A 72,089-nucleotide genomic window follows, 5' to 3' on the forward strand; every position below is an offset into this window, starting at 1 on the left:
AAACAGCCTTTTAAAAATGAGTGTAGTGTTTACATTAAAACCAGAAACATACATTTTTAAGTTATCTTTTTTTTTTAGTTGGTGTTAAATTAAATGCACCATTTATAGCAAAACTAATCCACCAAGCCAAGCCAAGGATCTTCACCAATCGACCAGTACTGTTTGTAGGGTTTCAGTGTCTGAAATGTAACATTGTCCTAATATTTCTTCTACAGTCATCGTGTAAACATGCTCTGCAGAACACAGTCTTTGGTGTTCTTGGTGTGTTTGGTGTATTTGAGGATCATGAAAGCAGCATTTGAGAACTGTATAAGTGTACTTTTTATTACAAACTCCTTCAGGTGTGACCAAAACTGTCCAGATCTTCACCACAAGCTTCCAGTCTCTTACAGCACTGTCCCAACTAAACCTGCAGTGCAGAGAAGCCCCCTTTTAAAGCGTCCTCTAGTCCTGGGGGTCTTTTCACAGTGTTTCACACGCTGTTTAGCTGCTCTGCTCTCAGTGTGTAGTTCTGTCCCTCGTTGTTGTCCCACAGTTCTCCTCCTTCTCCTCTCACGTACAGGGCGAAGTGCACGGCGGCGTTGGACTCGGGACGCGGGGGCGCGCACACGGTGAATGAGAACCTGGAGAACCTCGTACACATCTTTCCATCGGGCGCGAGCGCAGCAGCAGCCGCCGGCACGGACACGGGCTCCGCGCGCGCGTCCACGTACGACTGCCACTCGTCCAGCGTGTACCTCACGCCCACCTCCGTGGCACGCGCTCCCGCGTGCGCGGACACGCGTATGGTTCCGTGAACGCGCCCGCAGCCAACGGTGAGCCTCTCGAGCGCGAGCCCGCAGCGCTGTACGCGCTCCTCCAGCTGGCCGTCGTCCTCGTGCGCCCTGAGCGCGGCGGATGGCGCGAGCGCAGGTGCGAGCGGCAGCCCGCACAGGTGCAGGGGCACGCGCGGCTCCTCCGCGGCGCTGAAGTGCTTCACGCTCGCCAGGTTCAGGCCGAGCGCGTCCGCAAAACGCACGCGCTTGCTGCAGCCGTGCGAAAGCGCGCGCAGCAGGACGCTCGCCTGCTCCGGGTACGCTGGAAGGGACTTGGCGCGCCGCCGGTCTCGCGCGTGCACGAGCCCGAGCTCGAGCTCCGTCTCGGACAGGTGGTCCGGGTCTTCATCTCCTGGGTCCACGCCGTTCATCTGCGGGACGGACATCGCAGCCGGTGCGGAGGGGCTGCACGCAGTCAGGAGGGGAGTTGAATGTGGAGTTTGGCTCAGGGGGTCGGGGTGGGATCAGGCACTGAGGTGGGCACGCCTCCCCCCCGGACAGGAGGAGGTCGACAGGCCCCGCGTGGGCCGTTATCTTCAGTAGCTTGCTCTACTAACATCTGTATTGAAGTGTGGAGCAGTTTCCCACACAGGGGTTAAGCCTGCAAAAATGGAGGGGAAGGGTTAAGTGTAATGATGGGGTCCTAATATCAACAGATGTACAAACCAACCCAAACACACATAGCACATAATTCCCCATTAGCATGTCAACTTTAAAGAAATATTGCTGTCAGGGTTAAGGTTTAAACTGTATTAAACCCCTCTGTCCTCTGTATATTCTAGAGGGGGTGTGGCTAAAACTGAAAACTTAAATAGATGGAATAAATGCATTACTGAAAATAATAACAAATACAGTTTAATTTATTGTGCACCATATCACATTTCCTTTACTAAAGGAAGCCTACTTTAGTTAGTACCATAGCACCATACACACATTCCCACACATAGACACACTTATTACAGCATTGCATCCTATTTAATCCACTGGTGGGGCTCTTTAAACCTAATCAAACCGCACCAAATCAAGCACTTCATTATGATTCTTCACCTGCAGGAGAACCGTATTCAGCACCACATCCTTTTGTCTAGTAGGGGTGATATAGGAGGCACTTCATAATGTCAACCTTTCCTATTAGAAGGGCATGACACTTATGGATGAGAACTCATTAATACACGTTATTATATTAAGTTTGATTTTTTTATATATATATTTTTTGTTTTGCAGGAAGAGGCCATCTAGCAGACATTCAAGCACTTTTTATCACATGTAATGTAATGCACTTTCTCTGTGCTTTCCACTCAGAGACTGTAAAAAAAGATGGACGCCATGTCTCCGTTCCTATTCATTCAATGAAAATGAAGCCGCAATCTTCCGCCATGTTGGCGATCCTGACACCCGATTCTGCGCAGTAGAGACCAGAGGAGGGAGAAAGACTGTGTATAGCAACCTACTCATTTGAATAACCCCGCCCCTGAGGGCTGCCTCGCGGTCACAGGCTGCAGAGCGGGGCGGAGCGGAGCTGACGGTCTGTTATTGGTCCCGCCCATAAGCAGCCCTTTTACAATAACCACACCTTTTTTAATAGAGCTGAATAACGTTTTAAAAAACGAGTTCTGTGGGGATATAAAAAATTGACAATATAAGCAGAGGTTACATTAGCTGTTGCAATTAAATCATGGAGGTAGAATTACAGTATATTAGAAAAAAACGTGATTGAAAGTTGTCTGTTTTGCCATTGAAACCTACGGGTATGGGTGGAGTTACACAGCTTTCTGAACCGAACAGCAGGGGGCGCCCGACCTGTGGTGGCTTCACTTTTGAGAGACGATGCTCTGTCCAGCTATATACAGTCTATGTTTCCACTCTAAAGGGAATTTTAGGGACATATGCACACACACAGCTTGTCTAGTCACTGTAGAGAAAGAATTATTGCCAATAGAATAGGACTGTCTTGAGGAGAATGTAGGCCCAAACCCATTTCACCCCTTGGCCCTACCACTTACCCCTACTCCTTATTTTCGAGTCTAACCCTTCCACGTGGAACAGAGTTAGAAGGAGAAAGGGGTAAAATCCTCCACTCTAAGAATTTGGACAACCCTATTTAAGCACCAGATACATCATCAGGAGCGCTGAAGTTCAGTAATCTAGCTGCTGGTTAACTAGTTAACTTTAAGTCTGTTAATTTTAAAATCTTCAGAAAGGGGGGCGGTGGTAAAGAAAGATTTGTTATTGTCATTTTTTTTATTTCTCTGTAAAGAGGAGCTGAAATTTGCTTTGATTGGCTTTTATTCTTTTATTTTTCTATTCCACCTTAAATGCTGCAGCTTCTGCTGTCTGTTGCACCATTTAAGGTGAAACAGGAAACCCCGGTCTGTTCCTGGGGAAAGCAGTGTTATTATAAACTTTTTTCTGTAAAAAAAAAAAACAGAAGAGTTCTGATGACTTTACATTTTCTATAATGTTTTTATTTCCAAAAATAAAAATAACAATTTATTACCCTACTGCAGCTCAACTAAATAAAAAACACTAGAGGGCAGCCCTGAGCCATGCACGATGGGATCAACTGAAAGTGTTCAGGCTTTAAATAAACTGTCTCTGGAGACATAAATATCAGTATTCACACAAATTAAATAAAAGCTGACATATCCTTTACACTCTTACATTCCATTTTTTTTCTGGTGCATTTGTCCATCAGACTTTATCTGGTCTATAAAGAATAATTGGGCAGAACCTGCAGAATCATGATTTCCCATTGACCGAATGGTTTATAGACAGTTTAAGCACATGCTAAACAGTGTAAAAGAATATATGCATGAATATATGAGTGTATGAAAATGTCTGAGTTTACTTGGAGTAAAGCCAGTGGTTAAGCTTCACTTTGGTCTCTGTCTGTGAGGAGTTTAATGTGTTTATTTTCTCTGGGTGCTTAGTTTCTATTATTCTGGGTGTGTTTAGAGGTGTGTGATATGGCTCTGAAATAATATAATGATATTTTAGGGTACTTTGTGTGATGACAATGTTCTTGGTGATATGAAAAAAACAAACACTAAAATAGATTTTGTTAATTAAAAAATTATACAATAGATTTGGTATTTACCACTGCAACAAATAAATGCTAAAGTTTTACACAGCTTTACACAATTTGTTATTTTTGTAAAGAATAATAACTTACAAGAGTTTGTATAAAATAATAATATAATAAAATAAATGATGAACTAGTTAAGAATGCTTATTGCAATCATATAAACTACAAACATAGAAAATATACAAACAATATTGTGGTGATCATCTCTAGGGACTGTGAATAACTAGCCTGTGAGCGTGTACATGTGCGTGTGTGTGTGTGCAGAGAGTGCGGGGAGGAGGGCCAGTGGGGCATGGTGTCTTGCTATCCCATCATGCACCGCTGGCCCTCTCTTCATGCCAAACTGCAGTGTATAACTGTAAATGCTGTTCTGACTCTATAAATAGTGTGCTGTTGTTGACTGGAATGCCATGTGTGTGTCAATAATGCAATCACCTCCCTAGGTTTCCCCTGTATTGTGTGCTTTTAAGTGCATTACGTGTGAGACCAGTTAACCCAGATAAACCAGTTGTGTGGATTCTTTCTTTTACACACCACTATGCCGTAAAGATTCACAGGTGTGGAATCCTATGATGGACTGTTGTCTTGTCCAGGGCATGCTCCTGACCTGAGCTCAGTGATTTTGGGTAGGTTCCAGAACCATTAAAGATAAGAAGATGACTTTTACTCTGAACTGAGCTCCAGTGCACCTTGACCCACTTCCCCTCCAACTACTATCAAGTGGAAATAAAATTTTACATATCAGTGTGAATATCCTAATCAATAAGAGGTTAAATTAACAACACAGAGATACTACTAAACAATCACAGCTCAGCACAAGATGCATTATTAGCCAATCCTAATGTAGCATTAGATCTACTGAGAGCTACAACAAATCCTAGCACAGGATATGTTGTACTAACCAATCATAGCACACGAGGGGCGATATTACTTACCAATCCCAGTACAGGAAGAGAGATGCTTCTAGACAATCAATTGCTAATGAGCAGAAAAACCAGTCAATCCTTGATTAAGAGAGGAGATTTATTTTTCTAGAATGTAAAACGTATGCATGTGATGCAGTTAAAATATATACTTTCAGTTTATTTTAGTAAGTAAACTATATTTCCCAAGTATGTTATGTAGTAAGTATGATCAATGTACTTGTAAGTGTATTATTTTAATACATCTTGGGAATAAATTGGCCCAATTTTAGTATATAATAGTATACTTTTAAGTTTGCTTTGGGTGAACTAGTTTACTAATATGGGAAAAAGTAAATCTTAGATGTGAACTAGTAATGTACTCCAAGTTTACTAAGTTAACTGTGTTAGTTTGCTGTTAGTGTTCTACTTATAAACTTCTATTCCACTTTTTAGCTAAAATACACTTTTAAGTACACTCAGTAAACTACTAATCTAGTGGTTTTATACTTAAAGCATATGTCTTTTAAGTGAACTTAACATAATACTTACAGTTTACTTATATACTGTTATACTACTAGTATACTACTAGGTTTAGATATAGGTCTTTTTAACTGTTCTTTAATTGGATTAACTATTAGAATACACATATAAAAATAAGCAAAGAGTCCTCAGGATATGTATGTGGTAATGGATTATAATATGAATGAAGCCTGTTACAAAACTCTCACACCTTAAAATAATATTTTCAATAAAATCTGCCAAATGATCATCTGTTCTGCATTGGTTAATTACACTTTAAATAATCAGGTTCAGAAACACTTGGGTACTATTTATTTCAAACTACAAGCCAAGCATACTTTAAATATAATTTAAGAATACTTAACTAAAATGTTCTTAAGTGTATCTTGATCAAAATATTAAGTACAAGAATATGCCAAGTATACTAGGCATATATATATATATATACATACATATATATGTATGTATGTATATATATATATGAAGTAAGTAAAGTAAGTATACTTAATTTAGTTTCAGTATAATTTAGTTTAAATTGTAGTTTTTGTAAGAGACTGCATATCCACTGATCTATTCTATTGGCTACACCGTCCACAGCTTTATTACTGGAGTTACGTCATGAAAGTGTTTTTTTATTCATTTTTCTGCAGCAGTTTTGCACAATATTCAGTCTGAATGACCAGCTAACCACAGTGCTGCTTTTCATCTCCCCCCACTGGACTGCTGGGCTGCACTACAGGCCCACTCTACACTTCCTGCTCTCCAGGAAATCCGTCTGTGAGGTCAACAAATGGCTATTCAAAACATGAAATCATTGTTATCATTCATCATCGTTACTCCAAACACGAACACAAAGAGCAGAGCGAGCTGCTGTGAGGTTCCTGGGTTTAAACAGGACTCTGTTATCAGGGTTGCTGAAAGCCTCTCTATACTAACACTCAAGAAAGACTGAAAATCAGTGTTAACACAAGATTCCTTAATGTAGCTGTATTATTTGTATTAATTATTAACTGAGTGTTTATATTAAAGCCTTCTCCATCCAGCACATCCCAAAGATCCTCAATGAGGTTAAGGTCTGGACTCTGTGGTGAACTCTCTCAATCCATGTGTGAAAATGATGATCTCATGCTCCCTGAATCACTCTTTCACAATTCCAGCCCCATGAATCCTGACATTGTCATCTTGGAATATGCTCGTGTCATCAGGGAAGAAAAAATCCATTAATGGAATAACCTGGTCTATATTCAGTATATTCAGGTAGTCAGCTGACCTCATTCTTTCAGCACATACTGTTGCTGAACCTAAACCTGCAGACCAACTGCAGCATCAACCAACCCCACATCATTTACTTAAATTGGTTAAATCCAAGTGGTGACTTTTTTTTTTTTGATCAGGCAGTGTATATCACAATATGTATATTTTGTCCCACCTCTAGTCACAATGATTAATTTTTAGGAGCATATAAATTATCCCAGAATTATCACAAAAATATCATTATCATCTTAATGTGATTTCATGCCATAATATAATGAGAACAATAGCATATTTATACATTTAAACATTACAGAACAACAAAAAAAGGTTATGTTAATATATAAATTGTACAATAAGTCAAAAAGGTAGGTAATTATTGTGAAAGGCCTACTATTTGTTGTACTGTATGTTAAGCAAAACTATACAATACTGTACTGATACAAAAATAAACATAATTGAAAAGAAAATTTATTTAATTCTGTCAAAGGTAAGTTGGTACCACTTTAAAATAAGACTACCTATATAAAGGGTTTATAAATGGTTTACAATTAGTTTATTAATGGTTACTAATTAGGTTGTAAATGCCTTAAAATTAATTAATAATCAGTTATAACACATACGTAGAAAGGGCAACAATATAGATGGCTGTGGGTTCACTATTTGGCAAACAACAGGTCATTGTTGCCCTTTCTACGTATGTGTTATAACTGATTATTAATGATTTTTGAGGTATTTACAACCTAATTAGTAACCATTAATAAACTAATTGTAAACCATTTATAAACCCTTTATAAAGGTAGTCTTATTTTAAAGTGGTACCGGTAAGTCTAATTGAATATTACATCTAAATATGTTTTTTTTTAGTTTCACTAGTAAATCCTAATAGTGAGAAATGTACTAGTGATAGCTATTTCTCCTAAAATAGTTTAGATACATATGTTAGATGTGTAAATAACTAACTCTTTAAATTATACAGCGGTATAAAACATTTGGGCATCCCTGATCATTTTCATGATTTTTTTTTTCTTCATAATTCAATTGGTTCAATTCAAATCAGCAATTTCAGTAACATATATATCATATGGCAGATGAACACGGTGATATTTGAGAAGTGGAAAAAATCTCAACAATACTCAGACCTTTGCTCTTACCAATCTCTCCTATCCCGATTTTCAACAGAGGTAACTGCTGCAAAATCCTCTTTCTACAAAAGGAAACTGGAAGAATCAGCATCTGACCCTCGCAAACTCTTCACCATCTTCTCATCTCTGCTAAACCCTCCCACTCCTCAACCTCCCACAACCCTCTCCCCGGATGATTTTGTCAACTTCTTTGAGGAGAAAGTAGCAAATATCCGCCAATCCTTTCCCCCTGCCTCTACCCTTCCCACCAAGCTCTATCTTCCACATTCTACTTCTCTGTCTCACTTCTCTCTGCTTTCCACAGATGAAATCCTTCATATTCTACATTCTAACAATCCAACCACTTGCCCACTTGACCCTTTACCATCTTCCCTCTTTCAGACAATTGCTCCTGACCTCCTTCCGTTCATCACTCACATCATTAACACCTCTCTATCATCTGGTCATGTTCCATCAACTTTTAAGACTGCCAGAGTGGTTCCTATCTTGAAGAAACCAACTCTAGACAGCTTGGATGTTGGCAACTACAGGCCAGTTTCTCTCCTCTCTTTCCTTTCTAAAGTCCTTGAGCGTGCTGTCTACAACCAACTTTCTCTCTTTCTCACTCAGAACAATCTTCAGGATCCAAACCAGTCTGGCTTCAAACCTGCACACTCTACTGAAACTGCCCTCATTGCAGTTACAGAGAAGCTCCATGCAGCAAAAGCAACCAACATGTCATCTGTTCTGATTCTCCTTGATCTCTCTGCTGCTTTCGACACGGTCAACCACAGCATTCTCCTTTCCATCCTCACCAGCCTTGGAATCACTGGCTCTGCATGGCAGTGGTTTGCATCGTACCTGGAGGACCGTTCCTACCAGGTAACTTGGCAAGGAGCAACATCTGCTCCATGCAGACTCTCCACTGGGGTTCCACAAGGCTCGGTGCTTGGTCCTCTTCTTTTCTCACTCTATACTCGCTCTCTGGGTGAAATAATATCTTCTCATGGATTCTCATACCACTGCTATGTGGACGACACTCAACTAATCCTTTCTTTTCCTCCTTCCGACACTCAGGTTTCATCCCGCATCTCAGCATGTCTCAGTGATGTCTCGATGTGGATGAGTTCTCATCACCTAAAACTCAACCCCAGCAAGACTGACCTTCTGTTCATCCCAGGAACTACGAGCCTTCACAACAATATCTCCATCTCTTTCGACAACTCACTGGTCACTCCATCAGCAGAAGCACGAAGCCTTGGTGTAGTAATGGATGACCAGTTATCATTCTCGAGCCATATTGCAAATCTGACTCGGTCATGCAGATTTCTCCTGTACAACATCCGAAGAATTCGACCGTTTCTGTCTCAGGAAGCCACTCAGGTGCTTGTGCAGTCTCTTGTCATCTCAAGACTTGACTACTGCAACTCTCTACTGGCTGGTCTTCCACTGAGAGCCACCAAACCACTACAATTAATTCAGAATGCTGCAGCACGACTCGTCTTCAATCTTCCGAAGTTCAGTCATGTGACTCCTTTGCTGCGTTCCCTCCACTGGCTTCCTGTTGCCGCCCGCATCCGATTCAAAACCCTGACGCTGGCCTACAAGGCAAAAAACGGACCAGCTCCTTCATACTTGATGGCGATGGTCAAAGCCAGATCTGCACCAAGAGCTCTTACAGCTTCCAGTACGGCTCGGCTCGAACCTCCATCACTCAAAACACACAGAAAACAGACATCCAGACTCTTCTCTGTGCTGGCACCAAAGTGGTGGAATGAACTTCCACTGGATGTCAGAACAGCAGAGTCACTCGCCGTCTTCAAACGTCGACTGAAGACACATCTTTTTAAAGAGTTCCTACACAAAAAAAAAAAAAGGTTCCTAGGGTTCTAAACATGATTAAGTTCTATGTATCTCTTGATCCTAGTCTACAAACTAGCTTTGGATATCTTAAGTAACTTTGAAGCACTGTTGTAAGTCGCTCTGGATAAGGGCGTCTGCTAAATACTGTAATGTAATGTAAATGTAAATGAAATAGTATAAGTTTATAGGATTTACAGAGAGTGTAAGAATAATTTATTAAACTAAATTAGGCAGGTGCATAAATTTGCGCACCCCAAGAGAAAGATTACATTAATATTTAGTAGATTTTCCTTTTGCAGAAATAACAGCCTCTAAACGCTTCCTATAGCTTCCAATGAGAGTCTGGCTTCTGGCTGTTTTCTTTGTAAAGCTGCTTTGTGACAACTTTTTTTTTTTTTAAGTGTTAAATAAATAATATTGCATTGAATTAATTAAGGTATTTCATACAACTGTATCTGAAAAAGTTATAGGTTCCTTTTCTAGCCAATGTATATCCACCAGGTGGCAGTGATACAACAGTCCAGAGAAGGCTGTGTGTTTCATGCCGAGCACGGAAAGTCTCCTGGTATGAAGTCAAGCTTTAGGACAGATATGGATCAGACAATACTGCTTTTTAGCAACTGTCCAGGAATGCAGAAGTAGCACAGCACCAGTATTATACAATTTACATTAGAACAGTGCCCTTTAAACTCCCAGTACACCTGTGTGGAACAGGTACTCAGTTCAATTGTGATTGGAGGAGCATAGAGCATGTGGAACAGCTGGTTGGCCATGAAGACAACAGCTGATTAAGATGCAAGATGGTACATATAATCAGATTGTGTTTATTTATTAATAATATGATTAAACAAACAAACAAAAAAAAGACGTACAATGAACAAAAATGGACATGAATGAACTCATTGTCCCCCAACTCTGCTGTGTTTATTACAGTTATTTTATTCCAGTTATTATATTAATATACTGTCCAAAATCAGTCCAAGCTCACTTTGTGGAATTCCCTGCTCACACACTTCTAAACTAGACGTTTTTAAGCTGGGAAACCTTCATGCTGAACACGTGTACCAGCCTTTAGCCATATTTATTTAAGCTAGCAGCACAAACTTGGTGCTGAAAATCTACCACCCTGGATCATTTCAGATTCCCCTGACAGCCTTTACCACCTGAAACAGGTGTGTTAGATTAATATAACAACAATTACTACAATCCAAAGAGTCGTGCAGTAAATCACCAGGACCTGGACTGGGCACACCTGCTTTAAACCATGAGATAAAGGCTTCAATATCACAACAGTGTGGGTAAGTGTGGTCTTTATTTATTTATCTCTAGTATAAATGGACGTTTCTTTCTGTTACATTTAAATACAATTAATTACTTGTGCGTGTGCGCGTGTGTGTTCCTCTCTTACCAGCACATTCGAGGATGTGAAAGCGTAATACACTACGTACATTCAGTGATATAAAATGGAATGTATCAGCACCATATATATATACATATAGTGTAGGCTACACTAGTGGTTCTCCTGGACACCTTAAACTCTGCATTAATTTCTGATCACAGATTGAACTTGGCTTAACGCTATCATGCCCTCTGTGACTGTAGTAGTGCACTGAGTCATTTTAACTGCCCTTTTTATTTCAGTTTTACATTTTGCAAGTGGAAATAAGTGAGCAAATCATAATTAAGTATTTATCTGCACCGTTTAACAGTAGAATTTCTGTTTATTTACTAAATTTTACAAATAATGTGTACAAAATACTAATTTTGCTAAATTATTATTTTTTTTTAATTTTTTTCTTGTCAGAGGGTGATGAAACTTTTATACGATGATGCCACATCAAATAGAGACATTTTGCAGCTTAACTCTTTGTACAGTTTAGCAGCATCAGTGGTGAAACTGTCTAATATGACTGTAGCAGCATCCAAAAGATTGGTATTGTGGGCTAAGCCATTAGAAAATTGCATAATTCTGATGAAATTGTAAGATTTAATAGTGTATTGTGATTCATATTAGGGCTGCATAAACAAAGCTGTTTAATTAATATGATTACTATGAAATGTCACATACTATGACTATGATACACCTTACAGTATAACTACTACTTTAATGTACTGGTGAATCATTAATTATAGGCCTGCATTATTTTACTACTGTGATCTGTGGTTTGTCAGAATGCTCACAGCACACAAAGGAAACACAGGCTTGTTTGCATATTCAGGGTGCAATATAATTATAAAGTTAATTGTGTATTATGGTTAACAAACGATATGTGGTGTAGCCCTATGTCCTAACAAATTATTATTTCTTAAAGTTTATAAAAGAAAAATAATAGCTCTGAGAGAACCGTTGTATAAGCACTGAATGTTCTTGTTTAAATGACCATGTGAGGTTTTACGGTCCAAAATAGGTCAGTGTAACATTTAGCAGTTACATTTTTTGACCGTATCAAGCTAAATTCCAAAATAGAAAATTGTGTATAAAACTTAATTATTACATATTTTTACCATTTATTATAGTTGAAGAAAAAAATGTGTTTTTATCCAATTTTTCCAATTATCTAGTTTTTCGTTTTGGCCTTTCACAAACGGCCTTGGCCTTTTAAGAAGAATTAAAAGTTGAATCTTCTCTCGATTTACAGATTTGTCCATTTTTGTATCTAGTAAAACAGATCTGATGGTATAATCCAACTAGCAAAATGCAAAAATTGAAAAATCAGAAAATATAAAAGAAAAGATTAATTTTTTCATTTTTCCTGAAATTTCGATTGCAAGAGGCAGAGATGAAAAACGAAAATAAAAAAAAAATGGATGAAAACGTATTTCTTGTACACTGCACTACATAAAAAAATTAAATAATGAGTTTTTACATCAAATTGTCTATTTTTGCATTTAGACAAAAATTGTATGAAACGGTCAGAAAATATAATTAATAATCGTTACCCTGACCAAAATACTTTTCTAAAATCAGCTTCTATGATCAGCTTTCTTCATACGCTTCTACATTAAAGTGATATTTCCACATATAATGCCAAATTTAACCCCTTCTACATTTCTATTTTTTGTTACACGAGTATATCCACATACTGACATACATAAGTACTATACCTTTATAATGTTTCGAGTACATCCAATACATTTTTCTCTTAATATTAATACCAATGTTCCAATTCTGTGGGATAAATGGGAGACATACATAATAACAGTTACAAAAAAAGCCTTCATTAAATCATAGCTAAAAAAAAAAAAAATAAAAAAAAAATAAAGAAACCCTGAAATGTATTATTGGTGTCATTGTTCAGCATGTATGTAGTAGAAGTGGGATAAACTGGTGGGTTCCGATTGCCAACAGTCCACTGAAGAGAAAGCCGGGGGTCCGTTACGCCTCCTCCTCCGCTGTGTATATACGGTACATCAATGTGACGATCGCTGCAGCGAGGGCAGGTATCAACCAGTTGGACCACCAGCTTTAACACAAGACAAAACACAACATACAGAGCTGTTACTGACTATTTCTGGAAGTTCCTGGAATTCCTTACCAAGCTCTCTAATAAAATTAATGTTCTAAAAAGAACTCTTTGTAAAAATTCCAGAGCAGAACAATGTAGGATTATTTAAAGACCCACACTGTGAGCAGCATGTGATTATACAGTTAGGTCCAGACAGTGACACAATCTTCCTGATTTGGGCTCTGCATAGCACCACACTGAATTTGAAATAAAAGAACTGAAAAATGTACCGTATTTTTTAAACTATAAGGCGCACTGAAGTATAAGGTGTGCTATCAATAAATGTCTATTTTCTGGTCAATTTTCACACATAAGGTATTATGGTAAAGGAAAGAGGGTGGTGGCGGTTTGTAAATACTTTGACATAAACATAACGTATAGGACATTAGATTGCCAAGTCTCTTCGCTTCAAGCATGCTCCTTCTAAATTGCAGATCAGGAGATCCTCCAGAACTACTTCTCTAAATAATGAAGGTTCTACAGGGTTCTGAAACAGTCTGAGGAAATAATTATAAAGAATACAACTGAAACAAAAGGGAAATGTTATTTTTCCAATGTTTTATTTCCAAACTCCCAAAATTTTTGGACCAAACTGTGAAATTTAGGCATTATTAAATTGGGGCATATGATAAGTCTATTGACAACAAGTACAAATGTATGAAGGTTTTATTTCATTATTATTGATTTAATAAATTAATTTTAGATTATTTCCTGGTAAATATTTAACATTTTAAGCACTCCCAAAAAATAAAAAATCCATAGCCTTTAACAGATTAAACAAAGAGTAAGAGTAAACTCATTCTATTAGCACTGGTTCTGTTTTAAAAATATTTTCCTAGAACTTATACAAACTGTTGTCCGATGACATACTCCTACAAGTCAAGCCTTATTTCTTAAAGTGTGAAGCATGACTAGCAAGAATGGGCATGACTCAATGGACTCATTGAGAAATCCTGGGGTTTTGCAGTCGTCATCTCAGTAACAGCAGTGCATGTGAAGCAATGACTCGGCACAGTTTTAAAAGAGGAAAAAGAGAAAATGAACTGAGGTAATGGTGGAGGTTACTTAGAGTCAAGGATCATCAGAATTTCAACAGCAGTGTGTGGTCATACGGTATATACATGACTTTTAGTCTTGAGCAAGCAAAAAGGCTAAGTTCCTTTTAGCCTACCTTGTGGTTTCGTGGACTGTTGTTACAAGTGACTCCTAAACAGGAAATTACACACAAACACAATATTACAATACTATATAAACACATAAAAACAATATTACAGAATGTAAAAGATTATGCAGGGATGTAGTCCCCGGTCTTGGTTCTACAGTCACTCCTGTGTATGTTATTGTAGAGCATTGCTTCCCCAAATCCCACTTAAACTCATTAATGGCTTGTAAACTGCATGTTTATACATCATACTACACACAAAACAAAGGTGTTGGGACATGTGCTCATTAACTCTTTCTTCTGAAACCAAGGGTATTAAAACAAGTTTATCCTGCTCTTGTTGGAGTTACTGTCTCTACTGTCTAGGGAAGGCTTTCTACTATATACTGAAGCACTGCTATGGGATCTGATTACATTCAGCTAAATCAACTAAAACATTAGTGAGGATAGGATGTAGGATGAGCACCAACCCACCAAATACACCCCAAATCATCCTAGAAGTACAGGATGGAGCAGAATTCCACAGCTCAATGGTAGTGTGATTAGATTCAGTCCAATATAAGACAAGATGCATATAGAGTGCAATGTTAAAAGTACATACTAATAAAATCATGTGTTACATATTGTTGCTGTCATACAAATGCCTTATCTTCATTTTTGACAATGTGAAAATGTAATTGTTCTTCATATTGTGTCACGAAATGCTCTAAAATACCTTGGAACAAAATCTTTATATTTAAATGTTAAGATTTTTTTTTCTCTAGAATGTTTAATATATAAATATCGGTATATATTTCTGCAAATACACCAATATAACATTAGCAAATACATCCTTTAGAGAATTAAAATACTAATGCTGCAGAACCAGAACTGGGAAATAGATATTTATCCTAATACATATTTTTCTACAAATATATTTCCAAGAAACAAGTAACAAAAATATACACACCGGTGGTTTGGCAATCTTATGTCGGTCATCCTGGTTGGGACACAGATAGAAAGAGAAGTAAACAGAAGGAGAGAGGGAGAGAATGAATTAGGGTGGATGTGGTATTAACAGAGACCGTGGGCCAATGCCGTTTGTTACCAAGTATCTGTGTTTGCATTAGATAATCCAGCACATGTTCTGAGATATAGTGTGTTACAGGGTAATGAGGGAGAATACAAACATGTGTATAATACATTGTAATTCTGTCAAAGCATGCAAAGTGTTGCATTCGCTCCAGTAAACACAGCCCCTTCAGCTCCAATAAAACGGATAAATGGATTCCAGGTAGCGCCTCAATCCCCACAGGTCATGTGAAACATCTGGTACAGCCCAAGCTGAAGGTATGCCTCTCTCCACACCCTAATGTTTATCTAGCGTAGAAACACATGCATGCTCTTCAGCAGAGAGAAGGCCAAGGCTCATTCCTAGATTACAGAAAACAATAGCAAATGTAGAAGCGCTCAGAATGAGTGAGACTCAGTCATGCCTAAATGATTGGCCTTGTATGCACCAGGGCTGCGTGATGCAATGACATGTTATCATTATTATATCACACTTGTGATCAGTACTACTGTATTTATCAAAGATGACCAATTATTAATAAACTTAAGTGTACAGAAAGAGCACAAACTGCCTAATAACAAGCAGCTGATTGGATAGCAGTCACCTATTTTATCATATATATTAACATTATTTGTTTGATTTTTAATCCTGGTTTATCAATATATCCTACACATACAGTGCCCTCCATAATTATTGGCACCCCTGGTTAAGATGTGTTCTTTAGCTTCTCATAAATTGAGTTTTGTTCAAAATAATATAGGACCACGATGGGAAAAAAAGTAAAGTCCAACCTTTAACTCAAGTAAATTTTAAGGGGGAAATAAAATCCCTGACTAAGAAATAATTATTCTTCATAAAATCACCTGTTCCACAATTATTGGCACCCCTAACAATTCTTAGGAAATAAATTTAATAAAAGTATTTCTGTCACTTCTACAGTAGTTTACGAAGTTGATCAGAGTATGTAGGAACATTTAATTAGTAATTCACAACTTCCTGTTTCCCTGGGGTATAAATATGACGTGACACAGAGGCCATTTATCTTCAACATGGGAAAGACAAAGGAACATACCATTCAAGTGAGGCAGATGTGTGTTGACCTTCACAAGTCAGGCAATGGCTACAAGAAAATCGGAACAGCTGGAACAGTGGTAAACAAGCCTGGACGAGGACGCAAGTTTATTTTGCCACCACGCACAGTGAGGAGGATGATAAGAGAAATAAAAAGTTCTCCAAAGCTCACTGTTACAGAATTGCAACAAATGGTAGCTTCTTGGGGTCACAAAGTCTCCAAAACAACCATCAGGCGCTATCTACATGCCAACAAGCTGTTTGGGAGGCATGCACGGAATAAACCATTTCTCACTCACAATCATAAACGCAAACGTTTGGAGTTTGCTAAGCGGTACTATGACTTCAACTGGGACCGTGTGCTTTGGTCAGATGAAACAAAGATAGAGCTTTTTGGCAACAAATGCTCTAAGAGGGTCTGGCGTAACACAAGAGCTGAGTATGCAGAAAAGCACCTCATGCCCACTGTGAAATACGGCGGGGGATCAGTGATGCTGTGGGCCTGTTTCTCTTCTAAAGGCCCTGGGAACCTTGTTAGGGTGCATGGCATCATGAATGCTCTAAAATACCAGGACATTTTAAAACAAAATCTGGTGGCTTCTGCCCGAAAGCTGAAGATGGGTCGTCACTGGGTCTTTCAGCAAGATAATGACCCTAAACATGTGGCCAAATCTACACAGAAATGGTTCACCGCACACAGAATCAAGCTCCTCCCATGGCCATCTCAGTCCCCAGACCTCAACCCCATTGAAAACCTGTGGGGTGAGCTGAAGAGGAGAGTGCAGAGGAGAGGACCCAGGTCGTTGGATGATTTAGAGAGAATGTGCAAAGAGGAATGGTCAAAGATCCCTCTTTCTGTATTCTCCCATCTTGTGAAACATTACAGGAGAAGATTAGGTGCTGTTTTGTTGGCAAAAGGGGGTTGTACAAAGTATTAACATCAGGGGTGCTAGTAATTGTGGCACATATGATTTGATGTTAAATAATTATTTCTTAATGTGGGATTTTTTTCCTACTGAATAAATTCACTTGAGTTAAAGGTTGTATTTTACTCTTTTTTCCATCGTGGTCCTATATTATTTTGAACAAAACTCAATTTATGAGAAGCTAAAGAACACATCTTAACCAGGGGTGCCAATAATTATGGAGGGCACTGTATATGGTATATCCCACACTGTTTGCATTGTGATTTTTAAACCCTCTTAAAATAAATACTGGAAAGCTGAGCTTAATTCGTGTAATGAAGATATTAATGGAAAATGACTAATTCACAGATTTTATATTTTATATATTATATTTTATTATTTAATATTATATTTTATAAGTTAATATATAATTTTATATACCACACATTGATATACTTAATTTGACCTAGAAGTAATAACAGACAATTTAAAGGTTATATTTGTCAATAATAAAATTCACAATATATCATTTTAGCATTGTCACTGTAATGTGTCTATGAATAATATTCACTGCATATCTACCAGAGGCACATTATTATTTGGATACACAAGAAGCAGAATTAATATTATGACATGCTGGGTTCTACTGAAAATTCCTGCATTATTAATATTGCAATGAAATGTTCCACAATATCATGCAGCCATATTGTGAATTATTAAGTAAACCATGATATGTATACATATATGAATGTATACATTACATTTATATTAACTGAGCTAAAGATAATTTTTTGGGGACAAATATTTCTTGATTTTATCTACTTTTAAAGATTTTTAAGCAGTAAGTTGTTGGTGTTGCGCAGTGGATAACATCACTACCTGCCAGTGAGCTACCCAATCATGTGGGAGACTGGGGTTTAATTCCTGCTCTGGGTGAATATAGGATAACAGGAGTAGCCTTGTAAGTTGCTCTGGATAGGAGCGTCAGATAAATACTGAAATTTTTAAGCATTACTGTTGTTTTTAACAGTTGAACATAACAAGGGGTGTCTTATATAAATGAGGAACTACTTTTTTGCTGAGGATTGCATGAGCTTTGCACATTTTTAAACAAATTCTCCTCAAAAACCATGACGCATCATGTTTTTTTTTTGTTTGAAAATTCTGAATTCGATTCATCATCCTCACTTAGTTTTTACTAATTTAGAGTGAATCACTTGATTTTGTGAGAAACAATGCTTTGGTAGCTTGATAGAGTAAAGTGAATCCACTCACTGGATGGAGCTCTCCTATTAGCAGGGACTTGGCCATCTCTCTGGCATCTGTCGAGTGTCCCACATCCTCAAAGCTCTCTGTGGCGTCTCCTCCGGCCTGCTCCCGCAGCACCTCCTCTCCACCTGGGTGCTGAAGAGACAAAACATCCAACCAGTCATTATTAATTCAACTACCAGTATATAATACAGTCTCCTGGATCCAGTCTTTACTTTGATCATCATTAACCAGATTTATTGGTTTGGTCATTTACTGCTCATGGGTAAAGGACACAGGAAACTAAACAGGCTGATCTGTGTAGTGAATGTGATTGGTTACCAGCAGCTTAAGGGGTGTGCTAGGAAGTGAACCCTTTGATTGGTTCAGTTTATCAAGAGTCAACATCATCACTAACTCTGACAACAATAAAATGGATCGGTTTCTTCAGTTACTACTCGTTTTCTCTATTTGTCCTGTTCCAATCATTCACATTGCTGTGGTGTTTATTCATACAGGTTCAGGTAAAAGCAGAAGCAAACATTTCTGTCCAGCCTGCACCTCACAGGGCAACTTACTGAAATGTGTGCAAATGAAGTAAACAGAACAGAAGAAGTTTGGGACAATGTATATGGATATGTTGTTGTGTCCAGATCCAGATGTCATCTGCTGGCTTATCCACTCCATTATTTCTATTAAAAGTGTGTATCCAATAGAGGGTTCTAACTTCTGAGGGTATCTGTTGCAACTCGTCAAGGTACACATGCAATAGTTCTGTGAACACAGCTGTACCGAGAATATTTGGTAACATACATATGACTAACCAAATTTCACAAATACAAGCCGTAAGCTGTTATAAAGTTAAGACACATGCCATGCTACATGTAGTTTAAGCTGATTGGCTTCTGAAAAAGTCTAGTGCAAATTGTATACACAAGTTTACACAAGCCACCTCATTTTCCCAGCTAGGAGTGCTGGGCAAAATCAGTATTATAAGTAGCATTCTCCACCACAATGCTTCCATGTCAAAGACTGGATGGGCTGGTATAACTTGACCACCTACATTGTAGTTTTTTTTGAAGGGAACACACACATTAGAACACACACACTGGGAGAAGTGTTAACAGAATAAAATAAAATAAATAGTGTAAATCAGAATTATCCAAACTTGCACTACTGTCTGTTCCAAATGAAAGAAAATGTATCCTTATTCCATTGGAGGAGTTTGATGCTTTTATACAATTTGTGCATAAAATGTACAATATGTATATCCTCCAGTTTTACCTCACCTTGTGTAAGGTGAAATGGCACACACCACCACCCCATCTACATGCTTTTGTTCACGGGAGGCTTAGCTTCAGTCGCTACATTGATGAGATAATTGAAATGCATATTACAGTATATATATTTTTTTCTTTTTCTCACTATTTTTCTCTGATATATTAATATATCGCCCAGATCTATTTACAGTACAACAAAACTGTTCTCTCCACAAATTCCGGCTTAGCTAAAGTCCCACTCCAGGGCCAATAAGGCTACAGAAGGCTAAATGTCCTGTTTTAAGTGCTCAACTGTGGCAGTTTAGTAGGCGTGGGTTTCAACCCTACAACCCTGTGATTCAAATCAATCCCTACAGCCCCCCAAATACTTTCAGGTCTTCTGCAGCTTCAGCTACAGAAATAGTAGTATTAATGTCATTGTTGTTACTATTGGTATTATTATTATTATTATTAGGCAGCTGGTCATCAACATACATCATTATTTGTTTGGGTACAGTTTGTGGAATCACGTAACCCAAATGTCCTGCCGTGACACTGTTTAGTGCTTTATAAATTTGAAGCAGAACTGTGATGACATGTTTTGTTGGTTAGAAGTTTTGATGTTAAATAACCAAAATTTTTAATATTGCATGGCAACTTTATACTGTGGTAAAATACCATTTGCTAGGTTCCTAATGTTAATTCTGTTGTTGTTGTTTTTTTTTTTTTTTTTTTTTTTTACTTCTTCTTTAATAAGAACTTGTATGAACTATGAACAATGACAGACTCAAAAAAAAGACTAAACTCACACCTCATAAAAACATATGGTCTTTCTGTTATACCTTTAACACAACCAAACTGTGTGAAATAAAAACAAGAGATGCTTACAAAGTATTCAGTGCTTGAACAGATCAAATAAATTAAAATTAAATACATTTAAAATGAATATCTTCATAGGTGTAAATTCTATTTTTAGTGCAGCCTATAATAGGAAGGACTTAGCAAAGGTGCATATACCAGTATGTATATAGGGGAGTGGGCGATATGGCTCTAAAGTAATATCACAATATTTCAGGGTATTTTTTTGATAATGATAATAATTGAATATTTGATAATGATTTTATAATTTAGGTTATTTTTGCAATAATTTTATTTTAAATTTTGGCAATATTATTGCGTACGATATGATGCGTCATACCCCAGTACATAGTATTTTGTTAGAATTATGATATTATTTATTAAAACCTCAACATTGCCTAAATAATAAAACTGTAAAAAACTGTATTCATGTTTACAAGTTTAGCCATCCATACAAAAAAATTCCATAGATGTTGGATTTCTTCATACTAATAATAAAACAGGTGTTCTGTGGTTTATATGTTTCTGTCACAATAAAGAAGGCAGTACTCTAGCAATGGAGAGCTGCTGGGATCTCATCGGTAGGAAACGTGCCTTCATGCACGTAAAAGCAAATGAACCTTAACCTCCTATGAGCCTCGCTATTACATAGTCACATCTGTGGCCAGCAACCTCCCAGAACATTATCATAAACCACTTACCTACAAGAGATTACTTAACAAGGTTATATATAAACATCCTCTGGTTTAAAGCAAATAAATACACCTGGGATTTCCTCTCCGTGTCCAGGAGCAGTGGAAACACTAGCTTATATAACCAATTGCTGCATGTTAAGTATTAAAATCATATAAACTCGACGTTTAAGTGGCCTTGTAGTTTAAATGACCAATTCCACCTTAAATACCGCTGCTGCTACGCTCTGGAGCATAGAGGCGCCTCACTGAAACCACTGTAAATACAGCACTATTTAAGGTGGAACGGAGCAGATAAGAAAAGAAGCAGATGTATGCTGTTTTAAAGAATTATTCAGATCTTAAAGCGTTTAAGTGAAGGTAACGTCAGTATAAATTCAGTCTAAAGTCACCGACCTCTTCTAGAAACTTGGTAACATCGTACACTTTGTGATTTATGATAATCCAAGTAAACTTTTTAAATAGTTTAGCTTCGTCAACTTCTATCCGGCCCACCTTAAATAGCGATGCTGCTACGCTCTGGTGCATAGAGGCGTCGAACTGTAACCGCTGTAACTGCAGCACTATTTAAGGTGGAACGGAACAGATAAAAAAAGCATATTTTGGATGTTTTAAAGAATGATCCAGATCTAAAAAGCTTTTTGAGCGGTTTTTAGTGAAAGTAAAATCAGTGTAAAGTCACCCACCTCTTCTAGAAACTTGGTAACATCGTACACTTTGTGATTGATGATAATCCATGTACTTTTGAAAGAGTTGCGCTCCTCCACTTCGGACAGGCGATAATATTTCACCGTCTGATCGTCTTCTCCCTTTTCCGCCATTGGTGTCCTTATGATCCTGCTGTTCTCCGCGGATTCGCACTGCGATATTAACCAACTAACCTTAATTAAACAAAACTACAGCAAACGAACCTGCAACTCACCAATCCCCCAGCTCCCTGTTACTGTTGTAGTTCCTGACATCGCCAAGGCCCGCCCACACACGGCTGCTCGGCTCCTGATTGGACAATACAACGCCTACATATCTTACTTCTGCGTCTTGATTGGATAACGTCGCGCCACTCGAATCGAGGGCGAAAGTTCACGAAAGTTCATCTCTGAACGAAGAAAAAAATAAAAAACCCTAAAACTCAGCTGCTTCTCACGCAATACGGAGATATAGGGGTTCCTTAGAGAACTACAGCGCGTCTGGTAGGCACGCAGGTAATTAAAGTGATTAGTTTAAGCATTCACCGCAGACTTATATAGCTGGTTAAACACGCAGCCTCACACACGCACAGCAGGATCACTTTACCCTTTAATAACCATATTCACAACTAACTTACAGCAAGCCTGCCTGCACACATTTACTAAACGTTTTAATTCCTAATGGAGCCTCTAAGGTGACATCATGTTGAAAAACAAATTCTGGAATGAGATCCTAAAGCATGACCACGACTATTAAGGCCTAGGAACAAGAACCTAATCTGTGGGAATTAAGTAATTGTGGGAACAAGATAACTAAGGTGTGGCCATGACTAATTAAGGCGTGGAAAAAATGTGTATTAAATTGTAGCCATTAAGGCCTGGTCACAAGGTCCTTTTATTTCACTGCTAACAAAACCAGCAGCTTTCAGGGGTTGTGCACAATATGTGTACTGTCTCTGTCTGAGCCCGTCAGTTTTAAGTATGTGAACTTTCTTTTATATAATTATAATTATATTATAATAAAATATCACCATAATTAATTCCAATATGAAAATAAAACAAACCAGTTCACTCTTCATTCTCTTACAAAATGTTATCCTTGGATTAGAGCTTTGATATAATATTTAGTTATTTTCATGGGCATTATTTTACAGAAAAGCAAGCTTTATTATTCTCTGGCCATGACTTAATTATCTTGTTTCCACAAATTAGGATCTCGTTCCCACATCCTAATAAGTAGTAGTGGGCATGCTTTAAGTTCTCAATAAGTATTTACTAAACATTTATGTTACTACTCTTAATCAGAAAACCTTCATAAGTAAATGTTTTAATAAATATTTGAAATAAAATGTTTGGAAATAACTATTTAACGAAATAAAGAAAATAAATCCTCATGTGTTCCTTTATGGTCTGGATGAATTCAATATAAATGTGTGATCAGTAAAAACACTGAATTAAATAGTGTGTCGAAACTTTTGACTGGTGCAGTATATGTTTATATACTGTCATTTTCTAGTATTGACTAAATATTGGCTGCATTGCCCTTACTTAGCTTTTCAAAAGACATTATGAAAATAAAAGAAAGATATTTTAAATAGGTTATTTAAAAAATAATTTAAAAATCCGTGTTTAACTAATTTATGCATATGAATCAGTTCCCAGCCAATAGTATCCAGCTGTAGGAGGATGAGCAGATTTTTTTAGAAGGAAACTTGAAGAGTCTCGAATTAAGCTTCAGAATTAATAGTTTATACTTAATATATATTTAGTTAGTGAAGTTAATTAGCTAGTGCTTACTATTTTTATACATCCCTCTGTGGCGGTAGGTGTCTACTGTTTTTATAACCTACATATAACCCAACTACACACCTGAGGAAAAACGAGTATATCCAGGTGGGTGAGTTCACAGCTCTCACAGAAACTAAATAAGCACCATGCTAGCTAGCTAACAAGCAAACTAGCTAATGATAGCTAGCAAGTGAAGTAGCTAACTAAGTTACTTGACTAGCAAGTGAAATAGTTAACTGTAGCTAGTTAGTCAACTGTAGCTAGTTGGTAAACTAGCCAGCGGTGGCTAGCAAGCAAGCAAGCAAGCTAATTACTTGACTAGTTAGTAAAATAGCCAACGGTGGCTAGCTAGTAAACTGGCTAGTTAGCAAGCAAACTAGCTAACGGTAGCTAGCAAGCAAGCTAGCTAACTACTTGAGTAGCTAATAAACTTGCTAACGGTGGCTAGCAAGAAAACTGTTTAACAATGGCTAGCTAGTGAACTGGTCAACGGTCGCTAGCTAGTAATCTAGCTAATGGCGGCTAGCTAGTAAAATGGCAAACGGTGGCTAGCTAGTAAACTAGCTAACGAGGGGTAGCTAGTAAACTGGTCAACGGGGGCTAGCTAGTAAACTAGCTAACAATGGCTAGCTAGTGAACTGGTCAACGGTGGCTAGCTGTAAACTAGCTAACGGTAGCTAGCTAATAAACTAGCTAACGATGGCTAGTTAGTAAACTGGCTAACGGTAACTTGCCAGTTAACTAGCTAACGGTGGTTAGCTAGTGAACTGGCCAATGGTGGCTAGCTAGTAAACTGGCTAACCGTAGCTGGCTAGTAAAATTAGCTAGCTACAAAATTATATAACCATAGCTGGGAAGCTAACTAGCTAACCTCTGATCAAGTGTTAGCCAGTCATCTCACTAACCCTTAATGTTATTCAATCTAGCTAAGCTAGCTAACTAGCTAACATTTACGCGCTCATCAATTCTTCAGGTAAAAAATCAATATCTTATCACCATCTAGCATCAGAGATAACTATCTAGCTAAATTAATCTTTTCCCTAGGTAACGCTATGTTTGTTAGCTCTAATATATGTTCGGTAACCAGTGTGAATAACCAACTATCAGAAACCAGTGTAGATAAGCCTGTCACAATTATTTAGTTATGATCTAATAGTACAATATATGGCTATATGGCTAAAACTAGAATAGTTTTTGCTGACCTCAGTATGGCTCAATATGTTTATCACATAGAGCCCATTAACGCAAATGAGCTGGTGCGTCAACCTTGTTTGACAACCTTATTTAAAGTTTTTAAAAGTGAATGTTGTTGTTGAACAATGTATTGTTACAGTGTTTATATGAAATCTAAACAGCTATGTTGCAACACAAAAGAAAACATATTACGTTATATCAACCATACTTATACCACATATTTGTTATATTCGATTTTTGCAGGGTGGGATGTCTGGTTATAAAACATTTAAGCAACTTTTCGAAAAGGTTCCACAAAGGTTAGACTGTAGAACAGTCTTAGAACATTTCTCACATAACGAAAAAAAAACAACAAAAAAACTGTGAAACGAACATTGACAAAATGATGTTGGAGTTGCATTATTAGAACATATACAATACGTTAAATAACTCTGGTGAAGAGCTAATAAGCTGGTTAACATGCTTAGCAGCCCTTCCTTATTTGCATTCTGTGCTATATATTTTTTTCCAAAATGGAATTTAAGATATTCTTGACTGACACTATATCTGTACTAGACTATACAAGACTGACTAAAAGACTGTGAAAACTGTTTTTGTCTGATTTCTGCCTGCAGGATGACTGGGCAGCGAGAGCAGTGTCTGTTCTTCGTCTCTGTGCCAGACATGAGCAAGCTGTGCAGTGTTTTTCTGTCCTTTCAGAGCTGCTCTGATGAAGGAGAGCTAAGAAATAAGCAGATAAAAACCTGTAGGTGAGTTTTTAGTGTTTGGCAACTGATAAGGTGGACAAGTTGATCTACTTGAGGTGATATACATAAAAATGGATTTTATATTTCTTTACATAGAGAATATACAAAGTAGATTAATATAAAAAACATAAAAAAAAATTAAGGGACGCAAATGGAATTGGCGAATTACGTAGTAAACAAAAAAGTGTTTGTCCTCTACAAACCCACTGAGATGGTGATTTGAGGTGATTTAGGATGGGTTGGAGCTTCACAGTGTAAAGAAAAAGCAGCAACTATTGTTCAGCACCTCCAGGAACTCCTATAAGATGCTGAGAAAACTCTTCCAGGTGACTCTTCCTCATGAAGACACTGAGATTAAAATACCATGCAGATCTGTTAACAAAGCTAAATGTGCTACTTAGAAGAATCTAAATTATCACACATTCTGGTTTGTTTAACACTTTTTGTTTACTAAATAATTCCGCATGTATCTGCAGTATTAAAACTTAAAATGTAAAAAAAATAAAAAAAGGAAGACAACACATTGAATGAAAACAGAGTTAATTTGGTACTTTAAAGATTCTTGTTAATTATTGGTTTATTTTTTTATTCTTTATAATTGATTTATGTTTCTAAATTTTTTTCAGAGAACTTCTGCTTTTGTGTTCAGAGGCTGTTGCTTCTCCTGTGCTGGGCTTTTGCGGGGGGATCAGAGTTATAATGGCTGTAAGTATGACAGTGAAGTTTAGGTGTAGTTTGTAACAGCACAGTTACCCCATGTGATAATGTGATAAGCCTGCCCATACAGGAAGTCTCTCTGCTTCCTTGCAATTTTCAGCTTCACCCAAGTTCAGCTAAGTCATGACTTTAGTGCTTTGCTGAGAGTTACAAGTCTTTTTTTTTTTGTAATCGTAATATGGCAAAAAAATCTTTGCTTCAAATTCATGTTTTTGTTATGAAAGTTGTGTAGGTCACTCTTTCCTCTTAAAAAAACTGTTCATAGTTTTTTTTTAAATTGAAATGCTAATACTGCTATTAAATTCATGTACTTTATATTATATTCATTATGAGTATCTGAATTGAAAACATCAAACCAAGCTGAACAGAACTGCATTTTTCCACCAGGAGTGGCATAAAGTTATCCAAAGGCACTGTGTAAGACTGGTGGAGGAGAACATGCCAAGATGCATAAAAACTGTGATTAAACAGGGTTATTCCACCAAATATTGATTTCTGAACGTTCATTATTAGAGGTCTGAAAGCTCTGCATCTGTTAAGTTATTTAACTTCTCATTTTCTGCAAATAAATGCTCTAAATGACATTATTTTTATTTGGCATTTGGGAGAAATTTTGTCCGTAGTTTATAGAATAAAACAACAATGGTCTTTTTTCTTCTCTGTTATAAAACAAAACTCTCAGGTGTATTACTTTCAGAAAAAGGTTTATCAATTATTGTGTCGCATCCTTGCGTGTGTCTTTGCGTGACAGTGAGTGTATGCGTGCCTCCATAGTCCGTGCTCAGGCACGCTCCGTGAGAAGCCAAATGGCTGGTGCACATTCCAGACATTCTGTCAGCTACTTTCCTTTGCTGGATTTAAGCCAACGCAAACCAATGGCACAGAAAGGCAGTGTCAAACTTGGCTAATGAGCTGGCCGTTTGTTTAACCCTGCTGTGTCGCTCTTGATGTCAATCTGATGAGCGTGACAGGAGCTTTTCCTTGAATGACACAGTGGCAGATTCTAGACCAAGCCTTTCTCTTCAAGCAGCAGCTTCAATGGCATTTTGAGATACTGGTAAATAATTAACTGTGTTGTGGTTATGTAACAGTCTTTCATACTTCTACTGCCAGAGGTGACTGACACACGCAACATGATCAGCATGATATAAAAAAAAGAGAGACATGGTGGTGTTCTTTAGTATTGTTATTTATTATTTTGCATTCTCTTTGCTCTAGAGCCAGTCGTATTGGTCACCTGCCAGACTGAAAAATTGTAAATCAGGACTTTAACCCTTTGTTAACTTCTGCACAGTTACTATATGCTCTGTTTTGTCTTTGTCACTCCAAACCCTTCCTTAGATACCATTTTTAAAGAGAGGATTCATCCAGGCCTATGCACAGAGACACTGTCTACAGGTCAGTTTGCTTTTGGTGTCAGATTGTAAAAATATAGTAAAACATTCAGATTAGCTCACTGTAGCTACACAATATAACCGGAGGCTTGTGTACACCCCTTTTCTAATGAATGCTTTAAGCTCACTTAAGCTAGTTAGGCACCCGATGCTGACACCAAGATGTACAAATGCACACACACTTGCACAGCTTGTCTAGTCCCTGTAGGGAAGTACTGCCAAAGGAATAGAGAAGAAGCAGATAAACATGAATCTGCTGGCACCATGCCTAATGCTACTGGGTGGGCTAGATGGGGATAAACCCCTCCCCTTGTATTGAGCTGTGGAGCAGTTTAACTGTGTTTCTGAACTTATGTTACTCAATACAATACATTTGTGATGGGTTGGGGAGTTTGGGATGAGGTGATTATCCAATAGCCTGCCCTTACTACTCAGTGTAAGTTGTTGCTGAATGTAATTATATACCCACAGCAATGCTCCAAAATCCAGTAGAAAGCCTTCCCTGAAGAGTAGAGAGAGTGATTCCCACAAAATCAGGATAAACCTTGTTTTAATACACAGTAAATAATCAGGAGTCACAATCATACATATTACTCTATTTTACTCTGCATGCAAATACAGCCATTCAATTATGTAGTTATTTAATTTGTATAAATGACATGAGAGTAATATATTTAAAGAGTGTGTCTCATACATGTATTTAACTAACATGCAAAATAGCTGAGATGTTTTAAGTGTGAGTTCAGCACCCAAGGCTAAAATTCTGAGTTTGCGTGAGTTAATAGACACTGAACAGCTTGTTTATGGGGGCACTGTCACTTGTCCCACTGACCCTTGAGTTAGAAGTCTCTTTGTACACTTTTATGCTGACAGATAACGAGCAGGCAAAAATGTGAATGTGGAGTAGTTTGTGCAGTAGTGCATATTTTGGGGAACAGCATGTAATGGATGCATAAGATATTGTTTCAGCAATGTGTGTATATATCAAACCATAAATGTCATGATATAACTAGAATAATCCACACTGATATTATATTCCATTACACATTTACCATATATAAATTACATCAGCCCCATATATATTATTAATTTAATATTTAATACACAGACTATGTTAATAATACAATGACATCAATTATTGGATTATTGGGACCTATTGAAAATTGTGTTAAATTTTATATTGCAGTAAATATAACAAGCTAAAATATCACAAAGTCAGTTTTATTTAACAATATTATGCAGCTCTATGATGACGGTAGCAACTGTGAACATAAATTAAAATTAGTTTTATGTTCTAGATGTATGAAAAGCTCTCTGATGTTAGAACTGAGACCCTTGTGGAGTATTTTTTATTAAGAGCTTTTAAGTATTTATTTGCTGTTGTTTAGTTAAGACCATTTTAGTACTGGCCAGGGACTACAGATGTAAACTAGCCTTTAGGACTCCAACTCATTTACAGTATTTTTATATAATAAATATAAAGCACTATCTTTGTCAAAGAAACACATACATTAACTTAAATGTAGTTATTTTTTATATATATTTAAAAATATTAACTCTACATCATTGATTATTTATTCTGTGGTAAATATTTTTTTCTGCACTTTCGAGTACAGCTAGGTCCTCCTAAGAGAGTTTTGCCCGAAACTCTGCAGACCTGTCTGTCTTACTCCATCACCGCCAGACTGGCCCCTTCCTGGAACAGAGCAGGACAGTGCCTAATCGCAGGTAGGAATCAGCATTAGAGAAAATTTTATATAAAGCAAGCTGTGCCAGCTGGTCCAAGACATGTTTTCAGACGTCCAAACTCTCTTTTATACTCTCTTCTTCTGTTTTAATTTAAATATTTGGACTGTTTATGCATATATAAAATATAGAACAGAAATACACTATAGTACAGTTTGCCAAACACAGATTAAACCTACAGTAGTCTAATTCTACAAGTCTAAATGTTTATGGACAACTCTTCTAAATTAATGCATTCATCTAGTATAGGTTGCACCCACTGCTGACACAGATGTGAACACCATACACCATATCCAATGCCAGGACCCCCCCCCCCCCCCCCCCCCCCCCCCCCCACAATCCTAAAAAGGCCTCACTTACAAGATAGCACCTCACAACTTATACAGTTGTGATTGTTTCCAAGCCGTCTCCTTGGATAACATTGGTCAAAAAGACCTGGAGTAAATTTTTTTTTCTATACTGTTTTTAAATTTCCACACTCCAGTGATAATAAGCACTGGAGGCACCATATGGCTACTAAATTGCCACATATTTATTCTGTAATATCTTTACTGTAGGTCTTATTATTCTATTTCCGTCTGCGCCCCTCCTGTCATTTGTGGAACGCTGCCTCATAGGAGGTTACCACCACAGATTAAAGGTCAGTGTTAGCATGCTGCTCTGGGGTTGTGCTGTTAACGTTTAATGCAATCTGACTGCATGTTCACCTTGGACCTGCTTTCTAGCGAATGTTATCATTAATGCATCGGTCTGAGCAAAATCCTGGCTTGTCCTTGCTAAGCTAATATTTAACATACAATTATTTAAGTTAATTGAAGCCATCAGAATTTTCTTCTTTTTTTTGTTCAGAATAGCAGGACTAGTATAGCCTCTTAAAAAGTGTCAGTGATGATATTTATCAAAGTTAAATGAACTTGGATTTAAATAGTGTTAAATAATGTTGAATTTACCGTATATTCAGCCATTAGTTCACTTATTGTGGCTCATAGAGAGGGGAAGACTACGTGCTACGTGGCACTGTCTTGTCATGCCCTTGTACTGGAGGACGTTTCGTGGTACTGCCTCTTATCAGCCTTGAGCTTTGTTGTAACGTCAACTTCCTCCCACTTCAGAGATACCCATAATTCTTTCTGCAGAGTCTTGCACTACTGTCAAAGTGCATGTTTACAATGTTAATTTTTGAGAAACAAAATGTTTGCAACAAAATTTGGACCAACATTGAGGTCCTTGATATCAAAACCTTATTACTTTTTTTACAAGTCGTTTCTTTTTTCATGTGAACATTTCTTGATTAATGATTAAATAAAAATCAGTCCAGAATAAAAAAAAACATTGCATTATTATGCAATTAAAGTTGAGTTAACTTTGATTTATATATTACGTTTCCATATGTAACCATTGTAAATTTACACTGTATTGACACAAGTCATTCATTATTTCTTCAGAGGAAAACAAGTTTATCCTGCTATTGTTTAAGTAACTCTCTCTACTACCAATTAAAAACTTTGTTGTGGGGATTGGTTTGCATTCAGTGACTGCGATTTAGTGAGGTCAGTATGTTGGATGTTTACTACTTCAATTAATCCACATCTCCCCAACTCATTCCAACACAAAAGTTTTGTATGGGTTACCATTATTCCGGTGAACACAGTCATACTGTCCTACTGCTCTGCAGCTCAATAGTTTGCACATCTGTGTCAGCAATTGGTGCTACCTAAAGTACCAGAAAGCATTTAGTAAAAGGGGTGCCCACAAATCTTTGGACATTAAGTGTACAATGTTTTGTTAAAGCTGCCACATGATTTCACTATTTGTTTGGCTATTGCTTACTGTAATACTTTAAAAAAAATCTTTACTCTTTAGGTGAGGACTTCCTGTCTTGTGCCGGAAAGCAGATAGCTGTTGGTACGTTGGAGATACAGAATATGGATCTAAAGTATAGGATAATATTGTGGCACTAAGCTGCTAGTTTGTTTAGTGAGCTGTTATATACATAGATTAATAAAGTGCAACTTGTTATGTATGTATTTGGTTCAGTATTTCAAAAACAGAAGGAAATATACTTAATATATATATACAGATCTGGAAAAAATTAAGAGACCACTTCAGTTTCATAATCAGTTTTTCTGAGTTTGCTGTTCATAGGTTTATGTTTGAGTAAAATGAACATTGTTGTTTTATTCTATAAACTACAGACAACATTTCACCCAAATTCCAAATAAAAATATTGTCATTTAGAGCATTTATTTGCAAAAAATGAGAAATGGCTGAAATAACAAAAAAGATGCAGAACTTTCAGACCTCAAATAATGAAAAGAAGAGTTCAGATATCAATATTTGGTGGAATAACCCTGGTTTTTATTCATAGTTTGCATGCATCTTGGCATGTTCTCCTCAACCAGTCTTACACACTGCTTTTGGATAACTTTATGCCACACCTGGTGCAAAAATTTAAGCAGTTCAGCTTGGTTTGATAGCTTGTGATCATCCATCTTCCTCTTGATTAGATTCCAAAAGGTTTTCAATTTGGTCAAATAAAAAAAATCTCATAGTTTTTATATGGTCTTGTATTTTTGTTTCCAGAGCTGTATGCTATATATAAAACACAAAGCAACCAAGCACACTTTGATCTGACAAAGGTTACACACACAGTTTTCAGTGTTTGTTGTTTCTGTGTTATTAATGGTGTTTTTTGTTGACAGCTCTTGAACTGAATGTGAATGAGGCTCAGTTGTGTGTCAGTGTGGAGGCCATCACTGTGAGACTTCCTCCTACTTTGGTGAGAAACAACTCTTTAGTATTGAAGATTAATGGTGTGCATGAATGATATCTTAAGAATAACCAGGATGAGATTACTTTGTAATGAAAGTAAAGTATTGTAGTTAGTATTGCTAATCCAAACTGACAAATGTATTACTGTCCATTATAGACATTCCTGTTTATTATATCAACACACTAGATAATGTCTAAATATAGGAGTTTGTGATGAAATGTGATCTGCAGCATTGTGTAATGTAACATGGTGTTGTAATGCACACAAAATTCATTTGCTGTGATAATACTAATTATAGCAATGCCATCACAATATGATGATTCTTAATAATTATAGCTTTATAATAATAATTATTGTAAATATATAATAACTTGTGGCAAATCTACAATTATAGATATCATATCTCCAGAGGCTGCGTTTATTTCCAGTTTTTGCTGCAACTGTTTTGAAGTCTTGCATGTATATGTGCTTATCAGTGTGTTCTTTTTAGGTATGTGCCACATAGTTGATTTGGCCACATTTAATGTTTTTTGTATCTAAACTTTTTACTCCACTCTGCTGTTGACGTGCTTCACTTGCAGTTACAGATACTGTGTTATTTTCTGCCTTTAAACTATTGTTAAAGTTTGCAACACTGTATATTCTTTACTGCAGTGGGATGTATCCCCACATCTATTATATCTAAAATGTTACTCTGTATCATATGCTAATTATTTCATACCACCAGCCGTCTGTACTGTTTGTTACCCCCGCTTTTTCCTTAATTTTGTGTACTTTCTAAAAATATTTCCAGCTCTTTTATTACGTATTTCACTGTATTTTCAACTCCCTAATCTAATTTCTGTATTAAAACTTTGGGGTAAGTATTAAGTTACTATGTTTAAAGTCAACATGTACCTTTTATCTGCTTCAAGTATGGATACAATGAGGGAATAACACACCTGGGATGAAACAGCTCAGTTGAATACTTTCAAATCACACCTACTCACACTCATAACTCAGAATATGTTTCTACATTGGCTATAGCTCCACATTATCTTTCTGTACAGTCCTTTTTGTTCTGTTATTTGTCCTATCCCGGTCAACCAGAGAAGGATGGGCTCCTCTTAATGAGGCTTGGTTCTTAACAACTCTTGTGAAAAGAAAGTATACTTAAAAGCATTAAAAATATGTTCAAATTAGGTAAAGAATCCAAGTGCATTTTTACAAGGCTCTATTCCACAAGGCTCTATATTAGGACCATTATTATTTACATTATATATGCTCCCACTGGGCAAAGTTATTAGAAAACATGACGTAGATTTTCATTGTTATGCGGATGACACGCAGCTCTTCATATCAGCCAAACCTGACGACAGAGTGAGATTAAAGAAAATTGAGGATTGTGTAAAAGATGTGAAATTGTGGATGTCGCACAACTTCCTCCTATTAAATAGTGAAAAAACAGAAGTTCTCCTATTAGGCCCCAAAGCTGCTAGAAATAAATTATCAGACTTAATGCTAAATCTGTCCGACTTCTCAGTCACACCTGGTTCAGCAGCTAAAAACCTTGGAGTTATTATAGATTCAGATCTAGCATTCGATAAACACATATCTAATGTTACTAGAACAGCTTTTCTACACCTACGTAACATTGCCAAGCTAAGAAATGCCCTATCACTGCATGACGCAGAAAAACTAGTCCATGCCTTCAGTACCTCAAGGCTAGATTATTGTAATGCGCTACTGTCTGGATGTTACTGCAGTCACTTAAATAAACTTCAGCTAGTTCAAAATGCTGCAGCCAGGGTCCTTACTAAAACTAGAAAATTTGACCATATTAGTCCAGTCCTGTCAGCACTGCACTGGCTGCCAGTCAAATTCCGCATAGACTATAAAATTCTCCTGTTAACGTATAAAGCCCTACACGGGCTCGCTCCTGAGTATTTACGAGACCTCATCTCCTATTATGAACCACCACGATTACTTAGATCTCAGGGTGCTGGTTTCTTAGTAGTCCCTAAAATTCAGAGGAGCTCTGCAGGAGGAAGAGCTTTCTCTTATAAAGCGCCTCAACTCTGGAATAATCTCCCCGAATATGTTCGGGACTCAGACACAGTCTCAATCTTTAAGTCTAGACTGAAAACTTACTTGTTTAGTTTAGCTTTTGGTAATTAATGTTTTTTCCTTTAGATAAGGCTACAGATTCAGGGGTTCATGGACAGAGGAAATTGTGGTAAACTGAGATGCTGGTGCTGTTGTTCTCCCACTGCACACGGTCACTCAGGTTTGTGGACGGTGGAGTGGGTGGATGCCAGTGTTTCAGGGAGCCTCCATGTCTATGTTACCTTCTGGCTCTCTGCCTTTAGTTAGGCTGTTTTATTCAGTTCTGCCGGAGTCATTTGCCACACTCTGATAATGTTTTAATATTCTCAGTTTTGCATAAATCCAGTCAAAACTAATTCCATCTCTCTGCCTTCCTCCGAGTTACTGACTGCCCACCTGTCTGACCCGATACCGATGTTGGACCCTCAGGCTCTCGCGTCTCCTGTCTGGCCAGACTGATGGAAGTTTCTGAAGTCAGCTCTTCTCCACCACCACCACAGATCAGCTGCTCATCGTCCATCTTATTCTCCACTACTGATTACATCCAAGCCATTAGTGGCGCTATTACACTCCTGAATACATAAAACCTATATGGATGTATAAAAGACTTTTTAAATTTTAATTTAAAAGCTGTTTGACCAGTGGTAGGATGGTCCCCCCTCAAATGTGAGTCTTGGTCCTCCCAAGGTTTCTTCCTCCTCCTGCAGCTCTGAGGGAGTTTTTCCTTGCCTCCGCGCTCACTGGGGGTTCTGTATTCTGTTTTTTCTATGTTTAATGTTTTGCCTGATTCTTTGTCCTGTAATCATGTTTCTGTAAAGCTGCTTTGTGCCAACACCTGTTGTAAAAAGCGCTATACAAATAAATTTGATTTGATTTGATTTGATTATTTAATGTCACCTCCAGTATGATGCGGTAGTCAACATTGTCAGTGATAAAATGTTAAAATTTATATACTTTATATTAATTGCCTTTTTCTTAATGTAGTCCATGGCAGTTCATCACATACAACTGGAATACGAATGCTTCAGCTCAATTTTTAAAAGTAGGGAACATTTCCTTAAGCACCTTTAACATATATAATGACACGACCTTTGGTTCAGTCACATTACACCTACCTCAGGCAATCTGAGTTCAGCACAGGTGGACCTTAGCCATATGTGACTGCTGGATGAATTGCTTTCTTCTGTTTAGCCCTAGCTAAGAAGCCAAGATAAGCCTCAGGCTCCCCCCAGTGTTGAACAGTGTGGCCTCTACCTCTCCACACAGATTTAATATTAATAGTAGTGTAATCTCTAGGTTAAAGGTTAGTCTCTCGAAATTTAAGGAGCTTGAATATTTTTGCTTAAATTGCTCTGTTTATCTGGATTCTGAAGGTTTTGTCAAGTTTTTAAAAACCTGTTCTGGAATGCATTTACTTTTTCATTGTCGTATCTGCCCTCAGCTGGAAGACTTTGATGTGCCCCCTCTTGTGGTGAAAAACTTTCTTAGCAGCAGAGAAGCAGTCGTCCACACAAAACCAAACAACTGGTGCTACATACTGCCAAGGTAGAAAAATGTGGAACTTTTTAGAACAATAATCATGCAATACTATGTTTGAATAAAAAAAGGAACACACAAACCAACACCATAATCTCACCGAAACTGTGAAGCATGGTGGTGAAAGCATCATGGTTTGGGGTTTCTTTGCTGCCTCAGGGCCTGGATTTATTATAATCAAGAGCATTAAGGGAGAAATGTATTCAAAACTGTATTTAAAAAAATATCACAGAATAATATAAAGGCAGTGGTCCTTGAACTTTAGCTGATGAGGCATTGGGTGATGCAACAAGACAATGACCCAGGAAAAAACAGTGGTCCAAATACCTCTGTATTGTTTAGTGTAGGCTATTACTGCTGAATAAAAATCTATAGGGTTCAAAAAATTCAAGGGTTTCCTTTCTTTTTGCAGCCTTCCCTTTGGATGCTGGTTTCACAATGTGCTTAATAGAAGACGATAGTTTAGTGAAATTGTGTTTGACTTGTTGTGACGTAGCTAATGATCAGTAATATTAAAATGATTGTATATTTAGTTAAAAGTACAGAATTTTTTACTAACCTTTTATGGCAGTTGTACTATAATAAAAATGAGATTTTAGTTGGATTACTAAGGGTAGGCTTAGGTCAGGTTAATATCTGCAAAGGGTCGGAGTGGCTATGGGATTTAATTTCAGCCAATCAGAAGATCATGTGATCATTTGTTTGAGGACTGACCCATTGATTAAGCAAGTGGAGTCAGGTGTGCTAATGGCTGTTTATTGTGAGAACCTGAAGCTTCACTAGCCCTTTGTGGAGAGGATTAGACACCTCTGAATTAGACTGGCCTATATTTCACATGAATTTTTAATGTATAATTTTTTTATGTGTAACACAAATTCTTGACCTTCTGCAAAATGTTTGTGTGTGTGTGTGTGTGTGTGTGTAGCATGAAGAAAGGCCAGCTCATCAGTATCAGTCGCAAGATTCCACCAGAGAGTCCGTTCCATTCCTACACTGAGCTTCAGAAACACTGGACCAGCATGGTACAGAAATGACCCCAAACACTTTGTTGTAAAACGTTATTTTGCTAGTTAATTAATTTGCTAATTTGCTAGTTAATTTTTTTAATTGAATCTAGCCTCAATTTCTATATCAGAATATTTAATTAATGTATGTTAGTGTAATGTTAGTGGGTCGAAAACAATACATGGATGTGGGTTTTTGTTAGGTAAATAATAATAACTTTAAGTATTATAATTAATATACAATTATTATTATTTTTGTTATTATTATTATTATTATTATTATTATTATTATTATATTATTATAAAGCAGTCAATTAAAAGCTTTTTTGCTTGTTGCCATGGTGAGCAGTGAGACGGTTAACATTTGGAAGGTTCTTCAACTGATGTGTAATAAAAATGAGAAGATTTTTCCTTTATCATCAGTTAAGACAAAATGACAGATATGCAGCAAAATTTTACCTCTAGGAAGTGCATTAGTCAGGTTTGCAATAGCAAAAGTGTAATTGTTCTGCATAAAAAGGGTATTTTTGATAAATCATTACTTGTTTTGCCCAAAAGAATGTAAGGCATTTCATGTATATTATACAAATGAAGCTAATTTGAAAGCTTAAATAAAGCTAACCTTACTTTGTATTATTAATATGATTCCTTTTTAATGAGGGGCTAGAGTTTTTATTTTTTTCTACATATATTAACAAGCTGTCCAGCTATGATTTACCTGCAAACAGGGTCAGGCAGATAACCAGCATTTTAAAATTACCACTCCAAGTCAGAAAAAATTGAGACAGCATGGAAAATAGAAAAATAATGTTGCATTTGCTTTGACAATTGCTTCATGTTGTGTATACCTCCATATCTGCTGGAATGGAAAATTTACACTTCTGATAATATGTACAAATGTTTTAGGGATACCAAACTCTCAACTTTAAACTCATTTATTCTAAAAAATCTGTAATACAGATATTTCTCTTCACAGTACATGTTTCCATTCTGTGATGGTCCATACCAGATGTCTCAGAGCCCAGAAAAATTGATACCACTTCTAAACATGGTTAATATAGGGCTTCTGTTCCGCACAATAAAGTTTTAACAAAGGTTTGACAAAGTAACCCCTTGCCATGAATTTATTTTGAAATTTGTTGCAGGAATGAAATGCAGAATTGGACGTTTATTAATAAATGAAATTCATTTAAGCAGACAAGACATGAGCAATCGAATAAAAGTTAAAGTTAATGTAAAAAACACTTTTTTATTGGCATTTTCTTTGCTTTCCCAGTATTTTCTGATTTGGGGTTGTAAATCACTGAATCCACTTTAATGTTATAAACCTATGACTATGGCCCTAATGCTCATTTACTGTTACAAAGGATGCTCTTTATAAACATTCATAAACATTCCTTAGATGTTTACCCATCTAGCAATAACAATATAAGCTGTAAAGTCATATACACTGGGTGGTAATACTGACATTTAGATACACCTGTCATGCTTGGCTGATTGTCAGCCATGCCTTTACACATCAGTTTACAGCAGCTCATTATTTTGAAATTAGCCCTTCTTTGTATCATCAAATGAAAGCAGCAGGGATTATGTTTCTTTTTAGGTTCTCGTTTCTGTAAAGGCCAGTGCAGTTCATGTGCTCCTGCTTGTGGCCTCTCCACACCATGTGTTTTCCATTCCCTCAGTGTTTTCTGCACAGGGTTTTATCACCTTCACCCTCACGCTCGTGTAAATCTGCTGTCACTCTGACGGCTGCTCACTGAGACACACACTAGTCCAGTTATGAACCCTTTGAAATTTCCCTTTGAAATATTTGATGCATGTGAGAGACTGTCTGTCTGTGTGTTTTTGGCTTGTGTGTGTGTGTGTGTGTGTGTGTGTGTGAGTGTGTGTGTGAGTGTGTGTGTGAGTGTGTGTGTGAGTGTGTGTGTGTGTGTGTGTGTGTGTGTTTATGTGTGTGTGTGTTTGCGTGTGCAGAATTTCTGCTTTGTTTACAGTTGCGATTGAAATCTAACCTTTGGTCACAAACAACCCTGCAATATACTTGCAAGCCCTGTCGCACTCAAATATTCATACATGCTCACTCACACACTTCTAATTCTAAATCAGTTACTAGTTCAGGCTCTCAATATGTATTTCTTTTATAATCACTTGTAACATGTATTTTACATTTTTGGAAAAAAAAAATCACCCTCCCTTTTGGAGCTTGGAGCTCACTGTGTTGATATATCAATCATAAAACTTGAGAACCACTGCTGTAGCATGATTTCATGATGTCTATGAATAGTCAGATATACAGCACCAGTTTAGTGTTTGGACACACATTCTCTCATTTCTTTATTTAATTTATTTTCAACATTGTAGATTAACATTAAAGTCATTAAAACAATTAAGGAACACATATGAAATTACATAGTAAACATTAAAAAACTGATCTGAACCTGATCGACTGAGATGGTGATTTGAGGTGATTTGGGATGAGCTTTAGCTTCACAGCATGAAGGAAAAGCAGCAACTATTGTTCAGCACCTCCAGAAACTCCTTCCAGATGCTGAAAAGTGTAATAATTGATTTAAAATGGTTTGTTGGCAACATCATGCCATAGAGGGCCAAGGAAAGGGTATTACATACTTCAAATGTTACAATACTTAACAAGGTACTAAGTATAAGTGATCAAATAAATAAACAAATAAAAAATACATTAACAAATCAATTCATTATCTATATCTATTAATTCATATTCTCTAATGTAAGGAGTATGTGCATAAATATACAGCTCTGGAAAAAATTAGGAGACCACTTATAAATCAGTTTCTCTGATTTTGCTATTTATAGGTAGATGTTTGAGTAAAATGAACATTGGCATTTTATTCTGTAAACTACTAACAACATTTCTCCCAAATTCCAAAAAATATAGTGTCATTTGAAGCATTTATTTTCAGAAAATATGAAATGGCTGAAATTACAAAAAAGATGCAGAGCTTTCAGACCTCAAATAATGCAAAGAAAGTTCATATTTATTAAGTTTTAAGAGTTCAGAAATCAATATTTGGTGGAATAAACCTGGTTTTTAATCACAATTTTCATGCATCTTGGCATGTTTTCCATCATCAGTTTTACACACTGATGTTGGATCATTTTATGCCACTCCTGGTGCAAAAAAATCCAAGCAGTTCTGCTTGGTTTGATAGCTTGTGATCACCAATCTTCAATTTGGTAAAATCAAAGAAACTCATAATTTTTAAGTGGTCTCTTTGTTTTTTTTTTATAGCTGTAGGTCATTGAATATTGAAGATGATGAAATTTCAATTATAAAGACTTTTTAAAATTAATAATATGAAGAAACGTAGAAGAGTTGCTCATTGTTTTTCCACTTCTAAAGAATATAAATTAATCTAATTATAGCCGTAGTGTTAAGATTATCGCTCCCTGGTAATACAGGGTCACCTAACAAGCCTAGAGCTATAAGGAATCATAATATAAGCTTGATCTTGACAGGACTCTGTACCACTCTCCAAAACAATTCAGTGTTAGAACATGACCAAACTCACACACACACAAACTTATGTTGGTCGAAAAAAAAAAAAAAAATGCATATGATTATTAGTGTAACCTTATAATAACAACACTAAGTTAGAACTTATTTTCTTTGTAGTGACTGAAAAATAAGCTTTCAGATGTGTTTGTCAGTCATTGCTGTTCATTTGCATCTCATTCTGCTGCATTAGGATACTTGTAGATTCTTTCTTTATTCGCTGTAGATTGTTTTGAGGGTGTTTCCTTTTTCCATGCCTCTGAAACCTCTGTGGAGAAACATGTTTTTGAAATAAACTCTCTCTCTCTGTATTTCTTTAGTATGGATATCAGCTGCCCCCACTGAACGAAGATGAAGTGGTGTACTGCAGTGTGTATTTCAAACTGGTTGGTGAGAAGCTCTTCACGTATCTTTTCATCAGTCATTTATATAAGTTGTACATTTAAATCACTGTATGTCCCAAAGTTTGTTGACACTTTTTTAAGTGAATGCATTCAGCTACTTTAATTTGCACCCATTGCTGACACAGCTTGTCATGTTCCTGTAGGGAAGTTTTGTCAGTAGAATAGGACTCTCTTGTGTAGATTAACATGAACCTATTGGCACTGTGCTTAATGCCAAGCAGCATGGGCTAGAGGACTATAAATCCCCCAGCATTTGAGCTGTGGAGCTGTGGAACTGTGTTTTCTGAAATGGTGGTGCTCCAATCAATATTTTTTTTTTGTATTAAATCTATATCAAATCTTCTTTGCAGTGCTGCAAAGTGTCTAGTAGAAAGTTCTCTTTGGACAATAGTGCTGGGCGATATAGGAAAAAATCATATATCACGATATGGAATTTTTTATATCATGATAACGATGTATATATATATATATATATATATATATATATATATATATATATATATACCACATTTGAGTATGTGTATTGATATGTACCACATTTGAGTATGTTTTCAGTTATTCTTCGAAAAATATGACAAATAAATATATTTGCTTACTTTTTTTCCAACTTTTTTTTTAAAGTAACATTAAACCCAACTTTCACAAATGAGAATGACTACCTTTTAGTGCAGAAGTATATATGTATCAAATGAAAACAGGTGAGGTAGATGCAGTAACTAATTTTTTTCAAAATTATACAGGTATTTAAATTGAGTTATCAAAATTAACTCAATTAACATTTTTTAAAGTGTCCGTAAAATAACATGAAGCAGTGTGATGTTGCAAAACCACATTATAAAGCTTTTTTTTTTGCAAAAAATATTTTATTATCACTTATATAAACCGAGTTTATGCAAAGTGACCACGCCAATACATTTCATGGTAGCCTACTTTATATATTTGCATGAATAATTGATGAAGTTACTGTAGAAACGATATTTATCGTCATATTGCAAAGCACTACTGGACAGTAGAGACAGAGTATAATTTTTTTAAATACTATTTAAGAAGAAACATTGACAGAACAGGTTTTATATATTTTTTTTGTAGTATAGATAGTGTAGATGTTTAACAACATTATTTAAGCCTTGGAAAAGTGCACTTTATTGTTGCATGATCAAAATCATGTTTGAAAAATGTATGTTACAAATGATTTTCATCTTTTTACAAGGGTCAGATTCTAAACTCCAAACTCTTACTCATCTTCCTGTTTGCTTAGCAGTTTAGTTTGGCATGATTTGAGTAGTTCAATGTATTCAATGCCGTTTGGTCTCTTTCCTTAAAATCTAACTTTTCTCAGATATCCATTGAGTTGTATTCGGACTAAGCCTCTGCAGCTCTTTCCCCGAGTTGACCTGCAGGGGGCACTTGAAGCCTTCACCTCAGATCTGAGGAGAGTTCTGGACAACATTTGTGGCTTTCCTGTACAAATGACCAACAAGCCCCAGTACCACACTGCTGAACTGAGCAGACCTGTCATACAGGTACAAGAGCATAATTAAACAAGATTTTAAAACATTTATTTATTGATTCTGGTTTGAATTGTTTATATTTCTCTGAACGTATTCACTTAGACCTTAGACATTACATAGTAATTTGGTATTTGACTGCCTTCTGAATGGCATTTAGTTGCTGTTATTGCAGGATAACTTTAAATTTAAGATGAATATAAAGTTTTGGAGTATGAAATCTCAAAATGTCTCAGACTCATGATAAAGCAGTTTCCCAACATTAGTAATGGTGCTATTAAAGTTTTTTGAGCATTGCCATAGAATAACCACTTTTATTTGTATAAACCATTGTTTGTGAAAGAGATTATACACCAAGTTGTTTCTAAAGCATGAAAAATAGTCAAAATGTCATGACTTGGCATCTTTAAAACTTCAGGGGTTTCACAGTGTGCAGTGTTCACTACCTACCAAACATAGTACTTAAAGCATCTGCTTCCAATGTCTTGGTGTCAGATACCACAAGACACCTTCAGAGATCTTGTATGTATATAAATTCATGCCACAAATGGTCAGATATGGTCATGTGACCAAATAAGGGGAAGAAAATATTGATATATTGAATATTGATATATTGAAGTATTGCAAAATTATGTTTTTGCAATACTTTATTGATCCTTAAAAACACATTACGTTATGATGAAACTGGCTCTCATCAGGAACGCCCTAGCAAAGGAAGACCAAGAGTTATTTCTGTTGCACAGGATCACAGTTCATCAGAGTTGACAAAACCTTAGAAATCTCAATACATAGTCTGGATGACTTCAGTATTCATTTACAATGTAGGAAAATCTTCAAAAAAGAAAAACATCTCATAAGAAGTACTGTTCTGGTACTGTTTTGAATAGTAATTGCTGTATTGTGGTAGATATCATATTGCCAGTTTCTTGCCAATACACAGCCTTGTTACATGGTGTTAATGTTTTGGTTAATCAGTGTACGTGTAAAAAATCATCAGTCAAAGTCAGTGCAGAGGTTCTTTACCAATTTAATGGTTCTTTACACCAAAAAAGTTTTTTTCTGTGCCGTCACTCTAAGAATTTTTAGGAACAGCTTTATTTTTAAATGTGTTCTTTCTCTCACGCCTTTGGTTAATTAAGTTGCAGTGAGTGCAGTGAGACCTAATCCATTTTAAAACAGATTAGTGACATAGGAAATGCTAAAGCACTTCAGCCAGCATGTTGTGATTATTCCTGAGCACATCTTTTTAGCGAGAACGCTAGCACATTCTCACCGTTTAAATGGAGCTCAGAGGAATCTGAGTGAAATACGTGATGGAATCTGGGTTTCCATTTAAACAGATTCAATTTCTATGTAATTCAGCAGAGTGTATAAGAGTGTTTTTGCAATTTGTCCATCTGTTCAGTTTGTGTGTGTTTGTGTTGGACTGGAGCGGAGTGGCAATTCTCTATGGCGGTGGTGTGGCTGCTCCATCGTGAAACCACAATATGAATTCTTTAATACTCTTGTGTTCTATTTTCAGACAGAGACCGTGTGTCTCTCACCTGACCTGTACCGCAAGAATAATAAGCCAGCTGCCCCAGTGCGCTCTTAAATTTGGCAGGCAGGCTGTGAACATTTTCCTGCTTATAGATGATAAATTACTGCTTGAATCCAACTGAAAGCATGTACCCAGACGTGCCTCGCTCACAGAGAAAATGTGTATGTGTGTGTGTGTGTGTAGTGGACAGCATTATCTGATGTAGAGCTCTATCAAGAGCTCTTTTTCTGACTTTCAGAATAATATATAAAGAAATGTTATATGAAAACAGTTAGAGTTTCCAAGCAAAACAATAACTGTCTCTACATTAGGTCATTTCCTCTCTACTGGATTCCAGTCCACAGATGTAGAGAAACTTCTGCAATGTCTGCCAGGCGTTTTGGCTTTATTTATGCTGGCCGGAGCTCACTTTGGTGATATTACGCTATGACAGACGAAGTGGAGCTGATGGGGAAAAACAATTTGTGTCAATCCCTGAGAGTTAGCGCAGATGGAGCTGCGCTTTAACCCTGCTGGGCACTGATGATGGATAATGACAGCACCAGGCCAACCTTGATGAACTGATTGTGATTAGATTAAGTTTTATATATATATAAAAAAAAAGGCAGTCATGACGCTACTTTGTTTAACTTTTAGGATCTGCGAGAAGAAATGGTTGTAGCTCATCCAAGAGGAATTCTGTGATTAGTTTTAAAACCACTACAGCTGTTCTGTGTTTTTATTTTATTTCTGGCAAGCCACACACAACTCTAAAAGCATATTTATCTTCTGTCTATTCAAAAGTGTATCAACCTTTAAGTCTCTGTGACACATTTGCATCCTTAAAGCTGATGTCTGTAAGTTTTGAGATTTAGGTTCCCCTCTGGTGAGAATGGGTAATTGCACAGAGCGTGCAGAAGAATAATTTTAAACTGTGCGGGTGTGATGTGGCCTCCTTTCAGAGCGGATGAATCTGATTCCAGGTTATGTTCATTCAGAGAGAGAGAGGGTGCTTAGTTCGAAACTTCACTTTAACTACACACTTTGGTTTTACTATGAGTGAATGAGATATTGAGCTCTGAGTTTCCCCTTCTGAAGTCTCCATTGCTTCACCAGCTGCTTGCGTTCAGTAAAACTGAGCCAGATACTCTTTTAGAGGCTGTACATGTGACGTAAGTACGTAAAGACGCAAGACAGGGCCAGAAAAACTCCCGCAAAAAGCGACCTGACACCCCAGTTTTTAGAACAAACATTTATGGACTTAGCAGGGATGGTCGTTCCAGCACACTGGTACCATTAAACACAATATTTTATCCCGTCTCCACTCAGAAATGCTTTTGCTTTCAGTTTAGAAGTAAAATAATACGGACTGCCACTTTAAAATGGGTTCGTCCAGGAGAAATAATGAAATCTATTTCTAGCTGGTTGAATTTCTTTAAAACGTAACTTTCTGTGATCAAAAGCTGCTGTTCAGTTCTATGATGTTGTTCAGTGAACTATGTTAAAATAATATGGTCAATGGTGTACATTCACTAAACGCTTAATGGGAAACACCTGTACATCTACTCATTCAAGCTGCTATCTACCGGTAACCAGTCACTCATGTAGCAGCGGTGTAATGTATTCATACAGATACATACCATACAGATGCGGGCCAGCAGTTTCAGGTAATGTTTAATGGTCAACCATCAGAAAGGAGAAAATGTAATCTCAGTATTCAGTATGGGCATGACATGATTGCTGGTGCCAGACAGGCTGGTTTGAGCATTCCTATATTAACTGATTTGCTGGTGTTTTCACCACAACAGTCTCTAGTGCAGGAGTATCCAATCTGTTGGTTCAGGATTTCATTATCAGATCTTTGAAGGCAGAGAAATTTGTCAGGATGCTTTGACTGAGCTCCTAGTATGCTTGTACGATTCAATGCTACACATAAAGTACACATAATGTTCAATCTCCTATTTCATAGTAATGTCCGAAGTTGGTCTGTAGTGTGTGTTTACTGCTGCATGTTGTCGTGCTGTCTGGTTAGCAAGGACACTAATCTAGAAAACTACTTATCGAGCCATTCACTACTTTCATCCACGCTTAACTTTCCTCCAAATTGTCGACACACCGTTGCTTGCTAACTAAAGTCTCTCAGGCACTCTCACACACACACACACACACACACACACACACACATACACACACACAGGTTTTTTTGGTTAACTCTTCACAACTTCACATTGTAATATTCTAATTTTAAAGCATTAAAACTACTCTGAGATATATATAGACTTTTTTTTAACCCTAAATAAATAAAGTATCTAGTCCCCTTACTCACTCACTTCACCTCACACACACACACACACCCACACACACACACAGCTTATGGCATGTTTTCTCTTTCCGGACTATTTATTTCCTCAATTAAAGCTCTCGGTTAAATAAAGTAACTCAGCATATTACAATATTCTGATTTAAAAGCATTAAAACTACCCTTAGTATTATAGTCCTTTTTTACCCTACATAAATAAAGGATCTAGTTTTCAATATCTGAACCACACTACACTATTATTATTGTTTTTTTTTGCCTCAAAAATACAGGGAAATACCATCATTGAAAAAAATATTTATACTCAAAATATTATTTTATGATTTGCAGGTCTGAACCTCTTTAAACAGTGACTGCCTTTATGAAGAATGAACCAATAAACATAGTCTGATATTCATATAATATCTACAAAACATTAGCCCTATTTAAATGTGTTATTTGTTCAATATTCTATTCTAAGTGTCCACTACTTAGGTAGAACATTTGGTTACAAAAGGCATAATATGCTAACCTGTCTGCTTTTGTGTCTGAACACATGTTTTTACAGTTCTTCTCCTCTTCCATTTTAGGCCTCCAGGGCTTTACCTGCTAACTTGACTACTATAACCTCCACCAGACCTGTGCTGACCCAGATCCCCAGCTGCTGTGCCCCAGGGAGGGTGCCTCTTTCTCAGTTAACACCTTCTCAGTGGCCCCTTAGTCAGCCTGGGCGTCTGAGCAACATCAACCAGACAGCTACAACCAAGGAACTGGCCTCCTTTCAGACCCCCAGGCCCAGTGCAGAGTCACCACATTTCTATGTTACAGAAACACACAAGTTCCCCTCATCCTGCACATCACTCCCACCACTGTCCTCCTCCTCCTGCCCTCGCACCATTCATTCTTTGTCCACTCAGTCTCAGCCTGTCCATCAGACCCCCAAATTAGTGCCCATCTTCAAAAACAAGTCACTCAGCCGCCATGTTAACATCACTAAGATTCTAGCTGAGAAGCAGCAGAAGCAAGTGCAGCTGGAGAGTCAGCATATTTCTGGAGCAGCGGTTAAAAGACCTCATTGTTCCTACTCTTACTCTCCTCCATCATCTTCTACTCTGGTCACCTCAACACAATCACTCAGCCAGCCTCCTCTCAAAAGGGTCACCCTGCCTTTCCGTAAGAACCAAAAATCAAACCACGGAGCTTCTGTTCCAGCGCCACAGCAACCAGCCTTTAAACCACAGCCGCTCATCATGCCTGAAGTTACAAGCAACAGAGGGGTAAGCAAGTGTCCACAGAATTTTTACAGAATTGTAAAGGATTACAGTTTATCACCTCGTTTATCACCTGATCTAAACTACACATCTACACTGACATTGTATGTGTCCCATGACTTTTCATGGCATTTACTGTATTGAATGTGGATATAGTTTCTGTCAGAGTTCCAGTCAGACTCAATCAGTCACCATCATTATCACCAAACTGCTCTGTATACTGTGGGTGGTAATGCCTTCAATGACGTATTCCACACACACAAGGAATGGGTACCACTTTTATAATAAGACTACTAAGAATACATTTTCTCCCCAATTTACACAGCCAATTACCCAACTCACTCATTAGAACTCCCCCTATCACTAGTAATGCCCCAACACACCAGGAGGGTGAAGACTAACACATGCTTCCTCTGATACCTGTGAAGTCAGCCACCGCTTCTTTACGTGCTGCTGCTGATGCAGCATTGCCAAGCTTGGTGGAAAGCGCAGCAGCTCGGCTCCGGTACATCAGCTCACAGACATCCTGTGCTGCAGACATTACCCTAGGAGTGATGTGGGGAGAGAGCGCCATCTACCCACCCGGAGGGAGCAGGGCTAATTTTGCTCCCTCTGACGCCGGCAGCTTGATGGCAAAGCTACATGAGCGGGGTTTCGAACCTGCGACCTCCTGCTCATAGTGGCAGCGCCTTAGACCGCTGGACCACTCGGCGCCCCAAGACTACCTTTATAATGGGTTTATTAATATTTCTTAATTAGGTTGCAAATACTTTAAAGCCCATTAATAAACAGGTAATAAATATATAACAACACAAATAAAATGGCAACAGTGAGCTGATTTGCAAAATAGTGATTCCACACTCATTTATTCTCTCAAATCTTAGATCTTTCTAGATACTGATCATACTTTGTGTTTTCCATCAATCAGCATTTAAACCTGTCCTTTTAATATTGCATATTTGTAATTATGTTTAACTATTTACTAAAAATTAAATGACTAAGTAAACAACGGATTACTGATGCCTTTTCAATTCATGTGTTGTAACTGCTTATCAAAGGTTTTTTAAGGCATTTGCAACCTAATCAATAATAATTTAAAATCTAATTTATTAAACATTTATAAACCCTTTATAAGGGTAGTCTTATTTTAAAGGGGTACCTTTACCCACACTGTACAACTTCAGAAAAAAAAATGTCCCATCCATTTGACGCCCATGGTTAGGCCTCATTCACACATCAAATTGCCATGAGCACTTTGTACAGGTGCTGTTGTTTCCAAGGCAACCCCTTAGGTAACATTTTCATATTCATTTTACATACTGCTGTCCCATGAATTTGGCAGGGTAATAACTGCCTTCTAAAATGGTTAATCAACTAAAGTAAGTGTGGTAGATATGAATTAAAGGTCATATCTGCAGGAAAGTAGAACTTTAGGAGGAGTGCCCTTAAACAATGTTCAAGTTAGATATCTGTAAGATTTAGTAATATATATGATTACTGATATGTACTATAATAATACTTGATATACAGTAATTTGGTAACAACTATGAAACTAAGAATAAATTACATAATTGCAAGAATAAGGAATTAAAGTGTTAAAATGTGCATTTTTCAACCTAAACTTTATCTGCAGTTGATTAGTATGGACAATGCTTTCCACATGTTGGTAAAATAATAGAAAAAATCCATTGACCCAAATGAATAAGATAGGGTTTTGGCTGAAAATGTTTAAGAAATGTCCAATCAGTTTCCTGGTTATCCTACATGTAGTTGTTCAGCCATTCCCTTAAAAAGATCATTTGCAAAAACCTATAAAGATGTGTTTAAAGGATATAGCCTAATCTGGCTTATACACAAACAGTGTAAATCAATAGTAAATGCTGTATATATGAAAATATATGCTAAAACACTTCTTTTAACCTGCTTAAGCGACGTCCAGGTTTTTATTAAGGTTAACAACAGAAAACTATGGCTTATTTTGAACTTTGAAAGTCTGGGCAATTATTTGAAAATGAATTGAAACTATTCAGAACATTCAGAAACTATAATCGATTTGATCATGCCCATAATGGTAGTGTCCCCTAACAACGTACTATTGAGTGTGTAGTAATGGCCTTTCCTGTCTAGGCTATGACATGTAGGCAACATACACAAGAACTCAAACACCAAGGCAGCTAATCCACTCAGGCAGCTTACGTTTAACACCAGCACTATTTAAAATAGCTAAAGACATTCAATAGTAGGGGTGTCATTTGTACATGTATTTACAAAATGTATTTAGCTGACTAATAGACTCTAGTGTTTATTAATTACATTATCCTTATATATACAGCTCTGGAAAAAAAACAAGAGACCACTTCAGTTTCTGAATCAGTGTCTCTGATTTTGTTATTTATAGGTATATGTTTGAGTAAAATAATCATTGGGGTTTTATTCTATAAACTACGGACAACATTTCTCCCAAATTCCAAATAAAAAAATTGTATTTGCAGAAAATGAGAAACGGCTGAAATAACAAAAAAGATGCAGAGCTTTCAGACCTCAAATAATGCAAAGAAAACAAGTTCATATTCATAAAGTTTTAAGAGCTCAGAAATCAATATTTGGTGGAATATCTCTGGTTTTTAATTACAGTTTTCATGCATCTTGGCATGTTCTCCACCAGTCTTACACACTGCTTTTGAATAACTTTAACAGAGCTGTATATTACTAAATGTAGCTTAAGACTTTACATGAAGTATGTAATGACACGAGAGCCACAATAATGTGAAATATGTCTGATTTTAATGTGGTATTTTTTCAGGGAGAAGTGTTTGAGTCTCATCCAAAGAGACCCAGAGTCACCTTACAGGATGCGGACGTGGTGAAGTATGCAAAAAGCAATCAGGTACTAGCATCCCTCTCCTCTGTCATCTCTCATCTATCACTAATAGATCAGAAGCACAGTATCTGTGGGTTTCTGTCATTAAGAACTCAGATTTCTCTGTTTAATTTGATTCATTCTTCTCTGTGAATTAATGTGTTGTAAAGTAAAGTGAAATCAGTTTGATTTATAGGCCATCAGTGCTTCAGAGTTGCTGCATATAAAACAAAAGAATTGTCTGGCGGTCTCTAAATGAAATCCATTACAAGCTTGGCATGTGCTCATGACCTGGATTAGATGCCATTAAGAGTGACGAGCCAATGCATCATCTTGATGATCGTGGCAGGAAAAAAGGTGTTCAGACAGTTTAAGTGTGCAGCCGCAAATGTCCATATGTTATTAGATGCCTTGAATTCCTGAATGATTGATTAATTAATGAATAAATCTGTAAATACATCATCTGACAAATATTTGTTCTGTAAGACACTGTACTAAATTTCTTATAGAAAGACATTAAGAGCATTATGAACACAATAAATAACCGAGAGATGTGAATGCAATAAGTTATGCTTTCCATTTATCTTGAAAGTTGGATGTGGAAGCTTGGAATTATGTCACACCTTAATATATGAATATGAATATTTCTATAAAACAGTTTAGGTAAAATTTGTGAAGTTTACCTGCATTTGCTGGTGTTATAATGCGATTCTAAGCTAAATATATCCCACTTTTTACAGCCCAGGTTAGCATAGTTAGAAAAAGCAGTTGATAACTGTGAATTTTACTGTATTTATGGATTCAAAAACAATGGAAACTTGTTCATAAAGAGAAGTATTTTTATTTTTTATTTTCTGAGAAGACAATCTGACTTTAAGGTGAAATTTTATTTTTAAAACTTATAATATTTTGACAGAGAGAGTGCAGTATTATCAGTATTATCACCAATAACATTTCCCTAGGCTGACCCTTCAAAACATCTGCAGTTTCAGGGTGAAGCAGCTGCTTGCATGCTGCATGTTCGGTGGATTAACTCCAGTTGGCTCTGTACTCCTTGTGTAGAGGACTGTGTTCATGAAATAATGGACTTCCTTTATTAAAACTTATTTCCAGGCAATTCCATGCTGTGTATGTTTATGATCGGAGTGCAAAGAGGTTGAAGTATCACTTACAATGAAAGCACCTTTTGGCAGGAGTTGAATCCCTTGACTGTGTGTGACATACAATATACAGTACCAGTCAAAAGTTTGGACACACCTCTTCTCATTCAATGTGTTTACTTTCTTCTTATGATTTTTATATATCATAAATGTAATATAGAAGACATTAAAGCTATACAGGAACAGATGCAGAAGTATTTATCAAACAAAAAAATGTTAAACAAACCAGACACGTATCTTTGAGGACAGATATGCACACTCTTGGTATTTTAATCTCAGTGTCTTCATGAGGGAGAGTCAATAGTAGAATAGTAGAATAGTTTTCTCAGCGTCTTGAAGGAGTTTCTGGAGGTGCTGAACAATAGTTGCAATAATTGCCCAACTCATATATGTGTAATCCAGACTGTTCTCATACAGAGTTTCCCAATGGTGGAACAAACTACCTTCCTCTACCAGATCAGGATAATCTCCCACTATCTTTAATAAACTCCTGAAGACAGAGCTCTTCAAAGAGCACTTACTCTCCTAACACCTCTAACTAACTACCTTCTACTACCAGATCAGGAGAATCTCTCGCTATCTTTAATAAACTCCTGAAGACAGAGCTCTTCAAAGAGCACTTACTCTCTTAACACCTCTAACTACAAACTAACTACTTTTAACCTCATTTCCTTCTTCCCCTCCTTCACTCCTATATCCTATTATTTCCCTTTGACCTCCTTTAGGCCCTGTCTAAAGATGTTTTTAGCTTTAACTTCTACTACTTTTGTACTTCACTATTGTAAGTCGCTTTGGACAAAAGCATCTGCCAAATGTAATGAAATGTAATGTAATGTAAACCCTATAATATTACTCTACTAGCTTCGTCCACGTGCTGTAAATTGCAGCTTGTCCAAAAATGCTTGTGTAAAGTGTGTCCTTTAGTCATGACTCAAATGATGATGCCTCTAGTGGAATCATGACTTCCATTTTCCTTGACTGTAGAGGGAGCCCAGGAGCTAGAATGACTGCATTGCATTATTTCTTGCGTTGTGCTGTTTTAAATCTGAACAAATAAAAAAATGTTATTATATTAATCAAAATTTACACTAAGGTATGTTAATATTAAGATCTGCATAATGTAGAACCATGTAATAAAAAAAACACTGAAGAGCCACCCTTTTATTACCTGGTGTAGTTTTATGGTACAAAAGTCTTCTATATCAATGTTCTAATTAAGGTTTCTACAGTGTATTATGTGTTCGTTCTCATGTTATTAACCTGTGATGATCTGATTTGCAGGATTTGATTTTTTTTCCCATTGATTTTTTTCTGCTCACAGCTGGCTAAAATCAGCATGGCTAATCTGCAGGCCTGGCTGAAAGGTCGAGGGGTCATAGTGCGTGCTAAAGAAAAGAAGGAGGAGCTGGTGTCAAAGGTGATGCAGTGCCTGTATGAGCCATGAGGCAGCCGCGTGACCACTCAGGCTGCTCCAGGTATAGGATTCCCCTCTCTGGTAATCCACACCTGAACTGTTCACATTAGTTCTGTTGTGCTCCTGCAGTTTATCTTCACCAACTAGTTTAGAGCTATGTTTACATTTATTCTCTGTAGATTAAACTAGATTTTATAGACATGTAACATTAAAAATGTAACACAAATGATATTTATTAAGATATTTATTCAGATATTTGTCTAAAATATTCAGTTTTATGTTTTTAATAGTTTTGAGCATGTTTACCTGATTTTAATGTACTTGTTAAAGGTTTTTAAGTCTTTAAAGGTTAAACTTTTTTGCATCAAATGTGGTATGTTGTTGTAAGGTATGAAAAAATGAATACACTTGTTTTATTACTGTATGTTTGTCTTGTTTGTTACTTTTAAAATGTGTATTATAATAATATATTGGTGCTAATAGAAATACAGACCTGCTAATGCATTTTGCAGAGCGGCACACATTTTTACCTCCGGCCATGTAGTCCCAAGTTTGTCTGATGTGAATGGTTTGCGGCCACTCGCGCAGTCCGGTTAGCAAACACAGTAAAACACACGCTGTGTTGAAGTCTCTCTCTCTCTCTCTCTCTCTCTCTCTCTCTCTCTCTCTCTCTTTCTCTCACTCTCACTCTCTCTGTCTATCTCTGTCTCCCTCACACTCTCTCTCTCTGCCTCTTTCTCGCTCTGTCTTTCTCTCTCACTATATCTCTCTCTCTCTTAAAGTCTCTCTTCGTCTGTCACTCTCTATCTTTTGCTCTGTCTTTCTCTTTGTCTGTCTCTCTCTCTTACACTGTCTCTCACTTTGTCTCTCTCTTTGTCTCTCTCTTGCTCTATCTATCTATCTATCTATCTATCTATCTATCTATCTATCTATCTATCTATCTATCTATCTATCTATCTATCTATCTATCTATCTATCTGATAGATCTGGTAGATCTGGTAGGTGACATGTTGGTAGGCAGGTTTACACATAAGTGCACTGTTTAATATCTGAACTGGTGATTTTAATGTTCTTGTTTGTTTCAAGTAAAAAAATGCTCCTTTAATATATTGAGTTTTATCCTTTAAGAAGAGCCGGCTAGTAAAATATAACTTTAACAAAGACATTTCTGAACAGTTGGAGGGGATCATACTTATAATATTCATAAAAGCATGGTAGGTCTGGAAATACACTATGGGGACACCTGCTCATTCTTGATTATCTCTTCTAGGGAGTCTTATTATATTAGCAATACTTCTCTACAGGAAGTGGACAAGCAGTGCGTGTGAATTTGCACGTGTGTCAACAGCGGGTGCAGTTTAAAGTAGCTGCAAGCTTTCATCAAACGGGTTGTCTGCTGGATTTGGACATATTTTTGTATCCTCACTCGTCTTTTGGTATCTTAACAGTTAAAAAGCAACACATTTGCACTGCAGAACTTTTCAGCGTGATCTTTCCGTAAAACTCACACAGAGAATTTCAGATGACAGCGGTTGCTGGGTGCTGCCGCTGCAGAGAAGTGTGTGATGCAAGTGTGAAAGAAAGCTCTGATGGTGGCTCAGATGGGCCCTAATGACTTACTTGTGATGACAGACAGCGGGGAGCTACAGGATTTTCACTGAAATGGAAATCTACCCAAGCCACTTTGATGGCTAATGAAGGGGCCAAAACTCGCTGCTTTCAGCTTTTCAGAAGCACAACATCGTTCAGCCTTTTTAAGACTTTTCTTACTTGAAAATAGGCCTAATGACTTGTACAAATCTGATTCAGAGAGCTGTACAGCAGAGGAAGTTCATGCAAGGGTAGGTCTGGGGTTTACGGGCAGGTTTGAAGTTTTTAATTTTTTAAAAGGGCTCTGCATTTTCTATAAAAATGTTTTTAATTTGAAACAGACTGCCATGCATTCCTGTATGTTGAAGCAACTGTTTGTGATTACTGTGGTAATGGTTTTGTATATTATGATGCTTTATGGATGGGATGGGATGTTTGTGACAGTGAGGAGCAATTATTGTTGTAATTAACCGGACTGTTAACACTTGAGCACATGTGAAAATGGCCATGTGGTTTTGGGTTCCAGGGAAACTGATGGTTCAGATCTTCTGCTGAAAGTACAGTCAAGTGGCTCTCTGCCAGGGTACGTTTGGCATGTGAGTGCGGAACATTTAAGACTACGCTCTTGTTTGGTTTATTTTCAGTTTCCCAGCATCCTTGTTGTAGGTGTGTGAACACAATGATTTATTTGAGCTTTCAGTTTTCTCTTTTATTCCTTCAGTCAGTTTACTGCAATACAAATGCTGCTGGAGAGGCCGTAGTTAGTTCCTTTTTGTAAGCGGAGTGAGGAAAAACAATGCTGTTGTTCAGTTCAAGCACTCAAAGGCAGGTCAGCAGGTGTGTGCCTCCAGCTGGGGTTGCCTGCTCTTTGAGAGTGATGGTTCTTCAGAAACACAGTGCATTTGAAGAAAGGCAGTCGCCACAGGGCACATTCCTCCACCTGAAACAAGCTGATTCATGCTCCAGGTTTACAGTTCAGTGCTCTAGGCTGCTCTAGACAGCCTCCGTTTACCTGAGCTCTGACCTGTGAGACATTGCTTTAAATCCCCCCACTAATTTCTGGATAAAGAGCGATGCGTATGTAACAGAGCTGTTAAGTTTTATGGTGGTTTTAAAGATTTATGTGGTGCACATGTTTTTGTCTTGCCTTTGAAACCTTCACAGTCCCCCTTAAACTATCAAGTAACATAATCCTGTTACTCAAACAACTGGGGTTATACACAGGGCTCAACCCATTCACTTCCCCTATACTCTACTGTCCTACTCACCTACACATACTTACACAAAAATCTATGATCCTACACCTAGCAGCTGAGATTTATATGTCTGTTTTAAATCTGATAATTACTTCACCCATGCACAACCATTGGGCTGCATGGTGGCTTAGTGGTTAGCATGTTCACCTATCAGCACTGGGGTTTTGGGTTCAAGTCCCTGTCTGGAAGGAGTTTTTTTATGTTCTCCTTGGGGTTTCCTCTGGGGCTCTGGTTTCCTTACAGTCCAAAAACCTGTAAATCAGGTACATAGGGCATCTGGTGCCCTGGTGTTTGTACATGTGTGGATTGGCACTCTGTCCTGGCTCAACTCCTTAGTGCCTGCTGCAGTCCTGAAGGGGATGGTTGTTTCTGGTTGAGAGTATGCTGTGTGTGATTGGCTGCTGTTTTAGTGTTTGTGGATGAGTGATAAGTGTAAGTGATTGTGTGTAGAATTTAATTGTAAGCGTCCTTGGGAGCCTAGAAAGTGTAAAGCCTTTAGCTCACCAAACCACTACATTATTGCAATTTACAGATATTTACATGTAATATTCTGTTAAAGAATGCAGTTATAAGGGTTTTCTTTTGAGGGAGCTCTTGAATAGATAACTGTATTCACCGTTGTATAGTTGAATGATAGGAGTTCGGTACAAACTCTTATTATCCAACTATTCAACGGTAAATACAGTTTCCTATTCTCTTCTGTTTGACCTAGCATTAGCTTTTAGACTATTTAGCCTCACTTCCACACACATCCAGTCCACTAGCAAAAGTATTTTGAAGCAAAATGAAATGGCTAGTTAGGGGAAGTGTGGAAGTGAGGCTAAATAGGCTAAAAGCTAATGCTAGGCCAACCATAAGAGAAAGTGGGGCTGACAAGGACAGGCCTAATTGTGGGTATATATTCGTGTTTTAAAAAAGCCCTCTGTAAAGCCCTCTGTAAAGGAAAATCAGCATTTTTTAAATAAATAATATTTAAGTTGGAAATAAGTTGGTAAAACCATGTTTGAGCAAGCCATATACTTCTATGCATGCATTAAATAACAAAAAAATATATTATATGGCATTATTTAAAGTAAGGATGTTTGGTAATTTTTTAGTTATGTTTAGAGTTGAGTTGAAAAATTTAAAGATTTTTGTTCAATTAGAAGAATCTCCTTTTATTATGTTATTCTAATGTTATTTGGGATAAGGCTTGTATTTCTTGTGCGTTTTGTGCTAGCATAATAGCTATAGGTTTGGTAACATATGTTCTCAATATAGGTTCTAAGCAGAACACCCACAGTGCCGTGATGTGAGGTTAGGTCATAGTGTAGTTTCTCTTATACTTAGTACATGACTGTGTCCAGCTGAGTGTGTAAAGCGAGAGAAATCGGTGTGTTTAAAGCGTGTTAATGCATGTGATGTCAAAGAGTCTGGCCTTAACAGGGAGCAGGTGGGAGCTGCATGACTATTGGTCTCCGCAGGATTCAGTTAACCCTTCCATTGCTCTCAGTTTACTGTTCCGTGTATCGCTCTTCACTGTGGTAAAGCTGTTTAGTACAGGATAAGTCCTGACAAATACCAGCCGTCTCGAGTTCTGCGGTGACGCCTGCATTTGGTTACTCTCTGGAATTGAGGAGAGCGAACTGGCTGTATGAACCCAGTGCAGAAAGAGTGGAAACCAATCCATCCTCATAATGTTTCCGTGGGTGTTTCACAATATTCCCTTTTTTTTTGTAGAAATTGTATCTGCTATGGTAAACACTTTATATTTTATAATTATTATAGATGATATTTTTTATAAGTAAGCCAAAAATAAAAAAACGTATAATAATTATGTAACACAGGGTAAATGTGTGGAGCTACTTAAGTGCTCTGTTGGCCGTCTGAGATTTAAATCATGTTAGAGTATTTGTCATGCTGTGTTATACTGAAGTGTGGGGTAAAACATGCATGCTGTGCTGTGAAAGGACTGTATATGTGAGCATTTTGCTCCCTTTTTGCCACTTACATTCTGGCATAAGTACTATTTAAAATGACATTCACAAAAGTGACATGCATGTTAACAATGCAAAGAACACTGCACATGTTCTAAGGAATATAATTCCTTAGAACATGTGCTGTAAACATGGTGTTGGTAGCATCTTGGTCTAGGGCTGGTCTGCTGTCAGTGGATGTAGTACATTGCACAGGATGATATATGATGATTATATAATTATATTCCGAATTCTTAAGAAATAATTATAATTTGTAGACTAACTTCAAATCATCAGGTAAACAGTTGAAACCTAGAGACAGTTAAGTGTTAAGTGTTTTTACGGCTGATCCTAATAGCTGATTGCATTTCAATATGATTGGCCAGTCACAGTACTGATTGAGGGCAGGGATGGATGCCATAGTAACTATTTTCAGGCAAATCTGGTAATTTGTCATTGTTAAGGATTTCTGTGAGCTCATTGTGCATTAATCACATTTAAAACTTTGAGTCCTAGCTGTGACCTCTGAATTTCTGTGCAGAACTGCACTGTGAAACTCAAAGTAGCATTAGCTGTATTTTCTAGTGCTTCTGTGTTCTGATACTCACTGTAATGAGTTGAGTATATATTCCTTAGAAGGGGTATATGGTTAGAGTTGGAGTTGTTCAGAGTCTATAATCTGCTTCCTGCCAAAGATCTGTTTTCCACATTGTGAGTCAAATACAATAAAAAAATCCCATCAGACTGATGGATCATATTTCAACACTGTATTCAATGTGTTTCTGAAGCCATGCGTGAGATACGTATATAGCAATCTAACAACTGAATGAGAAATGGTGGAAAACTGTTGCTTTCACACAGAGCTGCAGTAAGCTTGCAAAATATGAAACATATGATTTTATAGCTCTCAGTATTGACTAAATTATCAACCTAATAACCTCAAACACAGATGGTTACGTGTAAAAGTTTAAAACAAAGGTGGTTGTTAAATTGATTAAGCAGGCTGACGTTGAGCTTTATGGAAAGTCTTCACTTTTAACTCCAGCAGAAGTGTGTGGACTGTGCAAAAATGTGGGTTTGTGCCAGAAAACTAACATATTTCATTGAACTCTAACAATTTTGTCAAGTGTTCAAACATAATGTAACTGGAATCTGTCTGTTTGAAGCTTGTATAGGCTTCAAAAAGCATCTGTCGTGTTGAGGTGCAACTTGATTACACACTAAGAAAAGTAAGTACAGATTTGTACCTAAAAGGTGAAAGTCCCTTTTTTTACCCATATTTTTGTGCCAGTAAAGATTATAAAGATTATAAACATTATCATCAACTGAATATGGCTCAAAAACTTCCAAATATCCAAAATTGTCTGGCTTGCAAATTAAAATATATGTATAATTTATTAGTACAGTGATACAGAATACTGAATGTACCTTATGGCTGGTTAAATGGTACAAATCTGTACTTATTGCTGTTAGGAATTACTTCAAAGGGAACAAATCTGACCCTGTAAAGACCAATATTGTACCTTTGAGGGTACAATTATAAAGAATGTACCTTTGAGAACAAAAAAGTACTCATATCGTACCTCTGTTTAGTAACATTTATATTTTATTTGATTTTTAAATAGTGTGCATATATGTTTAGGATCCTGTAGGCATATTTCCACCCTGGGTTGATTTCAGAAACCCAGAAATTTTAACTTGCACCCCAATTTTTTGTTTTCCAGACAGAGAACAAAAAGAACAAAATTCCAATATTGCCATGGCATTTTTGTCCATAACAACTGTATGTTAACTTCCTACCACAATGATATGAATGTGCATCAGACCATTTTCTCTAAGGATCACATGTGGAAAATGTTTATGTCGAATGCTAAGTCTGCTTGAGAAAGTAGTTTTGTTAAGTATGTGATATAACAATTGGTTGTGGTTGAGAAAGTCATGCTGGCAGCAGGACAATGGGGAGGTTGTGTTCCGGGGAGCACTGGAGCGGAAAAGAGTAGGTGGATGTGGCGTGACTGCATAAAGGAGTCAAGTGTATTGAAATGAGTCTTTATGGCATTCATTCCGACAGTGTAAAGAGCTAAGCTTTAGCATCATTCAGCACACTTTTAAACAAATCTCAGGAAAGAAGAGCACGTTAAAAGCTTTGGGTGGAGTTGATGAGTGTTGTTTTGGCTGGGCCATTCCGGTCCATTCTGTGGTGGGCGGATATTTCATTACAACACTTTATATATGCAGACTAAAAGCTTTGTGGTTTTGCTGAGCCTTCTATAAAATATAGTCATTAAATATTTATTCTGTTTCTGTTGGGTAATGTGTTTTTATACACGGAAATATACAGAAAACCCTCCTATTATCTTTGGGTTCGATCTTTTAAAAAAATGAATCACATTAGTTTTGTGCTTTGTAATTTGATGAGGACAACCAAGAAAAATGAAACTAACACAATATATTCTTAATGTCAGTTTAACGTCAGTTTGACATGTCAGTTTGTTTAATCTGTAAATCCTTAAGAAGTATCCATATTTTACATACATTTTTGTGGTAATAATGTCAAGGTGACTATTCCATTTAGAATAAAAATACAAATAATTATAAACTATTCTCTAAACTGTCCTTAGCTTTAGGCCCAAACTTAACAACACTTTATTCATAGTAATGTAAGAACCACTGATAACTAAAAAAAAAAAAAACATAAAAATAACTGATGCAGCTTTGCTTACATGTCAGTTTTAATGATTTTCCGAAGGTTTAAATTGGTGGAGTCAGATTGACTACTTTGCAGTGAGTAATTTACTTGAAATACATTCATTTCACTGTGATTCCGTAGGCTGTGGAACATTTCTGCTAGAGACATCTGCTCACTATCATGGTGTCTGGGTATCTGCTTTCCATTTTTGTCAAAGAACATAGATTGTATGATTTCCTTCAGACTCAGTAGGAAGGGCAGTGAGTCAGCGCTAGAGCCAGCCACATTATCCATTAGGTATGCTTTACCCTGCCTTATGAAATATCATGAATGTCCCCCTTATAACGATACTCCCCACTGGCTTGTATAGAGAACGGATTTCTGGCGGTCAGTGCCAGGCTTAAAAATGGTCCATTGTGCTTTTGAACCCTGTGAACTGTGGCACAGATGTAAGAATGGCCTCTGTTCAAACCGGGAGTGCCTGAAGTAAAAGAAATGTTATCTGGAGCATTTCACGGTCATTTCTTTAAAACAGCAGAACTAGAGGCATTAATGACCACTGGTTATTTCTAGGAATGCTCCATAGAGTTGTTTTAATACTTAATCATAAAGATGCATACATTTTTTTTCCCAACTGAGTATGAGTACATTTTGTTTGAATGTTTCAAATGATTAATAAGACCACACCATGCTTTTATAACCGCTGTCTGCTATTGAAAGCCTTTACAGGTTAAATAATAAATATAATTGGTTAGTCAAGGATGACCTGCATAAAGCACTGAAAATAATGACCCTTCTTTAAGGAAATAAGGTTTGCAGGTCCTGGAGCTCTTCCCAGAAGGCTAATGGAGGTTTGGTCTAAACTTACGGCCAGATCTCAGGTCAGAATCTAAACCGCTTTCGTAGGGATTATCAGAAAGTACCTAACAGGCATGCTTGCCAATGTACTCTCTCTCCCCTCAGGCCTTTAATCAGAGAGTAAGAGAGAGGAGAGAGAGAGAGAGCTGGAGGAGAAGAAACCTAAATTTGGCAAGTGGAAGTACACTGTTCTTGTGCAGAATTAATGGACTCCTTTTCGTAAGTGCTGCCTGATAGCAAAAGTATTATAAAAATTCTCACTTCTGTTGTCTGAAAAATCTTGGCAACTTTCTAAATCCAAAAGTTTTTGATGCTGAAACTTGGGACCCACAATGCTCACTTTGTTCCGGTATAATCCTGAGAAATATTAATGAAAAAATCCTTGTAAGCCTTTGATTGCCTGTACAAAGAAGGCCTTGTCTCAATGTGGGGATTAGCTGAAATGCTAAAAATGGGAAATGCTTGTGCCAGAATTGCCCAGGTTACAGGACAGGTGGGAACATGTATGACAAGTAGGCTAATCCCACCTGGAAGAGCCGGCAGCATCTGACACACCAAGCCAAAACATAGGCTTACACTGAAATTAAACACTTACAGAATGGAAATTAGAGACGTTCTATTTCTGAACTGTGGTGCAGACACTATATATACTCATCTTTTAAGAAATAGTTGCAAAAAGTGTTACTGATTGCAATTCTATTTGATAGGAAGATAATTTAGATCGCTTAAAACAACTCTTTGTCATATTTATTGAGGTGCACATACAAAAGTAGTGTTTAATGCATGTGTAAGACAACATGCCAAAAATCTCCGCATGGAGTTTTAGAGGTTCCTAATGGTGTCCAGTGCTAATCCATATGATGCAGCTTGAATATTCATGCAGATTTTGAGGTATGAGTATGGTGTTGATAGCGCTTCCAATAGCATCCCACACATTTTCAGTCAGGGGATGAGCCTGGCAATGTGGCTGGTCACAGTCTAGACACTGTGTCTTCATTGCAAACTCCTGAGATGACAGCAGTATGTGGATTATCATTGTTCTATATCTAGAACAACAGAGAGTGGCATGACTCCCCAACCTAAGTTTCATTGCTGTTGTTGGATTCCTACTGGGTGCAACTATTTGTTTGACAATGAGTATATAAAGCCTCAAGAAAGCTTCCAGGAACAAGCTGAGAAATGTCGAGAATGCCAAGAATTATACAGTATTGTTCCACTTATGAATATTCCTTTGGCATGTCCTAATCCACCAGTGTATCCCATTAGGGGCTATTGTTTGTCGTGGTCTGGCAGGCTACTCAACTTCAAAGCATAATGTTATCCCATACTGGACTTTTCTATGGCTAAAAGGACTCTTTCTATGGGTGTTCTTGCATCGCCACAGATGTGAAAACACTTCTATGGTAAATGTAATAACACACAGGACTCAGTAATGTGAGTAGCTTGTTATGTTTCATTTGGATTCACAGGATAACAATCAAAGTTAAGTGTATAAACGTTGTAGTGAGTAACAGCTGTACTGTTCCTATGGTGTAGTCTCTCAGTAAAAACATGTTCTCATCTTCTATCCACACCAGGGATTTAAACACCTCTTCATGGAGATATAAAATATAATGTTCTGAAGGTATCTAGTGTAAAGCACAGTGTTCATCACTCATTAGGCCCACAGAGGAATGTTAGTTCCTGCTAAACCAACACGGGTAGGAGGCATTTATGAAAAATGAGGATTGTGAAATGAATAAATTCTTTTCACTCTGTGGGCTACAGACTTTTAGCAAACACAAGGATCTTTGTGGTTGCTGATTTTCATTTTTTCCTACTGCCAAAATAGTTGGAAGTTCATCACTGTCCAAAATACAAATCTAATCCATAGCAGAGTGCAAGTCAAATTGAAAGTATATACAAATACAGTTATTGACCGAAAAAATGAGAGTGGTCTGATTAGACGCTGGATCTTGTCAGAAAAAAAATTGCCCTAGTAAAAAAAACCTCTGAAGCTACTTTTAGGAAATGTACCTCTTGGTGAGAGATCCCTGACTGCTAGACGTTCATCTACGACACTCTAAAAGACATTTTTACCTAGTTGAGACCAAATGTTGATATGGGGCAGATTATTGGACTAAGAGAGGCTGAATGGTTCTTTCTACAGATTATTTCGGCCACCCACCATCTCGGCCATCCATCAGTGAACCACTGCTGCCTTTGTTTGCAGTAGTGTCATTAATTAAAAACCTGACCTGAAACTGTATCATCTTTAGCATCAAATCCAGGTTCTGTTTGGGATCTAACGAGTGTCATGCTTGAGTATGGAGGCCTTATGGTGAGTGCTTCAATCCAGCACAATGCCCAAACTGCTTGTGATCTGCAAGCCATCACGTACGTCCATTGCTCATTCCTAGTAGTGATATAAAGGATAGTAAAAACGTACTGATATGTGCAGGACATTCTGCAACCACATGAGTTAATGCCTCTCATGGCAGGGCTTTCAACTTTCATTTTTCAGCAGGATAATGCTCACCCACACACAGCAAAGGTTTCCCTGTAATGTCTCGGCCAAATTGCAACACTTCCTTGGCCTGCTCAGTTGCAGGTACATTGCCAATTAAGCATTTTTTAGACCAGATTGAACTGAGTGTACAGGATCTATAGGCCAAGCTGCAACATCCAGTGCCATATCTCTATTGTACCATGGAGGAATTCACTGAGCTCTTTAAAATGATCTATTCTTTCGGACTGCATGTATAGGCAATACTTTTGTCAATATATTGTGTGTATATATACAGTAATAGCAACCACATACATTACGTCCCATTCTTGCACATGTTTCTCAAGGATTTATTGATTACATCTTTTTTATTGTGTAACGGCGGTTAAATTTTCTATTGATTTTTTTTTTAAGACAGCAATGGAACCGTGATGAAAGGATAACCTAGAGAATTAAACAACAAAAGAAGCTGGCAACAGCACAGCACATCCTGCCAAACTTCCCTTCCAAAGCCAAACACTGGGGTTTGTTGGCTGAAATCTTCTATAAGCCACTCCACTGAGTTGCTTTAGAGCTTCTTCCTTTTCTCACGTTTGCTGGGTGAACTGTCTCTTTCAATGAATGTGCGCATTCTTCACTTGGTCTCTCTGCCCTTTTATTGTCAGCCACGGCTGATGATGTACTCGCCCTCAGAAAAAGAAAGAGGGCGAATGTCCGCGTTTCTAGCAGCGAGAGGAGCCATCTGGGGTGATTGCTGCGAATCGATCAAAGACACTGGCTATTTGAGAATTTGTGTCCTCTGTCTCTCTCTTGAGAGCCTTTATCGATCTCATTCTCCTCTTCGCCCTTTCTAATTATCAGCGGTGGAGATTTGTAATTTAGTGAAAGTACTGGCACCCTTTGGAAAATATCACTGCAGTTTGCTCTCTATTTATCTAGTTTTGCATTGTATGTAAGTCCTTTTTGTATCTCTGCTTCAGTTGAAGTACAAACGTGCAATACTTCTTTATTGTGGTTTTACAGTTCTGTAAGGATATGAAACTGCTGCTAGATTAACATCAAACATTATTTCTTATTGACTTAGCTTGTATTGGAACTTGTATTGTAGAGTGTGGTTTCCACAAACTCTGGAATTTTAGAGAAAGGTTTTCATGCTTGAAAAACCTTTGGAAAATAGGATTTTCAATAGTAAAGTCCTGATTGTGGCAAAGTGCGGAGTAAAAATAAGTCAAACCAGTCACACCTTACACGTTTTTATTCACTCATTATTCAAATATTTGTCATTGATAAATAATCCACTGCTTGAGCACACATTTGCTTCAGAAATATTTGCAAGCTTTATTGAATGTGTTAATCACATGTTGTTTGATGGTGTTAGCAGCTGTTTCCTTATTTACTTTATGAGAACAATCTGACTGAAATAGAATATGCCTTCCTTTTCTAGGGACACTTGTCTAAACGAAAAGGTAGTGAAGTTAAATATTTGAATATTTTAAAATAAAGACATGGATGTTTTTAGTGTGATTTTACTTATTTTTGCAGGCCCAAGAGTGTCTGTTATCTACTCTCCTCTTTTAAAGTAATGAGCACATGTTATTACATTTATTTAATATGTGATGAAACTGTCATTTTGAATAAGAAAACACATGAGTAAGTATATATGTAAGATTAAAAATAGCAAAAAAAGCTTAATACCAATAAATAGTGTTCTGAGCAAAACAAAAAAACATGTAAAAGTTTTATAAAGCAAACACCTTAGTTCATGCTGATTTATTTTGCACAGCTGTAAAATCCTCTGGCAGCAGCTTTAAACCAGTGGAATAAATATTCAGCTAGTTGTTTTTTTTAATTCCCCCAGCTGAAAAGGCCAAGAGGGGCCTGTGGAAAGTGGTTAACAACACAAAAAAACATCAAAGTACAAATATTACAAAAGAAAGAAATATTTTTTGGTAAAAAGAATATCATTATAAATACCTTTATGAATTGGGTTTAAGCTTTTAATTGCACTGATTTTACCTGTCACCTGTAAAAAAAAACAACAGTTTGAATGTCACTGGACTAAAGAGATTTGATGTTTTTGGCATTCCTGTCTCTCTGTGTTATTCAGGGTGCAAAAAACATATCCGCACAAATGCCCATACCTCTGTTTTTATCATTTTGTTAAAGGCAAACCAACACCAGAATATTCTTACTTTTAGGGAATTAATTCATTTTTTTAGTCCTAGTGAAGCAGATGCATACTTGGGCATGATGGGTGCTTGTACTCTTCTTTTGAAACTTCATAACCAAGAAGCTTCATAATTGAAATTTCTCCTCCAGAGAATGGTTGGAGTAGACATGTGGATGTTTTACATTTAGTGCCTTCAACCATAGACGCAGCTCCTCATTTATGGAGGGTTGTACGTTATATACGTTATATTGTTATTGGTGTTGAAAAAATCTAGTTGGCTTTGCTCTATATTATGTTAAATAGCCTGTTGGAATGTTGGGTTAGTATAGTTGGCTAGTGTATTATCAGTGTCCACAGCAATAATGCAAATTAATGCAAATCATTTAACTATTTCCAAACTTGGAGGAAGTCAAGCGTTTTAGGTTTCATTCGGCACCTATTTTAAATGATTGCTTATGAATGATTCAGTAAAGTAGCTGGAGGGGGATGGCTGGGACTCTCAAGAAGATTTTTCTATCTAAAAATAACAAAAACTTGTGTACTCCTAATAAAAAGTAGATAAAATCCTTTTTTAAAGCAAAAGATTTGTGTTACTCATACATGTTCATCTTTCATTGTATCTGTTAAAATGTAATCTAGTTTACTACTGAGCTAAATGGCTCTAGCTTAACAGCTTAGGTGTCCAAGACCTGGAAAATTCCTAGGAAAATATTAGCTAAAAAAAAGATTAGGAACTTTTTATTAAATTACAGTGACCTCAGTGGATTTTATCAACCTTTGTGATAAACACACTTTAGTATTCTCTCTATTTTATCGTTTGCAGTGTGCCCCGCAAATACATCTGCTTCAGCATGTTTCCCTGGGAAAGGTCAGGGGAAATTGTTGCAGACAAGTCACGGTTGAAAACATGAGCTAATTTATCATCAGCCGTTCCGATAGTAAAGGAGGAGGGCTCTAAGTTGCATGCTCTAGTCACTGAAGAATGCACTGGGTTTCGTCCCATTATCCCGCTCTGGCCTAAAGTAGTGAATGACAAAGTAGCTGTCTGTTGACAAGCTGCCTGTGTTGGCAGTCTTGAAATTACCCTGCGTTCTGGATGCACTTACCTAATGTCTCGGAGAAATGCAGGCCGTTCAGCTTTTCTATCTTGTTGGAAAATCTGTTTGATAAGCTTTACAGAGATCACTGTACAGATGGACTGAATCCCGCAGGATTCTAGCAAACCCCTCATGATTTTACCCCAGATTAATGAGAAAAAATGAGCTGATGAAATAAATAAAAAATCTCTCTTCCTCTCTCTCTTTCTCTTTCTTCCCCTCTCTGCCCCCTTTCACTTACTTCTTATAAATACTGATACCATGGAATGGTCAAGCCTTGCCTCTGACAGCAGGCACACACAATATATGAGACTCTCTTTAAAGGCTTTAGTAGGCAGTGATTGTATATACAGTTACACAACCACTCAATGAACGTAATTCTTTTGCCTAATTCTACAAACCAAAAAGACCAATAAGAGACCACTTAAAAATTATGAGTGTTTTTGATTTTACCCAATTGAAAACCTCTGGAATATAATCAAGAGGAAGTTGCATGATTACAAGCCATCAAACCAAGCTGAACTGCTTGATTTTTTGCACCAGGAGTGGCATAAAGTTATCCAAAAGCAGTGTGTAAGACTGGTGGAGGAGAACATGCCAAGATGCATGAAAACTGTGATGAAAAACCAGGGTTATTCCACCAAATATTGATTTCTGATTTCTTAAAACTTTATGAATATGAACTTGTTTTATTTGCATTATTTGAGGTCTAAAAGCTCTGCATCTTTTTTGTTTTTTCAGCCATTTTCCATTTTCTGGAAAATAAATGCTCTAAATGACACTATTTTTTATTTGGAATTTGGGAGAAATGTTGTTCATAGTTTATAGAATAAAATAACAATGTTCATTTTACTCAAATATATACCTATAAATATCAAAATCAGAGAAACTGATTCAGAAACTGAAGTGGTCTCACCTGGAATAGTTTTATCAGCGTCTTAAAGGAGTTCCTCGAGGTTCTGAACAATAGTTGCTGCTTTTCCTTCATGCTGTGAAGCTCCAGCTCATACCAAGTCTCAGGTTTGGATCAGGGATTGTGGAGTTCAAACATTTTTTTTGCTTGCTATGAAATTCCATATGTGGCCCTTAAATGTCTTAATTTTAATCTACAATAGAAATAAAGAAAAACATTAAATGAGAAGGTGTGTTCAAACTTTTGACTGTTACTGTATATCCAGATACCATCCAGATACAAAATGCTTGGTAATGTCAGATGTAATAAGGCATTTCTGTTGAAATTAAAATATTACCTCATGACTTTTGTCATGTAAGTGTATATGCCAAAAAATTGAAATAATTAGAATTATTTAAGGCTAAGCAATTATTTGATTGCTTGGCTTTAAACTATTCTACTGAGCATCCAAAAAGATCCCCACTTTTATTACACTTTTATTGAAACCTTTTTTAATACAATACAAATCCATTTTTGCTTGGAGTTCATTCTGACCTTGAAGGCTTTCAGATCTGAGTTTATGAGCAGATTCTATTTAAAGCTACATTCTATTCCTTTTTGTTTGATGAAGTTCAGTTTGCACAAACGTCCCCACAGTACTGTTTACTCCAGATCGATAGACAGAAGACCTTGTTTCTGGGCGAAGACTGGCTCTCTTTCACAGCAAGACTGAGTCACACTGCCAGTGGAAATTTACGATGTTGGATTCGTGTTTGCAGCCTACTTGTTTGGACGTAACTGCCAAAGAGTGAGATTGTTGACTTTCCTTCAACTCTGTCAGAGCCGTAGTGAAATATGGCCGCTTGGATCGCTTTATAAAAGGTTCAATCAAAGCACGCTCTACGAACACCGTGTGCTTGTGTTGGCAGTACACCACCAATAACTACCCTCCTCCCATCTGTTAGCATATGATAAGACAAAGTATTGCTTGGAGTCATGTTCAGCTGGGCTCCACACACCCAATCAGAGAATGAATCTTACAGAGATATAGATTAATGATGTGGTTGCAGACCTGCCCCTATTTTATACATTCCTTCTTATCCTCTGGGTAGGGCTCTGTGCAAGACCAGACAAATTTGTCTTTTGGCACGACAGCTCATTTAGTGCATCGGAAGGAATCCGAGCCCTTGATTAATTAGAGAAAGCTCTCCCAGCTCTGATGAAACTCTTTAGTAGGGCGATTTTCTTAATCTATATTCATTGGACATCCTTCATTCAATTTCCTTCTTTTTATTATAGCACAGCTGTTTAAAATCTAGCGTGTTTATTATGTTTGCACATTGCAAAGCTGTGTGCAATTATATCGTTATCTGATTTTTCTTCATCTTCTTCTGCTTTATTTTTCTGCAGTTTTTGAGATATCAGCACTGTTCCAATTCCATTCATTCAGCTTTTGGATATGTTCTCTTATTTGACTGCTTTTTTTTTCTTACATGGGATCCTGTTCATTTTTTATGCAAGCTGTACTTCTCCCTTTCAGAGGTACTATCTCAGTCATCACCTGTAGGACAAGTTCACTTTAGTTTTGTCCTGCACTCATTTATTTACAATTTTCTATTCCCTTCCATTCAATTGTGTCTACCAAATTCTAATCTCTCCTATGTCGCACTGCCACCAAAGTGCATGCACTTCTCTCTCTCAAGCTCTAATCCACACCCATACTCATTCTCATTCATTCATTTTCGCACATGCTCAAGCCTTAGAGATTCTGTGTCCTGACAGCCATCAGTCTGTATGTACTCCATAATCTCTCTGATACACAGCATGTCGTCACTCACATTCATCTATTTGTAATTTTTCATGCCTTATTTTTGCCATTAATTTCCATTACTTCAAACTCTAATCCACAGCCATACATCACTCAGCTGTTTCTTATTTTTTAATTTCTTTTTTCTCCTAATCTCTGTCAGTCATTTTTGTCAACCCCAAGCCTAAGAGTTTAATTTCTCCCACCACCACCATCAAAATGCAGGTACTTTAGAGCAGTTACCCAAGCTCTACTCCAGCCATATAGAGAGCTACACTCATCTGTTTGTCATCTCTTCATCCCTTGTTTCTACCATTAGCTCCCAATCATTTTTGTCGTCATATTGCATGCTCCCCTTTTGGGGAGGTCCTGCAAGCAGGTCATATTGCCCATACTGCAGCCATATTGACCCATGCTCATATGTTTTTTTTTTCCCATTTTCTTCCCAATTAACATGGCCAGCTACCCAACCCACTCATTAGGACTCCCCTTATCACTAGTAATGCCTCAAAACCAGGAGGGCGAAGACTAGCACATGCCTCCTCCGACACATGTGAAGTCAGAGTGCTGCTGATGCTGCATTGCTGAGCAGCATCACAGCGACTCGGTTCTGATACATCAGCTAAAAGACACCTTGTGCTGAGCAACAGCACCCTAGGAGTGATGAGGGGAAGAGGGCCATCTACTGTACCCACCCAGAGAGAGCAAGGCCAATTGTGCTCTCTCCGGCCTGGTAGTGGCAGCACTTCGAGCATATGTTTTTATTTTTTTCTTCCTCAGTAAGAAAAAATTAAGTAATCTTACAGTATCACATAAGTTGTATATGTGAATACATAATTTTTTTTCATCCCTTATTTCCATTCTGCGTTTTTACTTGCACTTCTTAAAGCTCATTGAGAGAATGATGCCAATAGTGCAGTAATCAGAGCAAAGGGTGTCTATTTTAAAGAAACTAGAATATAAAACATGTTTTTTTAGTTAATCTAACTTTTTTTTGAGTACATATTTCCACGTGTTCATTCATATTTTGATGTCTTCAGTGAGAATATACAATGTAAATAAAAATATCAATGAAAATAAAGAAAACACATTGAAAAAGAGAAGGTGTGTCCAATTTTTTGCCCTGTACTGTATATTTAGTTGTAGTACTGGTTAGATTACTGGAATTAACTCATCAACTGATTCAGGAACGAATTCAGGAATAAAATAAATAGAACCAAAGCACCAACAGCTGTAGCCAGCCGCTCCAGGGTTAGCGGTAACGCTACCTCTGCTGTTATTTAACCTTCTGACCCCCATGCTTACAAGTCCAGATCAATCACTAACTAGCAGTGCAGCAGTGCTCTCAATGACCTGCAGGTTTCTTACACACATCAACATGTCACCCAATCTGTACATCCTCGTCTGCAGGACATCTACGTAAGCAGTTAAACCCTTCCAGAGCCCTTTCCCTAAGATGACCTAGATGATTGAGGTTCAACGAAAGACATCTGACAGCATTTAGTTTCTCCTGCTGAGTGTGAATGGAGCTCCAGGCCTCTGAGAAAAGCTTTGGAGAAAGTGTAGGCCTCATTCAGGGAGAAGCATGTTTTAGTTTTTGTTTCTACACTATGCACCATCACGCCTGTCTCAAAGTCTCGAAGGTGCACTAAAATCCGCTGATGGAACAGTTCTCAGAAAGCAATTCTTCAGCTTTCTGTCCATGCTGAATGAATTTTGACCACCATAGCTTCTGTCCGTTCAGTTTATTACAGCAGGGATCTCTGCCCTAATAATCTGTCTTTCATTACTTGGCATGGATGCTAGGCTGGATACTCGGCTCCACTCTAATTGAAGGAATACTGTCATTATTTTGCCATTCGAGCCTTGTGTACATCAGTTTGCATTCCCCCTGAGCTCTACAGCTGGTGTTCAGCGACCGCTCTGTGGCTTTTGGTCGAGGAGTACAAGTATGTGATCAGTTTACAACCATCTGCTTGCAATTTGAATGGCTTAGATTTGTGGTCGAGGATGAGTCTTTGGACAAATGCATCCAAAATGAATGAGCAATGGAGCCCATTTATTTATTTATATATTTATTTATTTTATCTGGAAGCTATAGCCACAAGATTTCCCAACACTTGCTCAACTTCTGTAAAAAGAGCAACTTGTGTATTGTTAGTTAATGAGAACGCTACTGGTGACACACATTGTTTGTTTCTGGATTTGTTAAAGCTCTTTGTGGTTTAGTATACACTCTTAGTGAAGAGGGTTCACTTAGGGTTACCATAGGTTTTCCACTTGCAGTGAGCCGTTTAACCATCCGCATTCAGCCACATTTATACCAGGGATCCTGAAGGG

General features: G+C 37.2%; 4 protein-coding genes across 4 annotated transcripts; 2 read left to right on the forward strand and 2 right to left on the reverse strand.

The window, feature by feature from the left end:
* Positions 1-303: 303 nt before the first annotated feature.
* On the reverse strand, positions 304-1,337 carry ppp1r3g (protein phosphatase 1 regulatory subunit 3G). Its single transcript, XM_015602809.3, has one exon. The coding sequence runs from the start codon at positions 1,199-1,201 to the stop codon at positions 473-475; it is 729 nt and encodes a 242-aa protein (XP_015458295.3). The 5' UTR covers positions 1,202-1,337; the 3' UTR covers positions 304-472.
* Positions 1,338-7,947: 6,610 nt separating this feature from the next.
* Positions 7,948-9,709, forward strand: LOC125802361 (uncharacterized). Its single transcript, XM_049480154.1, has 2 exons — positions 7,948-8,581; positions 8,777-9,709. The coding sequence occupies exons 1-2, from the start codon at positions 8,435-8,437 to the stop codon at positions 9,590-9,592; spliced, it is 963 nt and encodes a 320-aa protein (XP_049336111.1). The 5' UTR covers positions 7,948-8,434; the 3' UTR covers positions 9,593-9,709.
* A 661-nt stretch (positions 9,710-10,370) lies between these two features.
* Positions 10,371-22,283, reverse strand: LOC103035299 (cytochrome b5). Its single transcript, XM_007238630.4, has 5 exons — positions 22,001-22,283; positions 18,533-18,661; positions 15,180-15,209; positions 14,240-14,274; positions 10,371-13,026 (listed from the first exon to the last, which is right to left on the reverse strand). Exons 1-5 carry the CDS (start codon positions 22,133-22,135, stop codon positions 12,939-12,941), a joined length of 417 nt encoding a protein of 138 aa, XP_007238692.1. The 5' UTR covers positions 22,136-22,283; the 3' UTR covers positions 10,371-12,938.
* Positions 22,284-23,667: 1,384 nt separating this feature from the next.
* LOC103046524 (uncharacterized protein C18orf63) lies at positions 23,668-53,374 on the forward strand. The gene is made up of 14 exons (XM_022673396.2): positions 23,668-23,893; positions 25,597-25,731; positions 26,355-26,433; positions 27,787-27,843; positions 29,456-29,567; positions 31,449-31,490; positions 32,288-32,364; positions 35,885-35,988; positions 36,905-37,001; positions 40,839-40,924; positions 42,262-42,445; positions 46,836-47,522; positions 50,320-50,403; positions 52,858-53,374. The coding sequence occupies exons 2-14, from the start codon at positions 25,598-25,600 to the stop codon at positions 52,978-52,980; spliced, it is 1,866 nt and encodes a 621-aa protein (XP_022529117.1). The 5' UTR covers positions 23,668-23,893; position 25,597; the 3' UTR covers positions 52,981-53,374.
* Positions 53,375-72,089: the final 18,715 nt, after the last annotated feature.

This window comes from Astyanax mexicanus, chromosome 6 (genome assembly GCF_023375975.1).
Source record: "Astyanax mexicanus isolate ESR-SI-001 chromosome 6, AstMex3_surface, whole genome shotgun sequence".
NCBI classification, from domain to species: domain Eukaryota; kingdom Metazoa; phylum Chordata; class Actinopteri; order Characiformes; family Acestrorhamphidae; genus Astyanax; species Astyanax mexicanus.

Excerpts from the sequence above, each read along its gene's own strand:
- ppp1r3g (XM_015602809.3), bottom strand. The coding sequence starts at position 1,201 with ATGTCCGTCCCGCAGATGAACGGCGTGGACCCAGGAGATGAAGACCCG.
- LOC125802361 (XM_049480154.1), top strand. The coding sequence starts at position 8,435 with ATGTCATCTGTTCTGATTCTCCTTGATCTCTCTGCTGCTTTCGACACG. Across the intron at positions 8,582-8,776 it reads TGGAGGACCGTTCCTACCAG|GTTTCATCCCGCATCTCAGC; the intron begins GTAACTTGGCAA and ends TCCGACACTCAG.
- LOC103035299 (XM_007238630.4), bottom strand. The coding sequence starts at position 22,135 with ATGGCGGAAAAGGGAGAAGACGATCAGACGGTGAAATATTATCGCCTG. Across the intron at positions 18,662-22,000 it reads TTACCAAGTTTCTAGAAGAG|CACCCAGGTGGAGAGGAGGT; the intron begins GTGGGTGACTTT and ends TTGTCTCTTCAG. Across the intron at positions 14,275-15,179 it reads ATAAGATTGCCAAACCACCG|GAGTCACTTGTAACAACAGT; the intron begins GTGTGTATATTT and ends TTTCCTGTTTAG.
- LOC103046524 (XM_022673396.2), top strand. The coding sequence starts at position 25,598 with ATGACTGGGCAGCGAGAGCAGTGTCTGTTCTTCGTCTCTGTGCCAGAC. Across the intron at positions 29,568-31,448 it reads AGGACAGTGCCTAATCGCAG|GTGAGGACTTCCTGTCTTGT; the intron begins GTAGGAATCAGC and ends TTTACTCTTTAG. Across the intron at positions 50,404-52,857 it reads AGTATGCAAAAAGCAATCAG|CTGGCTAAAATCAGCATGGC; the intron begins GTACTAGCATCC and ends TTCTGCTCACAG.